The following is a 72,089-nucleotide window of genomic DNA, read 5'->3' as shown; positions in this document are numbered from 1 at the left end:
AACCAATTGCACAATAAAAAACACAAATTAAAAAAAAGTATCCAGGGATGGATTCCATGCCTGCTATCTTCCGTGGGTGTGTGCTGGATGGGGAGCAGTTACATATGCGTTGAGTCAATCAATGTAAAGTAAGAATAGATTGTATTCTACTAACCAAAAACCCTTCCAGTATGTCTAAAGATAATTGAATCCGGGCCACAACCAGGCTAGTGGGCCAATATGTCCAATGTTAATTATTTGGCATCTGTCATGAACTGGGCATTGATTGAGTTATCCATTCCTTGTTGGCTTAAATTGCTGTGTATCAGCTGGTGGGCAGTTCAGTATGTGAGTCACGTCAACTACTGTAACATTTGACAAATGTGTTAGGGTTTGCTTTCATTTTCAGATGCTCGTTCCGTGTGTGTGTCTGGATAGTGTATGTAATACCCCAATTTGATGAGCATTGCTGTGAGGAAGTGCTTGAAAGCAATGTGACTTTACACTTTGAGACACAACTCCAGTCATTGCAACTATTAACAGAGGTGAGGGGATTCAAACATAACAATACCTGAGCGTAGCAAGGCTAGCTAGTGAACATTCTTTGACCCTCCCTAATAAACGGTCCAGCATACATATTGACTCAAATAATGAAATTCTGGACACAAACATGTGCTTGCTCCTTCTCTTCGCTTCCCTCTCCCCGTCCTTTTTCCTTTCCCGCCCTTGAAAATGTGGCCCAGAGTAGTGAATGACAATTCATTCCTTTTGTGATAGTTTGAGTAGTACCCAAGGGGGAATGGTTTGATAATATTTGTTCAGTTGCACTGGTCAAAACATCTAGGTGCACAGTGAAGTAACACAGGAAACTGTCCCATTCTGTCAAAAAAACGGACCCACACTCTCATGTTGGGCCTGCACTTTAGGCATTGCCCTGCAGCCCAGTGTGAGCCAGGATCTGCCTGAAGTCTGTACCACATGGCCAAGGCATAGAGCCTTGCCAGGATGAGATGCAATTAAGCCTCAATTGGCCCCTCTGCATTGGCTTTCATATGTGGCTCCTTTTATGTCATAATTGGTGTCTCCTGCATTCATTTATGACAGTATGTTGCTTCTTGCACCTCTACAGTGCAGAAGGTAAATGTGTAACCTTTTATCTGTATTTGTTATTTTTGCAGTTTTGATGTGTTTGCAATGCGTTCAGTTATGTGCTGTATTAACATAAGTTTCCGAGCTTTATTTGTGTTCAGACTGCTATTTTGCTGGTTGTCGAGTTGGTATATTGCTCAATGCTATTTGCGGTTGCACTAATATTTTGCCTTCAGTTTGCATTTGCTCTGTCGTTGATGCATGTTCCCCCTTGTTTCCATGAGAAAACAAGGGTTTGAACATATACAATTTGGTGACAACAGAAGACCATTCCACGACCTCAGGGTCCATGCAAAATCACCCCACTGAATTCTCCCACGTAGCCCTTTTCCATAAGTGTGCTCCGAAAGCACACTATGTGTGATATTTAGCACAAGACAAAATAAAATGCATTCAGCTATTTTGGGCCTAAAAGTGCTGAACCTGGGAAACACATTGCTGGCTGACAGAAGTGCTGTGTACATTAAAAATTAAGAGTACAAAATGGGGCCTGCATGCGAAATTCAAAGCCATGAAAGTACCTTTCATTACAAGGACTTTATTTATTTATTTATTCACATTTGTAGAGCACACAACAGCCCAGCCCAAAGGTATCATGGCGCATGTTACAGTGGGTGATCATAGCTTAGTTACATAAAACAACAGACAGCATACTATGTACAATTTGTATAAAGCAATTAGCGAAGCATGACGATAGGGAAACTGCAAGGGAAAGTATAAGGGTGGGAAAGTATAAGCAGTTAGTTGAAGAGAGCAGTTTGAAGGTTTTCACAGAAGGCATGGAGAGAAATTTCAGCTCTGAGTGCAGTGGGGAGCGCATTACATAGCTTCGGGGCAAGATAAGGGAATCCCATCCCTCCTGCTTTTACCCTGTTGATGCGCGGTACAGTGAGTTGGTTGGAGTAGCATGTTCTAGTGGGACTGGTTGAGAGTGAATTGGATAGATTGCCTGAAAGGTAGGATGGTGCTGTGTAGTTAATGCATTTGTATGTGGTCATGAGAATTTTGAACGTGATGCGGTCTTTGGCTGGAAGCCAGTGAACCGTCTTTCTTGCTTGTGTGATGTGGTCTCTTTTAGGTATACTTAGGGCTGCTCTGAGCGAGTTATTTTGGGTAATTTGGAGTCTGTTTATGTTTTTTTTGGAGGTGCCAGCTAGGACCACATCACAGTAATCAAGCTTGGCCCCTATAGTAGCTCTGGAAATAGAGAGACAGTTGTCCTTTGTTAGGAAAGGTTTTATGGCGTTAATGAGTTTGCTACTCAAGCCGGAGGCAGAGACTATATCGCTGACTTGTTTGTTCATGGACAGTGTGGCATCAATGTGGACCCCTAAGGTTTTAACAGAGGATAAGACCGGGATGACGCAATTGTCGATGTGGAAGTTAGAGTAGCGAGAGTCTAGATTAGCTAGAGTGGACTTTTGGCCAAGAATAAGAATTTCGGTCTTGTCCCCGTTGAGGCAAAGGCCATTTCTTTGTGGCTAGGATGGTGGAGTAAATTTGCCATAGGGCTGTAGCGTCCTGGTGATAAATTCCTGTCAGGGGAAGGAGCACCTGGGCATTGGGCACTGAGGCCAACTTTTCAATGCGGCATCCTTGCTGACAAAAGAAAGATACCTTGAAAATGTAGGCATTCCACAGTTTGAAAGGAAAGGAACTGTTTAACAGAGAAACTCCCAGGCCTAAACAATTCAAATGTAGATCATAAAGTGAAGTGGACATTGATGTCATGAATGGAGATATTAAGAGGCTTCACTTGAAAAGTAAATGCAACAGATTGAAAAGGCAGTATTTCATTTCAGCTGCCACATTAAAAAGACCTCATGTGCCCAAGGAAAGTTAACCTTCACAAATGTGTCTGTTTCTAGAGTCATGATTTTAAGTTTCTGTTTCCTGAGAGGGCTCATTTTCCATTCAGAACACTTGTTCAGGTGCCAGCACAATTTTTATTGGGGCCTGTTCTGTGAGATAAGCAACATGATGAACATTGGCCCTGAGAGAAGAAAGGCTGATGGGTATTAGGAGCTGACAAACATGCCTACTAATTGATGTAAAATGATGTAAACTGAATCAGAATCCTACCTTGGGGACCAGAGTTACAACCTAAAATGTATTTCTAGCTCCCCAGAAAATGTCATGAGACCGAAGGTTGGGGATGTAGTAGCCTAGGGAATCATATAACCGGGTGTTAAGTTTGGTGATCCAGAATTTTATTATTTGTGAGTAAAGTGCGAAAAACATCAGTCAGACCTGCAACTGCCTGCTGAGACAGGAGTTAGTTCATTACGAGCGGCATGAGCAGAGGAACCCAAAATTATATATGTTGTCATGCTTATTTGTAACATAAATGTTTTTGTCATGTAGTGAATTTTTAGGTGAAAAATGTAAAAGTGTCAAATGAAAACTTTGGTGGGTAAATCCATCCTTTCCATAATTTCAACTACACAATCCCGGGGGCCTGTCTACTTAGAGGGGCTGGGTCTTGGAGGTCAAGGGGACTTTAGGGATCCAATTAAAGTTCAGGGATAATACGTGAACACCTAATTCCAATATTTCAGAGGTGTGGCTTTCAGGTTAAAAAGTGGTTGCAGAAGACAGCGAGGGGAGAACTGCCTAAACATCATCCAGGTGAATACTGAAGAGGGTTTCAGAATTTAACCTTGCTGGAGAACTGCCTAAAAATCATCTGGGTGAATACTGAAGAAGGTTGCAGAATTTAACCTTTCTGGAGAACAGGGAAGTCATTTCACCAAAATGTCAGCGGTAGTGGAAGTGACATCACACAACACTTCACCTCTGATGACATCACAGGAAGTCATGTCATTTGTGTGAGGGGTTTAGATGCCAGAGGGCCGGGAAACTACATTCCCCATGATCTGTGGCAGAAACATGCCTTCAGCACATGCCTCCAGGGCTTGAAAAGATCTGCACCTGCCCGTGCTCGGCGCTGATTGTTTTGACCTTCAAGAGAACGGGCAGGATGTGGCAGATTATGGCAGGAGACAGACATTTGGGGAGACTGACAAGGATGAACTGATCTCAGATGCTGCACTGATGAAGGGGAAAGTAAGGCTCTTTCTGTAACGCTCACCTGATTCTCGCAGAGGCGCCGGTCTTGACTGGGCGACTACCGTATCTGCAAAGGTGATGTGCAGCACCCGGTTGGCTCTTTGGGCTGGACCTCTGTGCACTGTATGCCTGACGTGTAGAGTAAGATGTCTTAGGTAAGTGAATGCCGAGCTCTCCATCTGCCTCGGGGCAGGGTGCTGTAACCAGTTTCCTCACTGGATAGGTAGTGCAGGCCTCTTGACTTCAGAGGACTGCTGTCCGTCGTTTACTGCACGAACGGTAAGTTTCGAGTAACTCAAATGTCTTTAAAGTCTTTAATAATGATGTCTCTTGTTTTGCAGGGTTCCGGCGATGGCGGATGACGGGCTGAAGTGAGTTGAAGATGGAGCCCGTGTGAGGAATAGAAGCGCCTGGAAGCACGTAAGTAAGCGCTTGTTGCCAGCTTCACGATGCGCTCCAACTGTCTTTTTATTTTGCAGGTACAAGTTCGGAGCGGCTGCAGGGTGCCGGAATACCCACTGGGTTAGATGTGGAAAGGAGTATTGGCACGTGAGTATTAAAGTTCCCCAATGTCTTTAAACGCACCTTGTTTTGTCTTTCAGATGCGGGATGCAGCGCCGACGGCCTCCGGAGCGTGCGAAGAGTTGGTAAGCTTTTGTCTTTCAGATGCCGGAATGCAGTGTGAAGACCTCCGGAGCGCACGAAGAGTAGGTAAGCCTTTGCCTTTCAGATGCCGGAATGCTAACCTGTTCTTTCTTGTCTTTATAGGTGTTGCTGAAGACTGGATTCAGGATGGTAAGCCTTTTCCTTTCAGATGCCGGAATGCTAACCTGTTCTTTCTTGTCTTTATAGGTGTTGCTGAAGACTGGATTCAGGATGGTAAGCCTTTTTCCTTAGGCCCAGGACCGGATGCAGAAGACACGATGAGCGTTCTGCTGCAGAGGGTGCAGAATAACGCAAAGCAAGATTCATCCACCGGGTGTGGTTTAAATAGCCTCCTGTAGTGCTTAGGTGTCTCCTTCCACAGCCACGCCTAGGTAAGAAAAGAGTTCCTGGTAAGAAAAGAGTTCCTGCCTTCCAGAAGAGTTCCAGTGTTCTGAATCTAGGGAGTGGCTCCAGCCCCACCCAACAGGAAAAGTAGTTCCAAACAGAAGAGGATCAGAGGCTCAACTGGCAGGCAAGTAAGCAGCATGGTCTGCTGCAGGTAAGTCCACCCAAGCATTATGAGCCCGGCGCTTCCAGCGCTGGGACTGGGCATATTTATGAGCCTGGTGCCCCAATTGGGACTGGTTGGCACTCGGAACCTGGGTTATGGATCTGCTTCCAAGGGAGTTGGGAAAACCCTGACCTTTTGGAAGCAGAGATCATGACACTTTCCTTGCCAGGGCAGCAGCAGTGACTCTGGGTGAAGCAGACTGATTACGACATTCACTGACTTCCGCAACCTACTCATGGAAGCCGCGTGGCTCCACCAGCCAAAGATAAGTAAGGCACCATAAGGGTGCCATGTGGAATCATTCTTGATTAGCATATGTTTGGGAATTAAGAACCTGAAGATTGTGTGCATACATTTAAGCCCTGTGATGACATGGAGTAGTTTATTTTAAATGCTTACAGTGATTTCTTCCCTCCAACACTGGTACTAGTCCCATGAGGTAATAGGGCAGTTTTCAGGGGCATGTATTGGTCCTGTGAAGGAATAGGGCAGCATTTTGGACTATATTTACAAACAGTTTCTGTGAGATCCACATGCCCTCACCTTCCTATGCAATGGGGGGCACTTGGTAGGGTAACTGTGAAATAAGCTATGAGTTTGCAGGCTAGACATTTTCTGTTTATGTTCCGTATGTCCCACGTGAATTTTGTGTTCATCATGCATAGATTACTGTAGGAGGTGTTGCTCTGCATCATGTATTTATGTTGCTACATCATATTCATCCATGTGTTCTTATCTTTAAGGCGATACGAAGGAGCCATGTGACAAGGAGCAGGACAGGATTGTGAGCATTATGTAGGCAGGTACTGGGAGTAGGCGCTACATCACAGGCCAGACTCAAATAAGGGAATGTTGGACTATTTGGCATGTGCATTCAGGTTGAAAGGCTTTTCCCTAACTTCCCCATACCTATTAATTTTATGCATCTCTAGCTCTCTTTCCAGTGATCCTAAACTCTCCCTACCTATCCACAACCTCTCCCTGACCTTCTTCGCCGATTGGCTGTCCCATGGTGTCCTATGTACTAAACATGATGGACCCATGCACAACCAAGGTGGGAGAGTCATACTCTCTTCAGCTTCCATGGTTAGGGAGGGGTTGTGGCTACCCCTTCAGGTGTGACATTTGATCCGCCCCCAAGTGACATCACAGGAAGTGATGGCACACGACCTTCAGATGCGTCTTTCCAGGCACTCTCATTTCAGCCAGTTATAAGAACTTAGGCACAGAGGGAAGCATGATTTGTCCACGATCATACATTTGGCTAATGTACTTTTCCAGATTCGACATGGGGCATATGTGTAAAACTTACATAATGTAGTACATGTAACAGGGTAACCGAAATCTCTAATGCAGGATACAGCTAGTGTATGAAACATCTATAGATCAATGGACACAGAAGTACTCGTTATCTGTGACATTGATTTGTCAAACAAGCCAAGAAAGCAATGACATGGGGAGGTGTGTGCTGTCTGTTTACCCAGGAGCAAAATGCTGCACGAGCAAGGCCTAAAAATTAAATCATTAACCAGGATTTAGTATCAACAAAATTCTCTGGTTATAAATGTATCTATGAGTCAGCTACCACTCCGATAAAAGAAACCTAGTGTGTGGGTGCAAGCTGAGGCCATCTGTCTCTGTGTGCATTTATCTTTAAGTTATGTGACAAGCAACCAAATGTTGTCCCTCACAACCCATCGCCGAACATAACACCTTAATGTCCTAAGCTTTGATACTTGACTCTTCTTCAATCTTTTTTAATGGGGTGAGGCGTGGGGAGGTGGGGCTGCACTTCCCTCTGGAATGGGGCTCAATGAATCTACGATTTTCAGAGCTCTATGTGTGAGGTGTGTGAGGTGTGTTATTCAATTACTCCCACCAGGACTGGCCCGTGAATGAAGCTTCCACAAAGCCCTTTCCAAGAAGGAGTTTGAGTGGGGAGGGGTGGTTCACTCCATGGCAATCTCACTTCTGACACTCCTTGTTCAATGCTTATTTTCTTAAAAGTTGTTGCACCAGAACGGCCCCTCTCACCATTCATATCACACTTGAATGCGTTCACGGTGAGCAGAGCTCAATCAGTGGCATAGCACAAAATGTAGGGCCCCCCTATGAGCCATGATGAGTCCCCTACAAGCTCCTTAACAAAGCACAGGGCACGCCACACCCCGGTCCGGGCCGGACAACCACGTGTGCGCAATGTCCATGATGATCATGCCACTGCAGGGGCACGTATTACTCCAAGCGAAAGAAGTAAATATGTTTTTAATCAAAGCTTAAATGTTTCACCTAGCTAGAGAGAAGGGGCTGTGCCTGGTCCCCAAATATACCAGCCACTGGTGGTGGCTGGTTAGGTGTTTTATTGCAGGGTGTAAATACTTGCCACAAGTATGCGATTGCAACTGAGCATAGCGAGGGCGCCCAAACTTACAAAAGCGGGTTTGGGGTGTAAGGAGTTTCTTCCCCCCTCCATGAGAATTTTTTTGAATATTGGGTTGAAATGGTGCATTACACAGCACACTTTCTGTGAAAATGTGGGTAAAAGGCGTTTTGTTCATGTTTTGTTCATGACTGGGAAATGCTCTAAAGAAGCCGTAAACTGGATTCAATCTTTCTTGAGCAACTGGGAATCTCGAATAAGCTGGGGCAGAGCTCCCTCTGATGCAGAGAAAATAATCTACTGAGTCCCACAGGAAGCCTGCTTATCACCAGCTTTGTTCAACCTATATATGAAGCCTTTTTGTGAACTATTAACCAGCCTGGGTGTTTATTTCACCCTTTATGCTGATGACACCCAGCTCGTGATTGAGCTGTGTGGAGACCATGAAATTGACTCAGCTAGGCTTAATTCTATCTATGATTCAATAAAAGATCGGATGTTCAGTCTGTAACTGGATATGTCTAAATCCCTCCAAGATGGAGCTCATGATCTTTGGTTCTATCCAGGCAAGAAATAAAACAAAGTCCTAAAAATAAAACCATGCACCTGGATGGAAATTGCATAGGCGTTTTAGGAAAGATCAAGACACTGGGTGTCTGCATAGAAGACTCTCTCTTAGCTCCAAGGGGCATGTTGAGGCAGTAGTCAGCAACTCACACTATCAACTGAGAGTACTGAGACATGCCAAAGCATTCTTATCCCCCAAAAACCATGAAGTCCTGGTCTGAGCCAACATCTTGCACCGGTTGGACTACTGTAAATGCTCTCCACATAGGAGCTAATAAAAACTGTATAACCAAACTCCAGATGATACAAAATGAAGCACTTCGGACTATATTTGATATTCGTCAAAGGGAATATATCTCCTGGGCCAGAAGGAAATTGCACTGGCTGCCAGTGTCAACGAGACCAAGTGTCAAGGCTCTCTCCGTTGCCCACCAATGCATACATGGCAAAGCTCCCAGTTATCTCAAGAAACTATATTAACCTATGTACCGCCCAGGTATCTTCCATCGAGCACCCAAGCACAACTTGTTGTACCAGGTGCAAAAAAAGTCCAAAGTATGTGGGTGCTCATTTGACGTCCTTACGACTCTAGCGTGGAATGAATTACCCCTCAAGCTATGCCTGGAGAACTGCCACCTGGCGCTTAAGAAACATCTGAAGACTTGGCTGTTTGAATAAGTACTGCAACCACAAGTCCTGGTTCTAAACTCTGTTTGCCCATGTCTCTCTCCCAATCAGTTTCCTCTTCTGTGTGTTTATGTTTCCCTGCGCCCTGATGCCTGTACGCTTTGGCGCAGTATAAATACGTTTAAAAAAGAAAGGCCAGGCAGCTTGCAATCGGTTTTGTAGGGTGTACGGTAACCCATGAATAAAAGTACAATAGATGCAAGTCACCAAACGTGTTTGAGGGCATTTCTCAATGCATTGTCATGCCGGTCCCTTCAATATATGCCAGTATAAAAAGCATTTTGATGCTGACTGTGCCCATACATTTCCATGCTGGGTGCACCAATATATGCCAGTATTCCCATTTAAGAGCATTCTCAGGTTCGGTTTGAGAGGTTTTTATAGTATCATTACTGGCACTAGGCACAAAGCTGGCTCTGCCAATATATGCCAGTACTCCTGTGTAAGAAAATATTCCCATTGGATTGTCCATTACAAGTGACATGTAACAACAAGAAAACATGTCCAAACTGGTCCCAACATAAGCCAGTCTAGACCCATAAGAACACTTATCCTTGCTTCATCATAGATGCTCAGTTTAATAAAAAATCATGCTACAGTAAGAAATATACAGGTCGCTACACCAAAATGTCAGTCTATGTTATGTTATGTTATGTTACTTTGCATTTATATAGCGCCTTATGTACCATTGGTATGGTCTCAAGACGCTGGTAGGTTGAACACCCTCGGGAACGGAAGTTCAAGTCAGTAGAGAGGTAAGAGAGAGTCAAAGGTGCGTGTGAGCACCGGATATGTGTGCAGCTGGTGTGGCAGAATGCGTTAGGCCTGAGGAGAACGCCTGGCTGGGGGGGGTGTAACCAGCAGTGTTTAGTTAGAGTGATGGGGAGTATGAGGCAGATGATGGTATGAGAACAGCTATACCGAATGGTGTCATAGTATCGCTGTGTTCTAGTTGAGTGGTGGTGTAAAGAAGAGAGTAAGCATGGAGATGTGATATGGTGGTTTACATTAAGTGTTTGAGATCGGGCCCGCTCCAATAGTTCCATGTACTCCATTTGTTCCATGTACTCCGACTGTTCCATGCATTACGACCGTTTGAGGCACTCAAAACTGTTCTTTTCCAAGCTCTTTCAAACGTTCGATGCACTCCAAACCATTCCATGTAAGTCGCGCAATTCTATGCACTCCAATCTGTTCCATGCACTCCAATCCGTTCCATGCACTCCAATCCGTTCAATGCACTCCGATCCATTCCATGTACTCCAATCCATTCCATGCACTTGAAACCGTTCCATGCACTCAAAACCGTTCCATGTATTCTAAGCTATTTTATGCACTCCAACAATTTTATGCACTCCAACCATTTTATTCAATGCTTCTTTCGTTCATTCTACCTAGGTTATTCTTTCTCCATGCATCATCCATCCACATACGTAATCTTCACACGTTCCATCCACTTCACTGGTTCCACCCATTTCACACGTTCCATCCACTTCACCCGTTCCATCCACTTCACCCGTTCCACCCACTTCACCAGTTCCAAACGCATCACCCGTTCATCTACCTACTTCATCCGTTCTACCATTTCACCCGTTCCATTCACTTCACCCATTCTACACCCGTTCATCCATTCCATCGACATACTTCACCCGTTCCATGCACATACTTCACCCGTTCCTTCCACATGTTTCACCCGAACCTTCCACATGTTTCACCCGTACCTTTGACATATTTCACCAGTACCTTTGACATATTTCACCCGTACCATCCACATATTTCACCCGTTCCATCCACATACATCACCCTTTCCATCCACATACTTCACCTGTTCCATTCACATACTTCACCCGTTCCATCTATGTACTTCACTCGTTCGCACTACATACTTCACCCATGGTACCCAGACTTTCAGGACATGACCATCTGTCCTCCAATAACGTCTTCCACAAAGAGGACCTTCTCTCGCGAGAGGAGGGTCGGGTTCTCCATCCAGAGTTCAAGACACAACCTTAAAGCATGGTTTGAGAGGTTGAGATATAAGGATTGGGACCTCCTGGATGAAGTAATTGAGATCTTAAGGCCATTAAGGAAATCCTTATCATTGCAGCTTACGCTCTTTCAGGGTGAGTAGCTGCTCGGTGTAGGATAAACCAATACTGCTGTCGGAACAAATTATGCAGCTGGTGCAGGGATAAGAATGTGGACCTTTTTACATGCAATACACCCATGGCGGTGTTACTCTTATTGCACCTGGCCAATCTGGGGCTCCAGGTTTGTACAATTAAAGGGGATCTGGAAGCGCTATCTATTTTCAAGCGCTCCTCTGAAGAGGTATCTCTTCAAGATTCCACTGGTTACATAGTTTTTGAAAGGATTGTCTACCTCCTGTCCCTTTTCAAGTCCCGGTTTGGGATCTCAACCTAGTTCTGAAATTCCTAATGTGTGCTCCATTCGAGCCCATACACTCCGGTCCTTTAAGATTGCTAGCCTTAAAGAACATCCTTTTAGTGGCTCTTGCATCAGCCCGTACTGTAAGTGAACTTCAAGCCTTGCCCTGCAAGCCTCCTTTCAAAGTCTTCTTTAAGGATACAGTGATCCTTAAGGTTAAACCTACCTTTCAAACAAAAATTGTGTCAGTTTCATGTTACTCAAAAAATCATTCTACCTTCTTTCTATCCCCCACCTCATCCTGGAAAGGAAAAGGAGAAGCTACACAGGCTTGACCCAAAATGTGCACTAATTTTCTACATTTCCAGAATGTCTAAATTAAGATGACAATCAACCTTTTGTTGGTTAGACAGGCCATACTTTGGGTATGGTAGTCTCAAATAAACTATGTAGGTGGCTCATCCTAGGAATCTCAGAATGCTATAGATTAGCTGGAAAAGATCCTCCCGAGGGACTCAGAGCACATTCAATAAGGGGTATGGCTACTTCCTCAGCTTTACAGAGGGGAGTCCCAATTAAGCATATTTGTGCGGCTGCAACATGATTCTAAGTCCAGAGCAAGCATTGTAGTCTGGACTCTTCCTCAGGTCAGGAAGGTGTTTTTGGGAAGGCAGTGTTACATTCTGTACATACAGATCAACAAGTAACTCCTAATTGGAAACTGTAAATTCTGACTCCCTCTCTAAAGATGAAAATACTGCTTTGGCAGTCTATCATAAGATGAATACGTGGGAGGACACAAGCCATTCGAAGAACAGTTACTTAGCCATGGTAACGTTCTTTTAACTGGATGTTCCTCCCACGTATTCCTCATTGCCCCTCCCAGCCTACCCCGCAGTAGAATTTCCATGTCATTGCAGCTTACGCTCTTTCAGGGTGAGTAGCTGCTCGGTGTAGGATAAACCAATACATGTAAACACGGAACTGAAGCCAATGGTCGCTGCACGCGCTATATACCATTGATGATGTCGAGACCGAGGTCCTCGAGGGACATCAAGTCGGCTGGCATCGACGCGCAGCACCCCCTTGCTGTTAAACAAATTTCAGAGCAGCTAAAGCTGGATATGGAGATATAAAATGAGGAATACGTGGGAGGAACAGCCAGTCGAAAAAATGTTACCATGGGTAAATTAACTTGTTCTTCTCTGCCTGTAGCAAAGCATTCATTGGTGTTCCCACTTTTCGGTATAGCCTGCCTGTTATTGCCAGAGGGGGGACCAGTGGAAGTGGGTGGGAGCGGTGCTCCTCTACTTTTTTTTTAAATTACATTTTACTGTTCCTCTACTATAAATTTAAAAAGAAATTGTTCAGTTTAAAAAATAAAAGTGTAGGAAGAAGTTGAAACTTGCACTTCAGTGCACTCAACGTTCAGTCTAGTGAGGTAATACAATCATGCTTGCTTTAACAACTATGCCAAGTAATACATCACTGATTATTTTCTTTTACCTATTTAAAGTTACTCTACGTGTAACTGCTTGCCCTCGAACATTCTATCTGTTCTGTAGTGTGATGGCTCTCCCTAGATAGCGCTGATGAACCACTTATCTAGGGTTAGGGGATAGAAAAGAGACTTTCCCTATACCTATCTAGGCACAATCACTGTTCTAATTTTATTGATCACATATAATAAGCACAATTACCCAATTTTGTGCATTCAGCCTATCAAGTGAAGTCAACAGTTTTATCCTATTTCCCTGTTTCGGCTACTAAAATAAGGTTACAAAATTGAAGAAATACCATTAATTTCTACAAAGTTGCTTCATAATGTCCCACAAAAAAGGGGAATCGTATGGTACAGCATTACCCAAGCAACACATCTCTCTCACACAGTCGTTGTACTGGTGACACCCTCTGGGAGACACACATTCTCCTTTGTTTTTAAGGGATCTATAAACGGGCCTACAGGTTTCAGTGGTGTGATAGATAAACCACTTTCATCAGGGCCACAGCACTCACACAAATATAATAAAACAGGTGACTTCACCAGATAGAATGTTGGAGGGCAAGCAGTTACATGTAGGGTAACTTTAAATAGGTAAAAGAAAATAATCATTGACCTGACACTGTGTGTGTGAAAACTCTTTGGTTTGTTGTTAGGGAGAATACTCATCACTAGTCCCCATTTTTTGAGCTTCTGGCCGATTAATACATGTCTGGCCAGAGTAAGCAATAGCTAGACTGGCTGCACCAAAATGCCATTCTAGCCAAGTAATGACAAACATGAAATTGGCTTTGCACGAAAATACCCGTAAAACATGCAAAGTCAATAAAGGATGTGTCAAAAATGCTCCAGTGATCCCCAGTCTCCTAGGGCCTTACACACACATGTGCAGGCATACCATTTCACCCACCCATACATCTCCTCTCACATTCATTCGCACTTCATTCACCACACAGGCATGCACCCACCCAGAACATTCATACACACAGTCACATGCAAACCCATTCGCCCACCAGTCACTCACCCATCTAACTTCTCTCACATACACTCACACTGGCACCCACCCAGAACATTTACACACACACACCCCCACACAGCCCCCCCCACACACACACACACACACACACACACACACACACACTCAAACTCCCATTCACTCAACCACCCACCATTCACTCACCCATAAACCTCTCACCACTTGCACCACATTCCACACATGAATGCACCCACTCAGAACATTCAAACACACACAATCATAATCCTACCCATTCACCCACCACTCACTGACCCAAACACCTTCTCTCGCATCCACTCACATTGCATTCTCCACACAGACACTTACCCATCCAGTACATTGAAACACACTATCACATTAATACTAATTCACCAACCAGTCACTCACCCAGACACCTTGTCTTATGTCCACTCTCACTGTATTCTTTACACAGGCACACACCACCCACCCAGAACATTCAAACAAACACTATCACAATCCTACTCATTGACCCACTCCTCACTGCCCATACACTTTCTCTCGCATCCACTCACACTGTATTCTCCACACAGACACATACCCATCCAGAACATTGAAACACACTATCACATTCATACTCATTCACGCACCAGTCACTCACTCATACACCTTCTCCCACATCCACTCTAACTGCATTCTATACACAGGTCCATATACACCCTCCCACAACATTCAAACTCATAATATCACATTCCTACTCATTCACCCACCAGTCACTCACTCATACGCCTTCTCTAACATCCACTCTCACTGCATTCTCCACACAGGCACACACCCAGACAGAATATCCAAACACACACACTATTACATTTCTTCTCATTCACCCACCACTCACTGACCCATAGCTCATAAATACATCTGACACTCACTTCACACATGCAAAATACACATCACATTTGTTTTTTTTTAAAGCCTTGTTCAGGAGGAGAGGAATTCACTGACGGGCCCATAGGTCAGCGCTCACCCTCTAGAACTTGTAAAACAAGATAGCTGCACCATGTGAGGACAGGGGGTGCAGGATTCATTTACTCCAACACGACTCAATAATGAGGACTCATTAAATTGGAAAAGGGAACTCTCTTTAATGACAAGTACATCAAACAGGGAAACAAATGTAAATCAGCAGCATTGCGATCACCTGTCTCGCTCCGACTTCCTCGAACTTCAGTTGAACAGCAATTCTTATAGGCAATATTCGTCATCATTGACGTCTAACTCTACAAAAACTCGACATGCAATATAATTGGTTAGGAAAGGTAACTTAAGTATAGGTGCTATATCTGTATATGATAATAGGGCATGCGGATTGGATAACTCTTATCGGGTGGGCATCTAAGCCCATCCCACTACACCACACGTGATTAACGTCTCTACAAGTACAACGTCTTATTGGTTCTACTATCTATAGGACTCCAGATAACTTGGTCCATTGTGATTGGGCAGATTACACCCCTAGACATAAATCCCCATTTTAATTAGCGGCATGCAGAATGGACACCCATGTGCCTGGTGTCCCAAGTTTCACCCTGCCTTCCTTCTATCAATCAGTATTTTAGGGCTATGTGTCAATAGGTTGGCTGGGTATGGCCTCGAAACTGTAGCCTCTTATCAGGAAAAGTTATGGCATCCTCGGGTCCTGGATGATATCAGGCGGTGGTACTTCTTCGCGCCTGGCTAGTCACGTGTTAGTTCACCATGAATCTGCTTCAGTTTCCAGCTTTTAGTGCATTTAATTCTGTTTCAGCCTCGCCACTTGCATGGGCCCTCCTTATTTTGACCTTCATGGGGCAGGCTGGTATGCTCTGAAGTTTTTGTCTTGTTAGCTGACACTCTCCTCCCTTTCTCTGGTTGACCTCGATTTCCTAGGCATGAGCCACTCTTTGTTGAGTTTCGATTCTGCTCCTTCTCTTGCCTTTGGCTGGGTTATGAAACTTGGCCTGTCAGGCCTCTGGCAGCCTGGGTACATTTCTGCTTTTACAAAATGTAGTCGCACTTGTATAATGTGCTTTATTGAGGTAGATATATGGTTGGCGCTTGCCGCTCTAATCTTCTACTAAGCATTGCAAGCAGTATTGTTTCTTTTGCCTCTTGTGTTCCAAGCCTATTTACACATGTTTGACAGGTCGGTTGCTCCCATCTTGTCTCGTAGCAACGTTTCCTAATGTTTTAACATCGCCTCTTCTCTGTGTCCATTACATTTATTTTCGTAGTTACTCACACTGGCGTGCTATCTTCGATAGCTGCTTTAGTTCATTCAAGAGTCTGTTCAGGCCCTTGAGTCATTTCCACCGGCCTTCCATTAGGGCTGTTTGGGTCTCTTCATGGACCGTCTGTAGGTACTCTTCGTTTTGTATCCGCGGCTGGTGCAGCTGTCTGATAGGGTACCGTGCTGCCGAGGGTTTGTCTGGTTATGGGCGCTTCAACAGTATGGATTTTCTGATGTATACTGGGCAGAGTCCCAGTGTAGCTCTTTGTTGGTTCATTTGCTCCTCATATGTCACATACCTTGGCAAGTACGCTCCTAGTACCTCGAAATGAAGGGAAGGGGTGCAGGCCATGTCTAGGAACTCCTCTATACTCCCCATTCTGGTCGGTTCATCGACCACTTCTGCAACCTCTTTTGCATTTATTTCTTTTGATTCTTCGGTGTCATGTTCATCGTCTTCAGGGTTTGTACATGATGATGTGAAAGTGTGAGCCTTTGGAGTCCATATTTTTATCACTCCTTTCAAACTCCCTGCTGTTTTCACATGTTCGTCTTTGTTTCATGTCATTAGCTGGCATTGTCCATTTGGGCTGCAGTAGATCAATTTCCCTTCATACCTTCTTCGTTTCTTAGGGTATGTGAACCTTGTTCCTTCTGGCGCAAATTTGCTGGCCTTCACAAACTCTCTTATTTCTTTATCAGTCAGGTCCCTGGGCTTCCACCCTGGCTCGACATCAACCATTATTTTCATCCCTATGGCTTTCTTTGCAGTTATCTGGCACTGTGTAATGATTATCTTGATAACACAGAATCCTAGCAATACCATTGCTAGTAGAGCTCCCAGAAACTTGAATATATCTACCATCCATTGTGGGACCAACAAGAATAGGTCTCCAAACCAGCTGTCATTGTACACTTCATCACTTTCATCGATCATCTGGTTTTTCAGGTTTTGTCAACATGCTTATGGCCTCTGTTAGGGTTCAGTTTTCTTCATCATGTGATGGTCCAAATGTGCAACATGATTCTCCTATTTTTGCACAAACACCTCCATCCATTGCTGTGATCATGTCAAGCACATATCTGTTTTGGAGGGTCATCAGCCTGATTGCTCTCAGCTCTTCTTTGATCGCGTTGAATCCTTTTATAGTGGTATTGATGGTTTGCAATAACTCCCATCTGGTTATCTGCAACCATTTAGCATTCACTCCAACTTGGATGTGGGGCAGGAGTAGTGTTGTGAATACTGTTGTGGTGAGGCTGCACAGCCTGTGTTCGTACGGGATTGCATGGAATGCCTCTTCTGATTTGGGAGAAAAGTAATTTTGCCTCTTCATCCTGGATACCAGTTCCACAGATCTCCTTCTTCTTAGATGAGCATCTGCTTTCGGGAAAATGTCCAACTTCAGGTCATTCTTAGGGATCACTAGCGCGGGAACGTGGACGTTCACTAGTGTGCATATGCCTCCCGAGTTTTTCGGCAGCCTTATGTATGCCTTGGATCCACACGCTCAGTAATGGTCCATGATAACTGCGGTTCCTTGGGTCATTCCTGGAGCTTCAAAGATTCGTCCGCAGTTTTGATTCTCTCCCATCTTCCTTGTGCCATTGTTTCTGAAGCATAGTTTCGGGCTCTACAGTGGCACTATCTTCAGGGGTCCCCCTCTATCTTTGACCCATGTTAGTAACTTTACTAGCTTTGGCCATAGGGGTTTGCACAGTTTTTGAGAGTTTTCTATTGCTTCTTTGCAGGCTCCAAGGGCCATCCAAGCTTGGCAGATCACTACTCCTTCTTCCCATCCATTTGGGGAAACCACTGTTCCCCAGATCTGCTTTTGGCCTCTGTTCTTCCAGATTTGTGCCTCTTCTGCAGTTTTTCCGTGAATGTTCAGTCTCGGGTTTGTCACCCATCGTGTTCCTGATCCTTTGACATCAGGATTTTCGTATCGGATCACATAATTCCTGGTGTGCGCCCTGTTTCTTGTTTTAATGTCCTGGACGAAGCCATCTTCGTCTGGGTAGTCCTTTTCGGTGGCCAATATCAGTGAAGCGTCTCTTCCCATAAATTGTCCTCTGGTGTTGCACATTGCTACGTGTGACATACAGTGTGCTATGGGGACATCAATTTCTACAGCCACGAAGATTTTGGATTTGCCCATGCTGTACGGCAAGAGAGCACAGACGAAGCATTCTCCTTCTGACTTCCTTCGCCCTACTTCCTTCATGTGCTGGTACCATATGTTATTTCCGAGATGGGCTGTGCTGTCCAGGTAATCGTTGAGCTCATTGTCATCTTTGTATGGGCTTCTCTTGATTCTCAGCGTTTTTCTATAGTTTGCTATGACTATGTCTCTAAATGCATCTGTGCTGCTTTTCCACTCTGTGCGTCTTGGTGGAGCAGGGTCCTTTTGCTGCATTGCTGTGGTAGGAAAAGGTTTTTCGTTTCTCGTCCTCTCCTCTTGTAGTTTTTCATTGATGTTCTCTGGCCGCCATTGGCTCACCATCTCCTCAATGTGTAGCTGAGTCATAGATCTGGTGCTTGTTTGCAGTGCTCGAGCTGGCATACTTGTTGTTATAGTCTCTGCAGTTCTATGTTCCAACTCCTTGTGCAGTTTCTTTGCTCTGATTATGAGTGGGAATAAATAATCTATCAGCGCTTGTGTTTTCTCTGTGAGTTCCTTTGTGGCTACTTCTGTTCTTCTGAGGGATTTTGCTATGCCCTCTCTCTTGGGTTTCTCACTTGACTTCTCTTGGTCAATTCCACTATTTTCTGGAACTGATTGTTCGGCAGGCTGTCTCCCCTTCTCTGCCACCTTCGTTGGAGGCCCTGCAGCCATTGACACTTGCCCTTGTCTGTGTGCATCCTTTTGTGTGGGTGCGTGCAGTGGTCAGGGCAGCGTTTTCATTCCATGCTGACCCTGTCTCCAGCTTTTCTCTTCATTTGTGACCTCAAATGTGTCTAAATTACTGCTAATTACATTTAATTTTAGTTTGTTACTTTATCATCAGGTTTTCTTTGGTCTGGAATGACTAAATAGGGTCTGGGTGCTTTTGTAGGCCCCAGACATTCGTTATCTGGTGGGTGCACTGAGATTAGGACACTTTGTGCACCAATAAAGAAAGCAGTTCTGATTGTTAATGACAGAAAAACAATAATAATAACTATACATATACACATAATCGTTCGGAATGACAATTTGCAGCATTTTCTTCCAGGGAAGTGGGGCGCCATTCTGTTGAGGGTAAAACCAAGTTACTGTTCTGGGCCCCCATATTGAATGAGTTCATAGTCTGTTATTTATTCCTTCTCTTGCTCTGGTCTCATAGTTCGAGAGTTCATTACTATTAAGTGACAAGTACTTTCCAAATGTCCCCCCTCATGTGAGTGACGAGGGTAGTCTCTGGGTATTCTGTACAGTTTCTGAGCTAGACTATGGAAAAGGGTTAGGCTAGCAACTTTGGTACATCACATCCATTATGCATATCTATAAAGGTAAGGTCCCAGTGCAGTCCCCGAATTTGCTTTGGTCCTGAGGACATGCTGGAACTTGCTCATTGTGAAGGAATGAAGAGATGGAACTGCTAAAAATCACACAAAAATAAAATGTTGTAAAGATAAAAAATAAAAATAAAAGCAAACATGAAAAAATAAAAATAAAAATAAAAATAAAAAATAAGGAACAGTAGAGGAAAAGTACAAAGAAAAAATAGGACGGTGTAGTTCTTGTCTTTGCTCTCCTTGATCTGTCCTGCGGCTGAAAATTGAAGAACTGTGTCTCTGTCCTCGGTTTGTTCCACAGCGGAAAGTCTTACTGGTATTCTCACTGGAAATTCGATATCTCCACCTGGAGCATTATGCCGTGGAGAAGTGGGGCGTTGGTCGGATCTCTAAGGAAGGTGATGATGTCAACATCTGCAGGCCTCCCCACCATTTCCGGATAGTCTGTGACTAGCCTAAGCAGGACGTTGTGTGCCAGCCGGGTGTCCTCGGGAGATAGGGACATTTGTCCTGTTTGGCTGGGTCCTGGTCATGGGCTTTTCCTTTGATTCGCACAGTCTCTGCACCTTCCTGTTGCGTGGAATACCACGAGGTGATTTAGTTTAGTCCACAGCTGGTTCAATTTAGCTAGATTTCTTGGGTCTTTGATGAAAGTGCGTGTGTCAGTTGTTCTCTCGACAAGTCCTGGGCATTTCTCGATTACTTGAAAGAACAAATTAAATGTGAGTTCATCAATGTCTACTGGCGGTAGGAGCATTTGTGTCCTCCTCGCTGTGCTTGGGTAGTTCAGCGAAGGCTTCCGTGATGACAGTCAGCAGTCGCTTTATCACTTTTTTGTTGGCTGGATCTTGAATAAACTCTGTGACACCGGCTTCTCTCCCTATGAGTGACGGATAGGATAACACCATGAGTTGGAAATAGGTGAGTACATCCCACTTGAGACTTCTGCTGGAATGTACCATACATTCTGTGAACAAAGTCTCAATACTGGTCGCATCAGGATACCGTGTTACACTCAGAGTCTTGATTCTTGATAGATATTTTGTTTACAGTCTATCAGAGTCTTAATTCTTTGTACTACTTGGGCATGACATGCTTTCAAAAGTTTGTTTTATCAATGCTTTTGTGGCTTTGGATGTGCTTCTCTTTACCCTGCAACTGGGATGCACAGAGAGTTTGTTTCATGTCCTTTATTATCTTTCACTGGTTTGAGAAAATGTCTTGTTTATAAGCCACAATTTAAATCAGTGTTCCTTTTGCCTTTATTATGCTGCTCATGCGTCCTTCTTCCTCGCCATGGATCTTGTCTGCACATGCTGAGGTTCTTCCCCTTGCCTGTGGTTCCTTCACAGTTGGATGCAGCAGGCAGGCTCTCCCCTATATACGTTTTAATGTCATTTATGAAGATCTATGCCCTTCTGCCCTGGAGCTTGACGGTGGAAGGGGTGCCGTCTTCTACGATGAAAGGGCCATTGAATCGTGGCTCGTCCCACCTCTTCCTGGTAAAGTCGTTCACAAGTACGATATCACCACGGAATACGAGGGGCACGTGTAGACCTTGTGCGGGGTCAGCTTCAGCACTTCCTGATGTGTTTTGTGCTGCACTGTCCCCTTTTCGCCGTCACTGGCCTGAAATGACAGAGGCGCTGGATGTCATACAGTTAAGGTACTCCTGCATCTCTGTTCCCAGAACCTCTCTAGTTGGCTGGGCATCACATCTAGCTCTATCTCGGGGGGTAAGAGGGGTCCTCATCCTTCTGCCCGTAACTATCTTGTGCGGCGTAAGATGATGGTCGGTGCCGGGTTGGTTCCCAAGTGCATACAATGCCAGTGGTAGGCAGTGAAGCCATCCCTTTCTTAATGTGAGCTTCAACTTGGCTATCCTCTCCTTTAACAGGCTGTTGAGCCGCTCACATATCCCATTCCCCTCCGAGTGATACACCGACGAGAACTTGTGCTTTATACCAAGCAACAAGCTGATCTGTTCGAACAATGCATTAACAAAGTGAGCCCCGTTATCTGATCTCATTAATTCGCACATCCCCCATCTAGGGAACACTTCCCTCACTAGAGATTTGGCAGCACAGGTAGCGTCTGGATGTGTACAGGGACCTGCTTCTATCCATCTAGAGAATGGACACACCACCACAATTAAATACCTGTACCCGTTGCACACTTGAATCATGTCGACGTAGTCGATATGCAAGTGCTGGAATGGCCCATTCGGCCGGGGGATAACTTCTCTCACTACTTTTAATGTGTGCCCAGCAGTGAACTGTTGGCAGATAATGCAGTTCACCATGAAAAATGCAACATGCTCTGCTAAATTCGGTGTGAACCAGTCTTCTGCGAGCATTGCAGCAAGATTTTCTTTTGTCATATGTATAGGGTAGTGTAACTGCTCCAATGCTACCTTCAGTATGGCGACAGGCATTACCGGTTTACCAGTGCCGTCCTGCCTCCACAAACCGTCAGAGGGGTTTAAGGAACATCCTCGATGCTTCCACAAATTTTTCTCTTCGTGAGGTGCCTCCCCTTGGTGTTCCATTAGCTGAGTCTGCCCCATGTTACTATAGGCCTCAAGTGTGGCTCGCGCTACCATCATCCTCTCATGGGTATGTGCCACCTCCACGTCCATGATTGTTTCAGTTTTGGATGCCATGCGCTTGGCTTCCGTGTCCGCTTCATGGTTTCCACGTGACACTAAATCTGTCCCCTTGGTGTGGGCGGCGCATTTCACGACCGCTCTGCCCACTGGGAGCTGTAGTGCTTTTATCAACCTGTCCAATAAGGCTGTGTGTTGCACAGGCGTGCCGTCCATTCGGAGGTAGCCCCTCCTTTTCCAGCGCGCTAGACCTGTATGTACTTAGGACGTCACATAGGCGGAGTCACTGTACACAATTACTTCCTGGTCTGCATGATTCTCAATGGGGAGTATCAGCGCGAATAGTTCTGCAGCTTGCGCAGAATAGTGAGAGGGTATTCGCGCACTGACGAGTACTTGGAACTCTCCATTCACTAGGTGTTTACATAATTTGCACAGTCATGTATAGGTTCTCCTTCTGCGACCGGCTCAGCTATGAATGTAGCAGGGTTCACAGTTTTACATCAAACTATTTTGATCGATGGGTTGGAGATAATCACCTCATAGGCAGATGCTCTCTGTGATGTCAGCGTGCCCTTTGGCTTCTCTAGTATGGCGAATAACAAGTGCTCGACGTACAATGTCATGGAGCACCCCATCACAATAGATGACGCCTTCTCAATGGCGAACACGGCAGCAGCTAGATTTTGTCTGCATGGAAAGTGGCCCCTCATGACCGGGTCCAGACTCCTGCTGTAATATGCTAGGGGCTTGTACCCCAGCGAGGTTCGCTGCACGAGCACTGCCGTCATAAAATTACCATCAGAGTGTGAGAATAGGTAGAATTCCTCTGCATAATTAGGAATCCCGAGAACTGGAGCCTTACAAACTGCCCCCTTAAGCTCTGCAAACCCCTTCTCCATTGCCTCAGTCCATTCAATTTCTCCTTTTGTTGCCTGGGCTTTCTTCAAAGCCTGAAGCAGGGGCTTGGTATACGAGTTGTAGTCGAAAACCCATGCTCTGACATAATTGCACAGGCCTAAGAAGCTTTGCATTTGTTTTATCGTGAGTGTTTTAGCCGTGTTCATGATAGCTTCAGCCCTTTCTGGGGTTATCTTTTTCCCTTCGTATGACATTAGCTGGCCTACGTACAGCACCTCTCGCTGACAGTATTGTAACATTTCCTTATCAACTTTGTATCCTTTCTCAGACAGGATTGTCAGTAGCTGGACAGAGTCGTGCCTGCATTGTTCCTCAGTGGTGCTGCAGATCAGAATGTCATACACATACTGCAAAACAACACTGTCTACTGTAATATTGTTTAGGTCCATCTGCAGGACTCTGTTGAAAATGGATGGAGACTCACAGTACCCCTGTGGCAACCCCGTGCTTTTCAGGTGCATTTGTCTGAAAGTAATTGACGTCAGATCTTGAGAGTCATGGTGCAACGGGATTGAGAAAAACGCATTTTTCTGGTCGATCACCATGAAATATTTTGCCTCATTTGGTATGTTGCACAGAATTGTGGATGGATTAGGGACTAGAGGGAATTCGGCTTCAACTATATTGTTTAATGCTCGTAAATCTTGGATTAAACGCCAAGACCCTCCCTTTGATTTCTTGACCCTCTTCTTCGGGATTTTCAAGGTTTTCAATTGAGCATGGAAAGACTATTTGCCAGACATTCACATTTCACAGACATTCACAGGGACATGCCCTGGATAACAAACTTTTATCATTATGACAAGGTAACCAGGATCTACTAACCTATATCGCCACTTTCAATAGGTTAGTGGTGGAAACCGGATGGCCAGAGGTAAAACCAATTACATTATTTCATCGTGGACTTCGGGGTGAACCCAAAGACGTTTTGGCCCAAGTTGTGAACCCACCTCAGGATTGTGCAGAATATATAGACTTAGTGGTCCAGTTAGACCACCAACTTCAGAATAGAAAGGCTGATCGAGCTAAGTTCGAGAATCGGGTATTGGTTAAACCCAATGTTACCCTCATAGGAACAGATGTATCAGAACCGATGCAGATCGGGGGGGTCAAGGGAACCTTAAATCAAAAGGAAAGAGAAAGAAGACGCCAGATGCAATTGTGTCTGTACTGTGGGGCCTCAGGACATTTTCTACGGGTTTGCCCTATAAAAACATCTAAAAAAGTCAGAGTTGCTGATAAAAATCAAACAGAGCCTGATTCAGGAAATGACCACGCCCATCACGTATGCACGCAGTGAGGGCATACATTGATAGCGGGGCCATAGGAAACTATGTGGACCACGAGTTGGCTTATAGGATGAATCTATCTCTCTGCAAAAAGACCACTTCGGATGTCATCACCACAGTCGATGGAACTGAAATTGCCTCTGGGCCTGTAACTCATTCCACCGCAGAGATGACACTATTGGGTCAGGATGGGCATCGAGAGACTATTGTGTTTGATTTAATCAAAGCCCCGCTGTTCCAAATAATACTGGGGATGCCTTTGTTGGAAATGGTTACAGGTCATTTGGTCGAAAATAAATGGTCGACAGGACAAATGGTCGACGCAATTTGGTCGAAAGACAAATGGTTGATTTTTTTTTTTGTATTTTCACTTTTTTTTTTTTTTTTTGGGGGGTCTCCCCCCCTAACCCCTTTTTTTTGCTAAAAAACCCTTTTTTTTCCTAAACGAAAACCTGGAAAATATATATATAAATAAAAACAAAAATTCGACCATTTGTCTTTCGACCAAATGACTGGACAGCGTTGGAAACACATAATCCTTGTATTGATTGGCGAGAGAAGAGAATAACCTTCCCGGATTGTGCACATACCTGTTACCCAAAAAAACCCTTGAACCAAGGCCTGGTCACAGTCGCTACTCCAGTCGTGCAGTTACCTCAGGAATATCAAGAATTCCAGGATGTTTTCCAAAAGGAACAGGCAAACACCCTACCGCCTCACAGATCATACGATTGTCAATTCGATCTCATACCCGGTGCATAACCTCCATGTAGTAGGATCTACGCCCTTACGGAACCCGAAAACCTTCACCTACGACAATACTTGGACCAATACCTTGCTAAAGGCTTCATTCGTCCATCCAAGTCCCCTGCATCTTCAGCTTTGTTATTTGTGCCTAAAAAGGAAGGTGACCTCAGAACGCGCATAGACTACCGTGCATTAAATCAGATCACGGTTAAGGACCGATACCCATTGCCTCTGATCCCCGAATTACTAGACCAAGTAAAGGACGCTTGCATCTACACTAAATTAGATCTCCGAAGGGCATATCATCTGGTACGTGTAAAGAAAGGCGACGAATGGAAGACTGCTTTTCACACTAAGTACGGGTTATTGGAATACCAGGTGATGCCTTTCGGGTTGTGCAATGCACCAGCAGCCTTCCAGTATTTTATGAACGATGTCCTTCGTGAACTCATTGACGTCTGTGTTGTTGTATACATAGACGATATTCTAGTGTACTCCTCTTCAGAATCAGACCATGTGAAGCACGTTCGTGCAGTCCTTGAGAAACTACGCCAGCACAAGTTATATGCAAAATTGGAAAAATGCGTTTTTCATGCTACGGAAGTTGAATTCCTTGGATTTATCCTGACTCCATAAGGAGTCCGAATGGACTCTCGAAAGGTGGACGCAATCCTCAAGTGGCCATCACCTAGTTCAATTAAAGGGGCACAAAGCATGCTCGGATTTGCTAATTTCTACCGCAGATTCATTCCGGATTTCTCACATGTTGTACACCCTATCACAGCACTTTTGCGAAAAAACAAATGCTTCTTGTGGAGCGAAGAAGCTGAAAAGGCTTTCAAGAGCTAAAAGCGAAATTCACGTCTGCACCTGTCTTAAAGCATCCACGCCCCGAACGTCCATACATAGTTGAAACTGATGCACCCTGTTTAGCCATGGGAGCTGTTCTGTCCCAGAAGGATCCTGAAACCGGTCAACTTCCCCCAGTAGCATTTTGGTCCAGAAAGTTCTCGGCACCCGGGTTAAACTATGCGGTTACCGATAAAGAATTATTAGCCATCAAATCCACCTTCAAGGCTTGGCGGCATTATCTTCTCGGTGCCAGGCATACCATTACGGTAATCACCGATCACCGGAACTTGCAGTATTTAAAAACAGCCAAGGCCCAATCGTCGCGTCAACTTCGATGGGCATTGTTCTTTGCCGAGTTCGATTTCGTGATCACTTATCGACCAGGTTGTAAAAATGACAAGGCAGATGCCTTATCCCGAATAGGGATGGGAGAAGCATATGCGAACCCGGAACCGGTGCCTATAATTTCAGAACAAAGAAATCTTGGCATAACCACTCTACAGACACTAGAGGATATTCAAGTAAAGATCCAACAACTTTTTGATCCAACAGCCCTGCAGGACTGGGTGAAGAAAGGCCTGGACTACTCAGTCATCAATGATCTATCTTATTATCAAGGGCGACTATTTCTACCACACAAGGAACTACAAGAACTAGTCATCTCCAATTATCATGACACCCTGATGGAAGGACACCCAGGTATTGCAAAAAGTGGTGCTAAAATTAAGAGACAATTCTGTTGGCCCACCTGGCGAAAAGATGTAAAGTAATTTGTAATGTCTTGTGGCATTTGCGCCCAAAACAAAAGTCAGAAGAAAAAAACAGCTGGCCTCTTACAACCTTTGGATATTCCACCTACACCATGGCACACTTTATCGTTAGACTTTATTACAGATCTATCTCCATGTAATGGATTTAACACCATTCTAGTTATTGTGGATCTTTTTTCCAAGATGGCCCACTTTATTCCTCTAAAGGGATTACCTTCTGCTTCAATTCTGGCCAAGGAGTTCCTCGAAAACATTGTTCGAATACACAGATTTCCTTCCCTATTGGTCTCTGACCGAGGTAGTCAATTCATTTCACATTTTTGGAAGAAATGTTGTCAACTGGCGCAAATCGACGTGAGGTTATCAACCAGTCACCATCCCCAGACCGATGGTCAACGGAGAGGACCAACCAGACCCTTGAACAGTACCTATGTTGCATGCTACACCAGACCGAAAGTAATTGGAAAGATATTTTATGGATTTCCGAGTATGCATACAAGAACTCTGTACATTCAGGAACCGGACAAAGCCCCTTTTATACCATATATGGACATCACCCTCGAACCTCAGAACTAGATTCGCCTCAGCATTTAGAAATGCCTGCAGTTAGTCATTTGCCTTCTACTATTATTATTACAAACAATAAAGCAACAGAACATTTGAAACAAGCAAAAGAGAAATATAAGAAAAATGCTGATCAACATAGAAGTGAAACTCCACAATACCAGATTGTGGATCAAGTTTGGCTGGCTACAAAACACATACCTCTGAAGGGAACTCGGACTTTTAACCCTAGATATTTGGGACCTTACATTATTAAGGCCATTATCAACCCGGTAGCCATCAAATTGGAATTACCCTCTAATATGCGCATTTATCCTGTCTTTCATGTTTCACTTTTAAAACCAGTTCAACCAGGAACAAGATTAACCAAACCACCCGACCCCATATTGATAGATGGAGAACCTGAATTAGAGGTAAAAAATATCCTGGACTCCAAGATGGTTAAATCAAAACTTTTTTATTTAATCGATTGGAAGGGCTACGGACCACAAGAAAGGTCATGGGATCCTAGTGACCACGTCCATGCACCTCGGTTGGTGAAAAGATTCCATTGGAACTTCCCAGACAAACCATGGCCCAGGGGAAGAACAACTTTAGGAGGGGCCTTGGGGTGGAGTGCTGTCATGATGCCTACCCCCAGGCATCCGGACCAAGCCCATCAGCCCCGGGAGCAGGCATCTAGACATTTAGTAAAACCTCAGCAGCCCCGGCTAGGGGCTATCTGGGTTCAGTCCTGGTGCCTTACGCGTCAGGCTCATAGTAGGAATCAGTCCTGGCACCTAAGGCACCAGGCTCATAGTCATTACTTACCTCAGGCAGACCATGCTGCAAATTACTCCAATTCAACGTGAAGCCTGAAAGGGACTATTTTTCTACAGGGACTATTTTTGACTCGGGTGTGGTTCTCGGGACTTCTGACCTGGGACTACTTTTGAGGCTATTTAAACCACACCCGACCAGCAACACACGCTTCGAATTATTCTGCATCCAGCAGCGTAACACTCACCGTGCCTGCAGCCTGCATCCAGTCTTCTGCCACGCCCGCCTCGAATCCGGAGCTCCTAAAACAAAGAGGAAAGAAATGGACAAGGTTAGAAAACAAACTTATTTCTATTCCACACCTGATTCTGGATCCATCTTGTCTCCAGACCTGTAAAGAACATAATTTCTGCATGCGCCGCACCTCCAGCTGCAGCGCTGCGCCATACTCACCAGTCTTCACAGCATCCTTCGGGTTGGCGCTGCCTCCATCATTTCTTCGCCGAACTTCGGCACCTAGGAGACAAAAGAAAACCACAAGGTGAGCCGAGGGAACCAACAAATATAATTCTTACCACCATAGACTTACCTGATTTACCACCGGAGGCATCCTTTTGTGACTCTCCATATTTTCACGTGCCGCATCTGTAAAGAGAGACAAAACAACATGTTTTCCTCGTGCACCATTTACCGGACAGCGCCGGATAATACAGACTCTTACCTGGGCGCCAACAGCTGCCACAAGAGCATCTTTTCACGAGCCAGCTGCAAGACAAGAAAGGAAGGGGGAACAAGAGTGAACATCGGACAAATTGAACTCTATGAACTTAATACTTACTGGTCCTCACCAGGAACCTCAGAGTCAATACTCTCCGGAACTCTCCCGAGTCTTCAAACCAGTGAAGTAACTGGAATCAACGCACCCCTGCAAATCCACGCAGGATGGAGAACTCATCTTTCAAGAATATAAGGTGAGACTGCTGTGAGGGCATTTCGGAGGTGATTAGTTGGGGAGGACTGTGGGGGTGCCATCACTTGAATCCACAAGTGGCTAAATCCATCTCTCCACTTGCAGGAGAATATTTCTATGGGTTAAGCAGACAAGATTAGGAGGGCAGATCCAGTCAGTCATCGCTGCACTACGCATCACGTGGGTGGAGACCGCAGCTGTCCAGGTCCGACCGACGCCCCTGTGTGAGCGTAACAGTTCTCTCTGTCCATGTGTGGCCATGGAATATATTGTGGTCTTGCCCCCCTCTTTTCTAGTAACAGGAATTGGAATGCGCAGTCTTCCCTTTCCTTCCTCATAGCTCCTCTGTCTACCGCTGGGGTGGCATTCCTGCATTGCCGTCTTCCTGGCAATGCCCTTAATCGGTCTGCATAGGTAGGTGCTGCCGCCCCCCTCTGACTGTGGGGTGTTCCTTCTTGTCGGCCGGACTGCGCGGCAGACTTCGGTGCCCTACTTGTGGACCTGCTAGCGTCCGACCATCGTACCCCTCGGTCTCCTGGGAACTGTTTTTCGCACCATCTTCCTTCTTCATGTGCCTCGTCCACCGTTTCCCCACCGGAGTCGGTTTCTGAATGATCCCAGTCTACGCAACTCCTTGCATCCTGTTCGTTCTGCCTGATCTCCACCCTGTCTAGGGACAGTCCCCTGCTCCCACTACTTCGGGTGACATCCTCAGTGTCATATAGCTGAGTGTTCTCTAAGCGCTCATCTTCCCTTTCCCCATCGGATATCTGCTCTAGCCCCATCTCATCGTATATTTTATCAATCGTTTCCCCGATGCTTCTGGTGTCGAAGTCATCTTCAATATTTGTCCCACTTATACCTTGCACCGAGTCGTGTGCAGAAAAGAATTCTTCTATGTCTTCCCATTCTACAACAGGATTGGGTTTTTTAACTTCCCGCTCCAGATATTCAAGATCCCGTGCCCTCTGTCTGCGCTTACGTTCCATTTCCTCATTTACTTCCTTGCGCTTCCTCTCTTCTTCTCTAGCCTTATCTGCTTCCCGTATTCTTTAGTTTCTACCTCCCTTTGCCCTTCTAATTTCCTCCTCTTCTCGTCTCTTCACTCTCTTCTCACGTACCCTTTGCTCTTCTTCCATCCTTTGCTTACTCTGTCTGTACCGGTCGTAGGCTACCTCTTGTCTGCGATCGAGCTGTTTCTCTTGCTCTTCGCGATATAGTTGTTCTCACCATAGCCTATCTTTCTTTCTTGTACTTTCATCCCTTACTTCCTTCTCTTTCTCTCTCTCTCTCTCTCTCTCTCCCCTTTGCGTCTCATCAGACCTCTCCCTTGGCCTCAAATCATCACTTCCTTTTCCATCCAACTTCAGTAATTTCTGACCTCCTATCCATTCGTCTTTCGCGAATGCTATCTCATCAACTCTACCGTCATTTCCTTTACATTTATTTCCCTCTTTCTCCTTATCTGGAGGTGCACAACTCCGTGCCCAATTTTTTCCTTCATCTTCGCATCTCTCTTTGTCCCTTGAGACCGCGGAGGTGATATTGTTTTCCTGTTCTTTCCTGTTATTATCGTTACTACTGTACGTAGGCGACTCATATACGGGGTTGCTATACCCTGTGGCTGCCTTAAGTTCTCTTAGAGGGTAAAGCACCTCTGTTTTACTCCATTCAATGACTGGCTCAGGCGAGGCTGATGGCGCGGTAGTCGTCTCACCCCCCTCCATACATACATTTAGTATCCAGTCTGTGGGTGGTTCTTCCACCTTCGTTTCTTCAAACATCTTCCACAATTCTAGAACAGCAAGACGTTTCTCTAGCTTCTTGCCTGTATATGTGGTGTGTAGGAAGGTCGTCATGTGCTGTAAAACAGCCTTAGAAAGGGACCCATTCTGTGGCCAAGGCATGAACATTTTGTGGGTGGTAGCCTTAACTCACTCTGTGCTATACCTCTTGAGTTTTGGTGCATGCTTAGGTAGTTGCATGCACAGATGCGCAAGTGGGGTGACCTCCTCCATTTTTGATTCCACCACCAACAATGTTTATACAGTATTTTATCCTTCCAATAGTATGAGCAAGCACCAAATATGCAAGCTTCGATCCAAGCTTTTCCTGCCAAAACGTTACTATTAACTCAAAACCATCAATTCATTGGCGATTCCCTCTCAGTTACAGAATTGCATAAAACCAAATTTCATTTCACACAATCAATAATACAATTATCTTACATTTGACATACAACAAAACACATGTGACAGACAATTGACAGACTAGACAGACACCAGCTGGTCATACATATACCTGCCTTCTAATTAATACAGCGTCATGGAGTTTAAACGAACTCCTTTGATGCGTCTTTAAACGTCACTGTAGTCTATTTGTCCCTTATTATATGGGCTATGAGTTCACGTTTCTTCTGACCGCTGTATTAAAGCGCAGGAATAAGACGAATCCTTACGTTTTTATCTCAGGTGCCCCCCTGGTAATCCTTCGTTTTTATCTCAGGTGTCCCCCTGGTAATCCTTTGTTTTTATCTCGGGTGTCCCCCCGTTACCCCTTCTTTTTCGCTCAGGTGTCCCCCAGGTATCCACTCTTTATCTCTTATGCTCGAGTCATTACCCCCTATATATATATATATACAGTCTTCTCTACTTCTGACTATTTCATTTTTTCTCCGCCACCCACCGTTACCTTTCCCTTACTGGCTCTAATGCCTACACGACATTTTCCAAAGTAACGAGTTTGTTGTTTCACTCACCGATCGCATCTTTTCCTCTCTGGAACTTTGGGATCACCGCCCCTTCCTTTTCCAGCCTTTTAAGGTTTTTTTTGTCCGATTGGCCGCCCGTGGGAATGGAAATGGTTATGCTTGGAAAGGCGGGTTCCTTCAGACCCACTGCAGATTTTTATGGACTTACTCTATCATTGTCCACCGGGAGCTTCTCAGTCTACTCAGCCGGAATGGCGAACAGACTTGTGATATTGCCGAAGGCCCGGAGTTACTTCATGCCATCGGTCAAAGGTGTCTTAGTATTATATAATCAATAATTAATGGCCCAAACCATCCTCACCCTACCAAGTGTTCAGGAGGAGAAGAATTCACTGACGGGCCCATAGGTCAGCGCTTTTCTTCTAGAACTTGTAAGACAAGACAGCTGCACTATTTGAGGACAGGGGGTGCAGGATTAATTTACTCCAACACGACTCAATAATGAGGACTCAGTAAATTGGCAAAGGGAAGTCCGTTTAATGACAAGTACATCAAACAGGGAAACAAATGGAAATCAGCAGCATTGCGATCACCTGTCTCGCTCTGACTTCCTCGAACTTCAGTTGAACAGCAATTCTTATAGGCAATATTTGTCATCATTGACGTCTAACTCTACAAAAACTCGACATGCAATATAATTGGTTAGGAAAGGTAACTTAAGTATAGGTTCTATATCTGTATATGATAATAGGGCATGCGGATTGGATAACTCTTATTGGGTGGGCGTCGATGCCCATCCCACTACACCAAACGTGATTGATGTCACTACAAGTGCGACATCTTATTGGTTCTACTATCTATAGGACTCCAGATAACTTGGTCCATTGTGATTGGGCAGGTTACACCCCTAGACATAAATCCCCATTTTAATTAGCGGCATGCATGGACACCCATGTGCCTGGTGTCCCAAGTTTCACCCTGCCTCCCTTCCATCAATCAGTATCTTAGGGCTATGTGTCAATTAGTTGGCTGGGTATGGCCTCGAAACTGTTGCCTCTTATCAGGAAAAGTTATGGCATCCTCGGGTCCTGGATGACATCAGGCGGTGGTACTTCTTCACGCCTTGCTGGTCACGTGCTAGTTCACCATGAATCTGCTTCAGTTTCCAGCTTTTAGTGAATTTAATTCTGTTTCAGCCTCGCCACTTGCATAGGCCCCCCTTATCTTGACCTTCATGGGGCAGGCTGGTATGCTCTGAAGTTTGAGTCTTGTTAGCTGATGCTCTCCTCCCTTTCTCTGGTTGACCTCGATTTCCTAGGCATGAGCCGCTGTTTGTTGAGTTTCGATTCCGCTCCTTCTCTTGCCTTTGGCTGGGTTACGAAACTTGGCCTGTCAGGCCTCTGGCAGCCTGGGTACATTTCTGCTTTTACAAAATGGAGTCGCACTTGTATAATGTGCCTTATTGAGGTAGATATATGATTGGCGCTTGCCGCTCTAATCTTCTACTAAGCATTGCAAGCAGTATCGTTTCTTTTGCCTCTTGTGTTCCAAGCCTATTTACACATGTTTGACAGGTCGGTTGCTCCCATCTTGTCTCATAGCAACGTTTCCTCACGTTTTAACAGCGTCTCTTCTCTGTGTCCATTACATTTATTTTCGTAGTTACTGGCACTGGCGTGCTATCTTCGATAGCTGCTTTTGTTCATTCACAAGTCTGTTCAGGCCCTTGAGTCATTTCCACTGGCCTTTCATTAGGGCTCTTTGGGTCTCTTCATGGACCGTCTGTAGGTACTCTTCGTTTCGTATCAGCGGCTGGTATGGCTGTCTGATAGGGTACCGTGCTGCCCAGGGTTGTCTGGTTATGGGTGCTTCAACAGGTATGGATCTTCTGATGTAGACTGGGCAGAGTCCCAGTGCAGCTCTTTGTTGGTTCATTTGCTCCTCATACGTCACATATCTTGGCAAGTATGCTCATGGTACCTCAAAATGAGGGGAAGGGGTGCAGGCTATGTCTGGGACCTCCTCTACAGCCTTCTTACCTGTTTTTACAGCTTTGGTCCGTCACCCCCGGCCACCCTCTGCTCCACCATGGTGATGCTCACAAACAGGAACTAAGAAGCTGCGAGATCTCCCTGGTTCCCCTATATGAGCTGCAAGGAAGCCGGAGGAGAAGGGATTGGATCTGAACGTGGCCTGTGATACGTGCCACATGTCACGGTCAATTAAATCCCTTCTGAGTGCTTCCTTCTCGCGCTGAAAGTCCTTGGACCTGCCTTCACTCTGATGGGTGAGGACTTGGCTGGGGCCCACCAGACCTGGTGTGGTGGGCTCGCCCTGCTACTCCAGTGCCCAGGAGCTTCTGTTTAAAATGTTTTTTTAAAAATACAGGGGTTGCAAGGAAGACCATGGGGTAGCAAGGGAGACCACAGGGGTCGTGGCTGTGGCCCCTAGCGACCCACAAATGATGTCCCTGCTAGAGAGCTGCCTAAAAATACTGAAGAGGGTTGCAGAATGTAACCTTGCTGGAGGGCTGCCCGAAGTCATCTGGGTGCAACTATTGAAAAATGCTGCAGATTTAACATTGGCTAGGAACAGCAATTGGGAAATACTGAGGAGACAGGGATCTTTCCAAAGAGAGCCAAATAGAGGGTTTCATTCTGGTGGCTATCCATGACTGGGGTGCCTGACCAGATCCCTGTGCTTCCCCAAGAGAGGGTTTTGAAACGCTGATGTCTTTCCTGAACGTCAAACCCGAAATCCAAAGTAAGTAGCTTGTCCAACAGAACCAAGTTGAGGGATTTGTTTGATTTAATACCTTTCCCTTAGTTAATGGGTGGGGTATGGAAGTAGATCCTTAGTATATTTTGATAAATATTAATTCAATTAATTCCCCAATAGCTAAATAACACTGGGTGATTTTGTTAACATTTGAAATTAACAAAACTCACTCCCAGAGTGAATGAAAACTATAAACTGTTAATGTAATTGGGTACATCTGTTTTCCCTGTCAACCGCAGAATACTCTAAAGGGAGGGGATGTCCTTGGCTAAATATAAAACGTCTAACTGTCACCATTCCTCAGACCTTTTAAGCAGAGGGGTACGAATGAAACTGAATGTCTGGGTTGTTGGTGCTGGGTAGAGAAGTGCTTTGCTAAATGAAACAAAGTGTAGTTCCTAATTGAAAAATGCACACTCTTTCCTGAGAGTGCGAAAGGGACCCTGATAGAAGAGAGATTTGGTATTGCTTCAGGGTGAAGACGGAAGGAGTGTTTTATCAATCTAAAATATTTTCCAAAGTATGTGGTGCTTTCAAAACTGCCAGCATGTTCAAGTGTGCAAGGAAATTAACCATGCAAAGTGCTGCATGTGTGAAATTGGTTTTGAAAATAGAAAAGGGTTGCAATTGGTTTAAATCTAAACCTTATCAAAGAATGCTAATGCTCATAATCTTGTAATGATCCAAGGTATTGTTCAATTTTGACATTCATGGGGTTTCTATGGGAAAGGAGGGTTGAACTGTTTATTTGACCTGTGTTCCCTGTGCATGAGACCCAAAAGTGAAATCCGAAAAAGTGAGTTTCATCTTGAAGCTTTGGTTTGTACCACAGAGAAGGTGGCATGTGTAATCATTCTTTGTGTACCCTGGCTTGGCTCTTGGCTTTTTGGTGGCACAGGGGGAGGGAGACAGGGCTAGAGTGAATCAGACAAATGATATATTTTGTGGTGCTTTAACTGGGAGGGGAAATTGACTCCCCATGTTAAGGGTAGTCTCTAAATATATTGTTCCAAGTAGAGGTTCTGAAATCTGGGTTGAATAACAATAGTACTTAGGAGCCTATATGTATGAGTGCAGTATGAAATATGTGTATCTATCCCCCTAGCGCTTTGCATAATTGGCTTACAATCCACTCACAATCGTTTTTTATGACTAAACCTTTCTGTTATGCTCTGGCCAAGAGGAGGAAGTCAGTCTACTCTATTGGGTTTTTATTTATAAGCATAATCATTCCCACCCATGTCTTCTGTTCAGGATTATGGGGTGACTCTTGGTTTTAGTCTGTGCCATCTATATATGGGCCAAGCTTCCAGTTACCTGCTCTACCTGCGCAACAACAACCCCAGGACTGGGTCTTATTGCGAGGTGGATACAACCAAGGGCAATGCAAGTCATCCTTTGCATCCAAGTGGTAAACCTGTCTTAAAGAAACCTCGACTTTGTGTCTTTGGAGCAATAAGAGCCCTGTCTGCCAATACCAACTTCTACAACATGAGGTGCACCCCTAAGAGCCCCATGCAAAAGAGTGTGCCACTCATCAACCTCTTATATTCTACAGTTGGATGAGGACCTTATGGGGCATTGGGTTTGTTACCTTGTGTTGACCTCGCTATCCCCACCAAAGTTAGTCTTCCTCTGAAGCACCTTTGCTGACAATAACCAGAGAACTCTGCATGACTGGTCAAGTTCCAAATTCTACTACTTGTAGAACAGTAAATTCGCAAACACACACACACCACATTTACACACTCTATCTTTTCTTGTCTCTATTTCCACTCTGTATTGTATTGTGAAACATAGGCCTCTCTACCACTATACACGATTCTCAAATATAGGTGTGTTCTCCCAATTCTGCCGATTATACTGTAAAAACTATTGTATTGTGAAACTTAAGCCCCTATCCCACTATAAAGGATTCTCAAATCTAGGTGTGTTCTCCCATATCTGCCTATTGTATTGTGAAACCTAGGCCTCTCTCCCACTATACAGGATTCTCAAATCTAGGTGTGTTCTGCCAAATCTGCCTAGTGTATTGTGTAACCCAAGTCCCTCTCCCACTGTACAGGATTTTCAAATCTGGGTGTGTCTCCGCCATATCGGCCTTTAGTATTGTAAAACGTAGGCCTTTATACCAATCTAAAAAATAAAAAAACTAGGCGTGCTCTCCCTATCTGCCTTTATAGTAAAACCTAGGCCTTCATCCACTAGACAGAAATACCAAGGTAGGTTTAAATCAAATTTCTGCCTATAGTATCGTAAGACCTAGCAAACGTCCCATTAGAGAGGACCTCGAATCTAGGTGTGTTCCCCATTGCATGCCATCTGACTAACCATACGGCCTCACTACCTTCCAGGAACACCCACCTTTCCACATAAAAACAATTGCTTAGAGCTGTATCTTTGCCCCAGTCAAACGCGAACCCACAGACTAATTCAAGAGCTAGTTAGTCCAATGGAGTGCGCCCCTTAATAACTGGATTGTTAACAGCTTAGACACACAGCCATCGGAAAAAAGAAGTCTGGAACAATAATAAATCACTGCCCGGCAAAACACAGTTGAAAACCCTGAGCTATCCATCCCACACCCTAGAACAACCAAACCAGGAACCCCTTAACATCTAAAACTCAGCCTTACGCAAGCATTCCAGCCAATCTACAGGGCAACCCCTCAAGAGCATCTTCACCAGCGGATCATAAACAATCTACAAAGACACAAGCCAACAGAGTATGCCCCATCAACACAACAGAAAAGGACAAAACTCAACAATCATTCAAACGGCACAAAGTCCTACAGGCAGGCTACAGCCCCTGTAACCAAAGTACGAACTATCGCACCACCAAAGATGCTGAAGATGCCTCATCTAAGAGCAGAATGCCGCCAAAGAGAAACGGAAAATAGAACAAACCAATCGGATTCACGCCCGACTACAGCAGAAACAGGCACAAATACTGAACAAATGCCAAAAAACACTGCAGCCAACAAAACAAATATCACAACTAGAGATAAATTCCTATATCTAAAACCGTATCTCGCAACCACCTCACTGCCTCGTCAACTCTACAGCACTAATACGTCCAGGCACAACGAGAACCGACCGGAACCCCACAGGAAGAGAGGAGATGACCTAAGAAGGGGAATGAATGAAACCAACGCCCTCACCCCTTACGTCACAAAAACACAAGGGCACCGCAAGCAACCACAGCAAACCATACAGGATGAAGAAGCAGAAGAATTTATCATCAACCCAACAATCAACCTAACAGATTGCTTCTGCAAGGAAGCAAAATACATAGAGCACCAACCAAATTGTCTCACAAAGAAGAAGCCCAACAGAACAACTGCAAGACAAGGATTAAAAAACAATTCAAACTACATCAAAAAGATCCACTGCAACCTTATCAATGCCAGATCAATGTCCACACATGCCACAGAGATATTCGGCCTCCAGTGCGAATGGGATATCAACATCCTATTCATAACTGAAACATTGCTAGACAACAACTACAAAACCCCCTTGCATAACTGCTTAGCTGACAACTTCAAGTGTTCACAATTAAACAGGAAAAGCAAAAGAGGAGGAGGACTGGTGATAGCATACAAGGAACACCTGAAAATGAATACGGGTGAACCACTAAACATCAAAAACTGTGAATCCATGATCCTTCTGCTAACAGCAAATCCCCAAACAAACCTCAAATTCATCCTGGTATACAGACCACCAACATATGATGCAAGCTTCACCGATGTATTCTCTGAAGCCATCGCCAACCTAGCCATCGAGCGGGAACACCTGGTAATCCTCTGAGACTTTAACATCTGGTTTGATGAAGAATCCACTAACTCACAGAAATCACTAGCCAAACAACTGAAGACAATGAAACTACATCAGCTAGTCAAAGGAGCAACCAACACTGCGGGACATACACTGAACAAAATCTTCGCCAACAAAAATCTCATCGCCATGACACCACCTCTACAGATCCTCTGGAGCAACCACCTCATCATTCCATTCGTGATCACACTCCCCACGACAACAGCAAAAAAACAGACAAACTCCCAACTATCATGAAAAGAAACTGGAGAGCCATCAGAGCTAGCAATTTAGCAGAACAATTAGAAATCAACAAACCACTGACAACAGCCCAGGATGAAGCTGGCATCTAATTAAAACCAGAACTACTTCATAAATTGATTGCTGTAACGATCGACGGGATCTCAAAGGAAAAACCTTTAACACCATCATGCGAAAGTGCAACAGCAAAATGGTTTACCGCGCTACTCTGCGCCATGAAAAGGGAAAACAGGAAGCTTGAATTAGAATGGAGGGGAAAAAAACGATCAGGTGAGGAAACTACAACTCCAGCGACAAATCCACTCATACAAGAAGGAAATATAATAAGGCCAAAAAGAAAAAATACGACAACAGAATCACCAAAGCCACCAACACCTAAAAGGAATTGTTTAAAATCATAAATGAAATAAGAAACCCTCCTGGCTGCAACAACGCTCTGATACCCTCACTGAAGCTATGCAATGACCTTGCAGACCACTTCAAAGACAAAATCACCACCATCCAACAAATCCTACAAAGGAGACCAATCGACTACAACATGTGACCTACCCAACCATCGGTGCTTCACCAGAACAAACTTGGAAGCTTCCCCAAATTATCAGCTGAGACATTTGTCAAGCTGGTAAGTAACAGCAACAAAGCAGGCTCCCCCATGGATCCAAGCCCCGAGACATACACAAATCAATCTTCACACAAGCAACGCCCGTGGAATACTACAGAAACCTTTTCAACCTATCACTTTCAACAGGGAAAGTACAGCCATCATTCAATGTGGGATACATCAAGCCACTCCTCAAGAAAAATCAGCAAACGTGGAAGACCTCTCCAACTACAGACCCATTTCTAACATCCCCTACCCGTCTAAACTTCTCGAGACATACGTCTACAGAATAACACAAGAATTCATAGAGGAGCACCAACTGTTGGACCAAGCACAAGTAGGCTTCAGATCAATGAGGGGAACGGAAACTGCATTGCTCTCAATCTGGAATGATCTAAATACCAATGCAGACTCAGACAAAAGCACAGCTTTTATCCTTCTGTACCTCTTTGCAGCATTTAACACAGTCAACCATGAAATCCTTATCAGGAGACTATAAGAAATAGGAATCACTGACACAGCCCTACAATTTTATGGATGCATGCATTTATTTATGTATTTATTTATATGGATTAAATCCTTCCGAACAAATAGGACAGAAACCGTCTGCATCAAACCGTTCAAATAAACTACAAGCGAATCCAACTGTGGAGTATCACAAGGATCATCCATCTCCCCATTGCTCTTCAATATATAGCTGATGCCACTAATAAAACTCATTAAAAAAACGGCATCACATGATACAACTATGCAGATGACACTTGATCGTCTACAAAATACAAGATACACAGGAAGAAAACAAAATGCTGAACAACTGCCTACAAGAGCTCTACAGCTGGATGAACACAAACAGCCTCAAACTCAACCGGGGCAAAACTGAAATAATGATCATAGCTAAAAGCGAGGAAGACAACGACTACATCCCATGGCCAATGGAACTGGGTACAGCGCTGAGACCATCAACGATAGTAAAAAAAACAGGAGTCTTGATAGACAACAAGCTAACACTTGAACCACAAGTAAACGCCATAATCAAGAAGTGTTTCTTCCTGCTACACGCAGTAAAAAGGATCCTACCATTCCTCTCTTTCACCCACAAAACATTCACCATCATCATACTCATCATGTCCAGAGTAGACAATGCCAACAGCTTATACCTAGGAATGCCAGAAGGATTGTTAAAAAAACTTTAGTGCATCCAGAACACTGCAGCAAGACTCCTGCTCAGACTACCACGAAAAGATTGGTTCCTTCTCCCTGCTGGGCTTCCGGGTGCCTTTCCTCGCTGGGCACCGTCCTCGCTCGCCATTCCACCCTTGGCTGAGCTGGTGGACACAGCGCCGCCCTCCACCAGGTGAGAGCCTCTCCGAGGCTTGTTTCAAAATCTTTGCTTGTCTTGGGCTACTTTCTTTCTTTGTTTGTTTGTTCTAACAGCCCGTGTGCCGTGGTCCCTGTTCCCCTTCCCTCTGCTTTCCCTCTCTCTCTCCCCTCCTCCCGCCCGCCTCCCTGCACGCCCACCCCCCCCTCCTGATTGGCCTATCGTGCCTTATCCCCGGCCTCCCCAGGGCAGCCCCCTCACCGCTAAGGCCCCACTAGGCAAAGGGCGGCTCCCTTAGGCGGCTCCTGGTGTCCGCAGGGGACGCCTGTTGCCTGTTGTTTCCCCCTGCCCATTGGTCCAGGCCACCCTGCCTTCTTGCTCCCCCTGCAGACCCCCCCCTTCTAGTTACTGTCCTCCTGTCTATTCATTGCATCATTTCAATTCATAATATGCACTGTCTTCAGTATTTAAAAATTTGCTTGTGAAACCTAGGCCTTTTTCCCCCTTTCCAGGATTCTCAAAATTAGGTGTGTCCGCCTTGTATAATATGCACTGTCTCAGTATTTAAAATTGCTTGTGAAACCTAGGCCTTTTTTCCCCCTTTCCAGGATTCTAACTTAGGTGTGTCCGCCTTGTATAATATGCACTGTCTCAGTATTTAAAATTGCTTGCGAAACCTAGGCCTTTTTCCCCCTTTCCAGGATTCTCAAACTTAGGTGTGTCCGCCTTGTATAAGATGCACTGTCTCAGTATTTAAAATTGCTTGCGAAACCTAGGCCTTTTTCCCCCTTTCCAGGATTCTAACTTAGGTGTGTCCGCCTTGTATAATATGCACTGTCTCAGTATTTAAAATTGCTTGTGAAACCTAGGCCTTTTTTTCCCCCTTTCCAGGATTCTAACTTAGGTGTGTCCGCCTTGTATAATATGCACTGTCTCAGTATTTAAAATTGCTTGTGAAACCTAGGCCTTTTTCCCCCTTTCCAGGATTCTCAAACTTAGGTGTGTCCGCCTTGTATAATATGCACTGTCTCAGTATTTAAAATTGCTTGTGAAACCTAGGCCTTTTTTTTCCCCTTTCCAGGATTCTCACACATAACTGTCCTTGTGTTAACTCTAAGCCTGTGTGTCTTCATCGTGTCCTATTACGCAATCTGCCTACCACCCGCTCCATTATCTGCCTATTCTCTGCAACTGTCCTCCTCCTGTACCTCCACCTGTCTCCCTCTCACCTACTCTATGGTGCTCTCTATCTCTCCCATCTTCTCCAACTGCTTCTCCATTGACTATCCTGCTCTCCTCACTAAATCTGATAGGAAAAAGTTTAAAAAGGACATCCTGGTCTCCAACCCAGGCCTCCCTATCGCGGACACCTATACCAGTGCCTCCTCTAAGGAAACTCTCACTGACATCCTCTTTTTCGTGCCTTCACCTGACCTATGGACCCTTCATATGGTCTCTGTTCTCTCTCCTTTCTCCTCTTCTCCCATTAATGGTGGCACCCGCTGGGACGTCCTCTTGGCCTCCTTCCACTCCTCTAAGGCCATCATTAATGTCTACGCTAATGGGACCGTCTTGGTCCAAGGCCCTCAGGCCAACCTTCTCCTCTTTGCTAGAAGCTTCCCGCGCCTCATCAACTTCCTTTCCTCTCCTTCTGTCCCCCCTCCTCTGTCCTCGGCTACCTTGCCTCTACCCTCCCTCCCTGCCCCCTCCCGTGCTCCTTCTTCTCCTTCGCAGGGCGTACCTCTGATCTGTACCCCTCCCCGGAAGTCCTTCAAAGATGGCAACCTTCTCCACATTGCCACTCTTAACTCTCGCTCTGCCGTCAAACATTCCTCTGATATCTGCCGCCTTCTTGAGGAACTGGACCTTGATGTACTCGGTCTCACTGAGACATGGTTCACGGCCAGCTCTGTCACCAGCTTTGACACACTCCTACCCGACGGCTACAAGATCCTCTCTGTGCCCAGGCCCAACCGTGCTGGGGGGGTGTGGCCCTTATCTTCCCTGAGTGGATTCCTGCCAATGCTATTCCCACGCAGACATACTCCTCTTTTGAATGTCTTGTCTGCCGACTCTCCCTCTCTCCTAGCCATGCCCTTACAGTGGCTACTATCTATCGGCCACCTGGTCAATTTTCCTCCTTCCTCTCCGAGTGGGCGGACCTCTCCTCCTCACTCCTGTCCTCAACCACTCAACTCCTCTTTCTTGGAGACTTCAACATCCACCTGGATGCATCCTGTCCCCCCTCTGGACTCTTTCGCGACCTCTGCGACTCTCTCTCGCTCTCTATTCTCCCGTCTGGGCCAACCCATTCTGCTGGGCATACTCTCGATGCCCTGATCTCTTCTGACCTTCCCCTCTTTGTCCCTCTCTCCACTCCTCTCTCCTGGAGTGATCACTTTCTCCTTTCCTCCCACCTCACCCTCCCTACCCCACAGGCAAAGCCACCCTCATCACTGCCATCTTCCTTCTCGGTCATTCGACCCATGAAGCGTGTGTCAGTTGAGGCTTTCGCTGCCACCTTCTCGCGCCCTCTTCCCCCCTCGGCTGACTCCCACCCTGACACAGCCCTCTCCACTCTCTACTCTGCTATATCTGATACTCTTGATATCCTTGCCCCTGCCATGAGAATCCGCCTGAAGCCCAAAGCCAAATGTAACTCCTGGTATGACTCGGATCTAGTCACCCTTAAACGCTTGTGCAGGGTGGCAGAGAGGAAATGGCGCGCTTCATGTTCATCCTCTGACAAACTGGCCTGTCGCCTGCTCCAAAGGCAATACCGGCTCTCCGTTCTCACCAGGAAGAGAGCCCTTATCCAAGCCCGCATCACTGCGGCATCTAACAATTCGGCTGAACTCTTTAAAATCTGCAAGGAGCTGGCCAACCCTGCTGCAGTCTATACCTCTCCTGTCCCCTCCCAGGCCCTCTGTACGGCACTGGCCTCTCACTTCATTTCTAAAACTCAGGACATCCTGTCCTCACTCTCCTCCCATCACCTCCCCCCCTCTATTCTCTGCCCATCCTCTGGCCCTTCTGCAGCCACCCCTCCTCTCTCCTTCTCTGCCTTTCCCCTTTTTTCCGCTGATGAGGTTTTGAGACAAGTCCGATCTATGAAAGTCTCGTCAGCACAGGTCCACCCCTGCTCCTCCAAAACTATTAAGGACCACATCGACTCCTTGGCTCCTGCCCTTGCTGACTTCTGCAATCACTCCTTCGCCTCTGGAGTCTTCCCATCCCCTCTCAAGCACTCCCTTGTGCATCCCCTTCTTAAGAAACCCTCTTCCGACCCGTCATGCCCAGCTAACTATCGCCCCATCTCTATCACTCCTTTCCTGGGCAAGCTCCTGGAGAAACTTGCCATCTCCCAGCTTAATCTCCATGCTGAATCTGTTGGTAGCCTTCACGACCATCAGTCTGGCTTCAGAGCTGCCAGAGGCACGGAAACTGCTCTCCTGAACATCCGTGAGGACCTGCTCTCAAACATTGACTCTAATATTCCATGTGTTCTCATTTTACTTGACCTCTCTTCTGCCTTTGATACTGTCAACCATACCATCCTGCTCAACCGTCTCCGTGATAACCTGGGTATCACTGGTCTGGCTCTGGCTTGGCTGACCTCTTTCCTCTCTAATCGACCCTCCCAGGTCCAACTGGGGTCTTTCCTGTCTGATATCTTTTTCTCTACCTGTGGTGTCCCCCAGGGTTCTAACCTCTCCCCCTGGCTGTTTAACCAGTATCTGGCACTTCTCGCCCACCACATCGCTGCTCTCTGCCCCAACTTTCAGTGCTATGCACATGATACCCAGCTCATTTTCAGGCTACCCTCAGCCTCCTCTTCTCCTTCCCTCATCTCTGACTGTCTCTCTGCTATCCAGGAATGGTGTGCCGCCAACGACCTCTGCCTTAATGACAGTAAGACTGAGATTCTACTCATCGGCACACCCACTCCTTCCTTCCCTGCAGCTCTCTGGCGGGCCTCTCTTGGCCCTCCTCCTGTTCCTACCTGCAAGGCAAAAAACCTCAGGGTCATCTTCGACTCCACACTCTCCTTCTCTCCTCACATTTCTGACGTTTCTAAGAAGTCACACTACCAGCTGCACCTCCTCAGAGGTATCCTTCCTTTCCTCTCCTTCCCCCAGAAGCTCACTGTCTCCAGAGCCCTGGTTCTCTCGAAGCTGGACTACTGAAACAGCCTCTATCTAAATCTCCCTGCCTCTACTCTCCGCCCTCTGCAACTTATCCAGAACAGGACTGCGAGACTTGTCCTTGGCCTCAAGCCCAGGGACCGTATCTCTCCAGGACTGAAAGCGCTACACTGGCTCCCTGTGGCTGCGAGGATTAAGTTCAAAACCCTCTGCATTGTCCACAAGGCCTTCTGGGGCCTGGGGCCAAAATACCTTCAACTCTCCCTTCCTAAATATCTTCCTTCTCGAGCACTTCGCTCTTCCACCTCCAAATCCCTCAGGGTCAGCCGCTTCTCCAAGCAACGAGTTGGGGGGAGATCTCTCTCCGCAGCAGGGGCCTCCTTCTGGAACAGCCTTCCTGCCTCCCTGAAACTTGAGGAGAACCATCTCCGGTTCCGGAAGCACCTCAAAACCCTCCTCTTTGCTTCTGCTTTCTCTCCCCCTCTCCCCTGCTAAACCACTGATACTGTACTGAATCAGCAACTGGGCCACTCACTAACCCTGGCCCTTGGCCCAGCCACTCTCCCCTGCACTGCCTTCCTTGCTACCCCTGCACTGCGGGACTGTCTCTGTATCCCTACAGCCCCCCCCCAGCACTTGTTCTGCACTTATCTTGCACTTGCCACTAGCTGGCCCTCTTTCATTACTAATCCTGTATTGCACTTTCCCCTCTCCCTTCCCCCTTGCACTTTTCCCGTCCCCCCCACCCATGCACTTGCGCGGTCTGAATGACACCTGGCCTAGTAGGATCGTTGTCTGTCTCCCCTTGTTCCCCCCTCCCTGCCTCGTCGCGCCTTGAAACACTTGTGTATAGGCGCGTTACAAATGCCATATCATATCATATCATATCATAACACATTACCCCAACACTGAAAATGCTACACTGTCTGCCAATTAAAGAGAGAATAAAGTTCCAAATGATGTGCATAACGCACAGAGCAGTACACGGCCAGGGAGGAGAGTTCGTAAAGAAAAAAATAACCATCTACCACTCGACAGGATCTCTCAGATCAAGCAACAACATTCACCTAGTTCCAAAAGCTTACAACAAAAGAAAACTCAGGATCATCTTTCACTCACCTGGCAACCTCAACCTGGAATAACCTACCCAAAAAACATATGCAACACAAGGGGTCATTTGAAATTCAGAAAACTACTCAAAACTAGGCTCTTTGCTCCAGATTCAGGAGGACTCAACAAGGGTGAAAGGACCAAAACGAAACCATAAATACCTCGGTAGAAACCATAATTCCTAAGCCTCCCCTCCATCATAAAATAGGGGGTGGACGTACACTGCCCACCCAGACCCATATGCCACCTCTCCTAAAGGGCACTTGGATAGGGGGGGACAACAAACAAGATGGACAATAAGGGACAAGTCCTCTGACCAAAACTACACCTGCCGCAGGGCAGGGAAAGTAGCGGAAATGAGCTAGATAAACAAGCCACTAGAGCCACACAAAGAGAGCTCCGGCTACGCAGCATCCTTCTCAGGTCGATAAATGAGTACCAACATAGATTGGGTGATATTGGGTGTACATTTTTTATATATAAAGCGCTTAAGCGTAAATTCTATATAATAACACATCATTATCATTTGGTCATGGTCTGCTTGCATGCACAGTGATATGGGTCTATACACACTGATCTTAACGATACATATGGCGATCCATTCTTGTATGAAATGTACATCACATTATAGTGATATTGTAATCATATTTTTCGTAGTGTACAATGCTATGTGATGCCACTTCCTGTTTTGTCAATGGGTGAAAGGTCGTGTTCCATCGCTTCCCGCGATATCATTTCGGGGTTGGGGTCAAATGACATCACTTCCTGTGATGTCATCAGGCGTTAAGGGTGATGTCACATCCGCTACCCCTGGCATTTTGGTGAAATGACGTCAATGCTGGATTACCCGGTTTCTAATTACAGAAATCATATATACTCGTATTATCCTATAATATAGTACTCAATTTGTCGACCTTGGAGGGATGAAGGACTGCGTTGGCCCTCCTGGGATTCGATCCTCTGAACACACAGATGCCTGAAGGCTCAACTCTCTGAGCTATTTAAGTAACTCGGTAATTTACACACGTGCTTAAAAATAATAAACACGCATGCTTGAACCTCTCACAATCGGGGTGAAGACTCAAAGCAGGCCTGAAAGTTTAAAATATAAAGCAAGAATGGAAGGAAACGTGGGATGAGCGCTTGCTGCATGTGAAACGAAGGGAATCTAAAAGGAGGGAGAGACTGGAATGGGCGGCATTTGCCTCAGGGAACATGGAATATAGTTTGCACAGCCCATCTTCACTGCTGGGCAGAAAGTACGCCCGGGCGAGCAAAGGGCACACGCGACATCTTGTCCCTTTATTGACTGTGTGTGTGGGCGTTTGCCGGCCCCACTGAGCACCATGCAACTGCTTACCCGTGTTAGACTTCATGGCCATTTTTTAAATTCCCCTGTTGCTTGTATCTATAATAAACATCGCATTGTATACACTGCGCATATCCTGTCTCCAGTTAACCATTCAGAAGGGACTCTGCTCACTTAGCTAAAGTGATGAGAGATCTGTTCTGTGAGCGTGGCATTCCCGGCCCAGTGTAGAGGTATGGGACAAGGTCACTGCGCGCGCATATACGCTTCACAAGCTGCAACACCAGCCACTGCCTTACAGACAGCTGTAGCTTGAACTCTTGAACTTAAAGGTCGCGAGATGGAATGCATCATTTCACCTGGCTGCTGAAAATGCGCAGTGCAGTGTATGAAAAAGTCAAATGAAGCCACCGCTATTCCAGAATTTGAAACACCAACGGTTAGTTCACTGCAAAACTCATCACAAAGTTCCCAGAGCAGATCAACAACTTGTCCACCTAAATCTGCAAAGCGTCTATCTATCTATCTATCTATCTATCTATCTATCTATCTATCTATCTATCTATCTATCTATCTATCTATCTATCTATCTATCTATCTATCTATCTATCTATCTATCTTATCTATCTATCTGTCTATCTACGTGCTTGCCAATCTACCTTTCTTCCAAAACTCTGGAACAACCACCTCTGGACATGAGATCCCAAGAAGGCATAGAAAACATCCCCAAGTTCAAAAAGCCCTTCAGACTGAACTCTTCCAACAGAACTTTAGCACTGCTGCACACTGTGGGGCGTTTACTAAATCCCTAGAAATAACCCTGTCTCTTACACCTTCATTTACACTCCAGGATATTTTAGAGGCGGAGTGGGAGCACAGAATGGTTGTGCGTTTCCACCTCCCTCTTCCAATTCACCCCCAAGCCCCTTTGAGCCCCACCTCCTCACTCCCCAGGCTTGGGTTAACAATTACATGTATGTAATATTCATGCTGGTGTTAAACCAACAGATTCCTATGGATTGCGCCTGACTTTGCCGCCTGTTAAAAGCAGTCAGGTTCCATAGAATCTATTGCTATTGTACAAAGGGCCGGCCTTAGGGTACAAGTAGCCACTGGGGTGCCATTAGCCCACACCACGCCAGCTCCTGGGAGTCTTTCATGGGCTCCCCCAAGCTGGCTTAGTGGGAGAAGGCGCGGCAGGCGCCCTATTATTAGTAAAAGCGCCGGCGGCATCAGGGCACATTTAATAACAATAGGGTGCTGATGCAAAAGCATCAGCACCCTATTGAGATGATTGCATCCCCGCTTGGACGCAGGATGGAGGTGGTTTTCATTTGAATACGGCGCTCATGCATAAGTATGAACACCCTATTCCAGTGATTAACTCCCTGCTCAGGCGCCGGAGCGGGAAATTAAAAAAAAATTGGTGTGCCCCCCTTAACCTCCCCCACATTGACCAGGGACGCGCGTGGAGGGCGCCAAATATTTCTTAAACGGCCTGTGGAGCTACCACCGCTAAGGCCAGCACTGATTGAACAGACTGGCTGCCAGTAAAAGGCAGTCGGCATTTACACTTTTTACACTATGACGTGAAGAAGGTGGTGAAAATGTAATTTCGCCTGCTATTATACCTTTTCTTTGAACTTTATAGTGCAAATGAAAGAAAAAGATGGTAGAGGAGGTTTCGCAAATAAGTGCAAATGTAGGCTGTCCCCTCCATGTATGGTTACCAGACGTCCCGGCTTCGATGGGACCGTCCAGGTAATTGCCCCTACGTCTCGGTGTCCTGACACTTTCTAAAGTTTAAAAACCCTCTCCTTGGATTTGGGGGTTCGGTGGATACCATCAAGTTTTTTTTGCAAAAACAATTGAAAAATCCCTGTAGCGCTCTCTCCACTCACTTTGAAAACCTTCCCCCCTTCCTCTAGACCTTCTCACCTCCAATTAGTGCTCTGTACCTCCAACATTTGCCGGGAGAGGCCACCGATATAAAACTACAGTTTCATTAGCTTCCCATTTGTATTTCAGTCCTTCCTTTGTGTTTATTGGCCCTGAAACTGCAGTCCGACTTCTATGTCAGTGTCTGTCCCGGTTTTTTATTTTTAAAATCTTGTCACCCTACCTCCAGGCGATTGACTCTTTCTATAAAATGAGGGCCTGGCTATTTTCAGTTTGTCTGATGTCTTAATGTAGCCCCAGGAACCTCAGTCAACTTCCGGATATTTCTAATCTGCTCCCCTCCTTTTCCCCTGACTCACTTCCTGCTATGTGGATGCACTAACTTTTTAAATCTTAGACCAAGTGTTGACCAGACTCATTATGTCTTTCTATATGGTAAATATTGTGTGACTTTTGAGTTTTGTGAAGCATTGGTGTTTTTTGTGTGAGCTGTATATTAAGCTCTCACTTGTGTTAAATGCACTGATGTTGACTTCAGGACACATAGCTGCACCAATGTTCATCACATTTCACACACAGACATGCCTTCCCCTGAACAGTCGCAGAAACTAACAATGGTGGAACACTGGATCAGTCATAACTAACACTTAATTGGCATGGGCAGGTCTATATCTTCTTTTTGTCCTGAAGCACCATCATTGTTTGCATGCTGTTTCTTGCTACAAAGCTCCCCTGTTTGCTGTGTACTCAGATAAGGAGGAAGCTTGGATGCCCACGGCTGGTTGTTCATTATTTCATCAACAATATAATACATATATATACGATTACGTGTGTTAAATGTACTTTTTAAATAAAAAAAACATATTTGGAGTTCTAGGGTTTGAGAAACTACTCGCCTTCTCTATCTTTGCTCTTGCACTAGCAAAACATCACCCATAGAAAGAGGTAACCACATAGATATGTAGGGCAGATCATCCCTGCCAAGCCCATCCATGCTGCCCATCTCCTGGCAGCCTGTTGCAACACCCTAAATACTTTTGGGATCTGTTTAGACACCGGATTCCTGCCTCATACACTTTCGTTCTCTTCCTTTGTCTTTTCAAAGGGACCTTCTTTCGTGGATGTTTTTGTTTTGGGATGGACAGGCCCCCAATTCACCGTCTTGTATGACCCTCTGTCCTCATCCCACTCTCTCCGGGACTTAGCTTGGATCTGTGACAAGTCTGCGTGTGTCCACTCACCGCTGGTCCGCTGAACACCGCTTCACTCTTAATTGGGGCCCACTGCAAATTCCTTCTGCTAAGCCAGTGCGCACAGTTCCTTGTGCCACATCAGCCGAATCCCCACTGATCATGCTCACTGAAGGGCAGGGCCACACGTTATGCATGTTTCGTGCCTGTCGGTAGGGAGAGCCGGCATGCTGCGGCCTGTGTGCTCTGCTCTGTGCTGCTTTTCCCATATGGCTATCCCGCAGCTCCACTCCTTGACTTCCTACATCCTTCCTGGTCATGTTGCACATACCTACTGTGCTGCTTTCTCTCTAGTCCTACCTTCATTCTTAAACAGGCCAACTCGTAAGCTTCGATGAGTTGGAAAGTCTTGAGTTAGGTGTCAACTTGAGTTAGGTGTAAACTGGCTTCACAGATAATGTGTAACTAACTCTCTTATTTGTAAACCTCTATTGGGTGAAACAACATATTCCCCCAGCAGCCTTCCCACCATGCCACCAGCATGCAGTCCAGCCGACACCCCATCAGGCAGCCAGGAAAATGGCCCAATAGCCCTCGAATCAAGAAAACCATTATACTACTCATCAGGCCGCCCATGACCGCCTCAACATTTACCCTGACAACCTACCCATCAGACAGCACAGCAGCAGTTCACTTCTCAGCAAGGAGCTGCAACAGCATTAACTCAAGTTGGGAGAAGGAATGAAGATTCCTGGCTGCTCAGGTGCAGGGAGTTTTCATAGTGGACATGACAGTGAATGAAATGATAGAAACTTACATAAAGAATATGGATGCCAAGGTCACACCAGGTAGACAGAGGGTGAGTTCACTTAGATCGCAGCCAATAAGAAGCAGTGGATGAATGGATACCAATACAATAGAATAACAACCACATTGATAACAGCATGCTATTATAGGGGTGCACTTGAAGTATGCCCCTAGCTTATGGTTGTTAGCAAATACACTGTACTTTTATTACAGATAAGATACTACACCATTTTGGAAGTAAACAGGCCGCATTTTATTAACATTCCAGAGCACTTATGACGGGGACCCAAAAGTTCATTTACATCTTGTCTTCATTGGTTGTCATGGCCTTGGCCTCTAGACGCTCAGCCGACCCGCCAGATGCCTGTTTGGACTAAAGGCTGTCTAAGCTGGCCCAGGGTTACTTGTAAGAAGGAAGTCCAGTGTTCAGACGGACAGTCCAAAAGACAGATCATGGGCAAAAAAAAATGCACCCAATGGGCAAGCCAAGGGGCCACCCACCATCCTAGCGTGCTTGGCCTATTGGGAGCGAGTGGACCCCTCAACCCACAACCCAGGTAGCAAATTCATGTTTCTTGTTACTGCAACATTTTGATCAAGGTCCGAACATCTATACACTCCATTGTGTAGGTCACTGTCCATAGCGCCTCGCTGGGCTCATAAAATGCAACATAACATATAACAACATTTCTGGTACCCCTCACTACCAGGTCATGCCCCCTCATCCCCCCAAAAGTACCCCTAGGACAAAGAGAGGCCCCCGCCATGGCCTACGAGGCAGCCCCTAATGACGCCGTTCCTGCAGGGCATGGCAGTGCCTCGATACGGGTGCACTCGTAGTATGCCCCTGGTTTATGGTTGTTAGCAAATGCACAGTACTTTTATTACAGATAAGATACCACACCATTTTGGAAGTAATTAGGCCATATTTTATTAACATTCCACAGCACTTATGACAGGGATCCAATAGTTCATTTACATGTTGTCTTCATCGGTTGCCATGACCTTGTCCTCTAGCCGCTCAGCTGACCCGCCAGATGCCTGTTGGTCTACTGGCTGTATACACTGGCCCAGGGTTACTTGTAAGAAAGAAGTCCAATCAGGGCCATGTTAAGCACTTTTGGGGCCCTGGGCACGGACATCTTTGGAGAACCCCTCCACCAAACCAAATGAATTAAGTGATCAAGAATTTATGCCCAGCCCCCCGCCACAATCACAACCCATAGGTTGATATGCTGCTTCACCGCATTAAAAATAAGGATGGTTACTCCCTTTAAGTCCCCTACCCTCTTCATTCTTGCTGTAATCAGAATGATAAACAAGTACGATTTGAAGGCCAACATTATCAGTCTACGAAGAGGTTACTTCTCTTCTAGCATAGATTCAGGAGACTTTTTATCAATAGAATCCAGGAAGGTATGCAGCCTGTAGTATTAATGCAGGACTGTATGTACACGTTACATGTAACCCAGAATAGACAGAGAACTCAAATGTTCTGCCTCACAGAACGCAAACGTGCTCAAGCATGGATAGTGGAGACCAATCGTTAGGAAGGAAAAAGCTACACATACCATAGCATGGATAGTGGATGCAGATTAGAAGCTACTAGGAAGCTGTCTGTATGCAGACAGGCAGATTATAAGTGGGACATGGTTTTCAAATAATGTTGCCATTAGGGATCAAAAGAATAAAGTGCCTGTGGTGTGCAATATAACAATGCTCTCTATTATAGTGGAAGCAACTCTATAGTCAGTGAAACCATGAGATCATACCCTGAGAAGGAAATATCTCTGAAGGGCTGACAATTTTGAAAGGTTTAGAGACAGGCAATTTCGAGAGGCTAGGCAATACAAGATGAAATTAGATGCGCAGTATTACACACACTGGTTGAACACTTTCATTACCAGTTCTTACCATGAACTAAAATAATCTTATTTTATAAAACTGACTTGGAAAGTACACCAATCACATTACCAAACATGACAATTTTTAAAAATAAAATATTATAAAAGGGTGTAAGAGCTTCAATCATCAAGAGAAGTATATAAGTACCAGCATACCAATCAGTGTGATTTAACAGTTATAATCTGGGTTGGGCTTTTGTATTTTAAAGCTTTACTTAGTTCCAAAACACTGGCTTTTGAAATTGACATTCATAAAAGTGCAAAAAAACCCTGCCGCGAAAAGGGCTCCGTTCAGCTGTTTGAGCTGTGTTTGGGCTGTGAACTGTGATCGAGTGATTTTTTTGTTACTGTTTTGTTTGGAACTGCTGCTGCAGACTGCTCATCGTTGTGAGAGCTGGAACAACAAAAGGCTCCGACCTTCAGACTGATTCCTGAGCCATTCCGTGATACACCTTTAGGTTACCTCGGTCCCGCCTCCTAGTGAAGGAGGAACAGTAAGCAGACAAAAGGAGGACCCAGCAGCCCTTACGGCGATAAGCCCTGCCGCGAAAAGGCCGCCGCTCAGCAGTTTGAGCTGTTTGGCTGGACGTGGGATGAGCAGACGCATTAAACTGGCAAGTTTACGCACTAACCTTCGACTACCTTGCAGAATTGTGAGTACCATCTTTATATTACTGTGTAACACATTAAGTATCCGGCGCATAGCTGCCTGTGACTGAGGAGTTGAGACCTGTTTTGTGAAGAGTTCTGGAGCCATCAAGGCAGGGAAACGTTTTCTCATCATAAGCATTTATATGTACTTTATTAATTTAACTAAGCTCATAACTACATAAATGAGCATCGGATGAGATAAAACCGCAGCTTTGGAAACTGAATAAATCTGTGGAGGTAATCTGAGAGATCTTGAAGGCACAGAGCCTTTGAACCTGTCAGACCTTGCTCCTTCCAGGCGTAGAGGCAGCACAAACGCAGCTAGAACGCCTCCCTCCCGTTAGGTCGCAGCACCTGGAGATAGACAACGCAGGAAACTTTGACCCTTCGGGGAAAGAGGGTTAGGGTCCGTTGGTTGGATAGGTAGGGGAATTGTAGGAACACCGGAAAAAGGTTTGGGTAGAGGTTCTGGATAGGAAGGGGGATGTTGGGTTACATGCTCCTCGACTCCTTTGAAAACTCCGCCCACGCACTCCTACTCTCACCTCACACTCTTGACTGAACACCTTGGTTCACCTCGGGCCTTTGTACTGGAGCCCCTAACCAGTACATTACAAGAAACACTTTAGCTGCAGTTTATCCACATTACACCATGCGGTATTTCAAGGCTGCATTACTTCATGCAATTTCTGTAGCAAGTGCCTAACTGCCCTCCCAATCCTGCATTCATAGCATGCAGTGCCAATGAGGTTTTGCCCAAAACAAATAAATACTTAGCTTCGATTGCAGCATGAGTTTTCTGCCCTTTTCGTGCTGATTTGGCCACGAACTTCTCCCAGAGTTCCTGTCTCTCTGCAAGAGCAAAACTTGAGTCAGTAACAGTGCGCGCAGTACGCTTGATTAATTAGTTTTCTGAGTACCCTGTACGGCGAGAAGCGCCGGTCCGGAGTCATGCGACTTCACTGTTAATTAAATAAAACATGCGGTCGTTGTTAGTTGGATTCTCATGCATGATTAGGAACGTTTAACTGCCAGCGTTCCCTGCAGGCGTTTTATGCGCTCCGGCTCGCGGTGGGCTGGTGAGCTGATGAGCCTCAGCGCCGTTTCACTGCGTGCCTCGGGTAAGTAATACAGATTAAGGCTGGGTACTTATCTCTGCCTTGTACGCGGGGACTGGGGTTTTGCAGGCATCAGGCGAAATCGCCCCGCGTAAGCTTGCCTCCGGAGCTCCTGAAAACACGTCTTTCTCGGACGCCGGTCAGGATTGCGAGCGGCTCCCCACGGGCGCGGCTCGCGCATGCGCGTTGATGCGGGCGCGGTCAGGGGCGTGGCAGTCCTCCTCCGAGCAGGCCCAAGCGGTGAGCGGCCTGCTGGGAAATGAAGTCTTCGGGCTGTTCTCCATCCCTGGACCACGGTTCTACGGAAAGGGTGGAGAACACGCCTGAAGTACCTGGTGTGGTGCTTTCTGGTTGCTTGCCCGCCCCCCAGGCTAACCATAAGGGCATTTACCCTCAGACCTGCCCCAGCCCTGACAGTACTCCCCCTCCCTCCTGCAGGCCCTGGTTTACTAGGGTATTGGAGATGAAATTGGCGGAGGAGTCGAGGAGCATGGATGTTCTCAGCTGGCTCCCAAGACCTTTCTTCGGGACCATACCCCACCCAGTCCACCAGATAACATAATTTCCTGTGTCGAACACTTGAGTCTAGGATAGCACGGACCTCAAATTCAGGGTGGCCGTCTACCATAATGGGTGGTGGTTTCCTAGTTCTCATAAAGGCGGGGGCCGGCTTTACCAAGGCAATATGGAACACCGGGTGTATTTTCATGTGCGGGGGAAGTGTCAGCTTAACAGCCACCGAACCAACCAGTGACTCAACCGGAAACGGTCCTATGAAGCGGGGAATGAATTTGCGTGAGCCTTGTAGACGAATGTTTCGTGTAGAGAGCCATACTTTGTCCCCGACGTGGTACATGGGACTGATCCGTCTTTTCTTGTCTGCATGATGCTTGTAGGCATGCTTGGCTGCGACTAGATTGTGTTGGATAACTTGCCAAACCTCTTTTAATTTTTTTTTTTTTTCCACTACTGCTGGTACTTCAGGTATGTTTTCTTGGGGTACTGGCTGAAACCGCGGATGGTAACCATACAGGCTGTAGAATGGTGTCGTTTTAGTAGAGGAATGTACTGCATTATTGTATGCGAGTTCGGCAAGCCAGAGGACCTCCGCCCAGTCTTTCTCTTTTCCTTGGGTGAGACATCTAAGGTATTGTTCTAGAGTCTGGTTTAGTCTTTCTGTCTGACCATCAGTTTCTGGGTGATAGCCTGTAGACAAACGTACATCGATTCCAACTGATTTGCAGAATGCTTGCCAAAATCTTGACGTGAATTGCGGTCCTCGGTCTGAAAAAATTCCGTACGGTAATCCATGCAAACGAATCACCTGTTGTGAAAACAGACTGGCCAGTGTACTTGCTGATGGGGTTCCTTTGCAGGGTATGAAGTGCGCCATCTTGGTTAGATAGTCTACCACAACCAAAACCGCTGTAAAGCCGTTACTCTGAGGTAGTTCAACGATCAAATCCATCGAAACAGTATGCCATGGGGTAGGTGGCGTTGGTAGTGGTTGTAGGAGTCCAGTTGGTTTTTGGCGATCAGATTTGTTTCTGAGACACACTTCACATGCGATTATGTATTGCCGGACGTCGTTACAAATGGTTGGCCACCAAAAATGACGTCTCACTAGTTCTATGGTCTTGACTGTACCGGGATGGCCTACAAACGGGGAATCGTGGCACCATTGTATTGCCTGTTGACGTAATGGTACTGTTGGTAGATATAGTGCGGTTTTGTAGAACGGTAGTCCTTCTTTCACCGACTGGTCTTCATTTTGCATCTCCCATTGAGCCAGTTGTTGAGCCGACATAGCTGCCCTGATATTGTCAAACATTGAATCGACTGTTACACTCCCAATTACCCGACCTGGGTCCACCATGGGTCTGGGTTCTTCTTTTCTTGTCTCTGATGGGTCTATGCTTGGTTCTGGGTATCTTGAGAGTATGTCCGCTTTTCGATTTTCTGCTCCTGGACGGTACGTTATCACAAAGTCATATTCCGAGAATTGCATTGCCCATCGGAGTTGTCTGGGACTAAGGGCTTTGGCTGATTTTAAGAACTGCAGATTTCGGTGGTCGCTGTAGATAGTCACAGTGTGCTGGGCCCCCAAAAGATAATGACGCCACTCATTGAACGCTGTTTTCACTGCCAACAATTCGTTGTCGGCGATGGCGTAATTTTGTTCCGCTGGGAGTAACATCGCGAGTAGTAGGCGACTGGGTGTAATTGCCCGTTTTCGTCTCTTTGTGACAAGATCGCCCCCACTGCATAGCTAGAAGCGTCGGTCTCGATGACGTATGGTTTACTCGGGTCCGGGTGCTTTAGTACTGGAGCGGTGACAAACGCTTTCTTGAGTGCCTCAAATCCCTCAGCAGCCTTCGCATCCCATGAGAACGGAACTCCTTTCCGGAGAAGTCTGGTAATGGGCTGCACCTTTTTTGCGAAGCCATCTATGAAGCGGCGATAGAAGTTTGCAAAGCCTAGAACTGATTGGATGTCCTTGACTGATTTCGGGGATGGCCAGTCTATGATAGATTGCACTTTTTTCCTGTCCATTGTGACCCCCTGTGGTGACAGAACGAATCCAAGGAACTCGATAGTAGTCTGATGAAATTCACACTTCTCGAGCTTGGCGTAGAGGTGATGTTCACGTAACCTTTGGAGTACTGCTCGCACGTGTTTTCGATGTTCTTCCAAGTTTTGAGAATAAATCAAGATGTCATCGATGTAGACTATGGCAAACACATCCAGATACCCACGCAAAACTTCGTCCAGGAAATGCTGAAAAGCTGCTGGTGCATTGCACAACCCAAACGGCATAACTTGATATTCATAGAGACCAAACTTGGTCCGAAAGGCCGTTTTCCATTCATCCCCTTTTCGTACTCTCACTAGGTGGTAGGCCCCCCTGAGGTCCAATTTGGTATAGACAGTAGATCCACGTACCTGGTCCAACAGCACGGGTATCAGGGGCAGGGGATAACGATTTTTGGTGGTTATTTTGTTTATCGCCCTGTAGTCTATACAAGTTCTTAGGTCCCCGAACTTTTTGGGGACGAAGAATAAGGGGGAAGAAACCGGAGATGTGGAGTGCCTGATGAAACCATTGGCCAAGTTAGATTCTATGTATTCTTTTAAATACTTGTTTTCGGCCTCGGTGAGGGCGTATATCCGACTGCAGGGTAGCACTGCGCCTGCTTCTAGGTCAATCCGACAATCAAAAGGCCGGTGCGGAGGCAAAGTTTCAGCTGCTGCCTTGCTAAAAACATCCCTGTACTCCTCGTACTCTGCTGGCAAACCTGTTACCTCACTGCTTCCCACGTAATGGGTCAAGGGCTTTGGTGGGTCTATATGACAGTGTGTCTGACAATAACCGGAGTTGAACTGGACTGTGCCGGCATTCCAATCGACGGATGGGTTGTGGAGCCTCAACCAAGTGAGCCCCAGTATGAAGCCAAACTGTGGGGCTGCGATGACGTCAAAACTGAGCGTTTCCTGATGCATTGTGCTGCATTCCAGCAGCAAAGGTATCGTCTGCTGGGTAACCGGCCCTGAGACCAAAGGTGAACCATCTACTGACTTCACTTCCTCAGGAACTGTCTTTGCGCTTACCGGGAGGCCCAACCTCTTGGCCATCTGCACATCCACGAAGTTTCCTGTGGCGCCGGAATCTACCATCAAGGTCACCGAAACACACTTTCCTTGCCATTGTAGACATCCTTCTAGGGTCACATGGGTGATCTGACTTGTGCGCACGTTTGCCAGCACGTGTGGGGTGTTTTCCATGTTGCTCGCTCCTGCCACCCTCATGGGCGAGCTAGCGCGTTTCCCGACGCCCCACCCTTGGATGGTTTGTTGGGACATTCTCGTACAAAATGGCCAGCTTTTCCGCAATATAAGCATAATTTCTCCTTTCTCCTCTTCTCCCTCTCTTCCTTAGAGAGAGGTCCCCGAATGGACCCTATTTGCATTGGTTCATCAGTCCCCTTGTCTGACACCCGAATGGGCTTCTGTTGATCCAATCTCACCATTGGTTTGTTTTCCCAACGGCGTCGATCCTGTCTCCGTTCATTTTGTCTCTGATCTAAACGAAGAACGAGGTCAATCATAGTTGAGCAATCGTCTGGTTGGGGGTCCACCTGAGCTACCAGATCCTTCAGTTCCTCCCTAAGACCCTGATAAAACAAAGCCATCCTTTTCTCCTGTGGCCAATCCGTTTCCATAGCTAGTCGATTAAATGTGGTAACATAAGTGACTAGATCTTTGTTTCCTTGTCGTAGTGTTATCAACTCCTTATCCTTGAGCAATGAAGCGGCCCTACGATTGAATATCCTACCAAACTCCTCCAAGAAATGTTCCCAGCTGTAGAGCAAGGCATCATCCTTGCGGACTAGAGGCGTGGCCCATGAAGCGGCATCCCCGGTGAGATAGGAGATCACGAATGCCGTACGAGCCTGAGCTGTCCTGAACACAACGGGTTTTGTTAAAAAATGCAACTGACACTGCATAATGAACTGATTGAAGTTCTGGGGGTCTCCATGGTATCGTTCCGGAGCTGCCAAGGGTAGAGATGGTTCAGTAGCTACCTGTACCTGTACGGGGACTGGTGGAGGGGCTCTGGGTAAGGGAGTGGCCTGGGCCTGATTCTGCACCGTTAAGGTATGTACCTGTCCCGCCAGGGTCTGATAATCCTGCCTTGTTGCCGCCAGCTCCGCTTTTAGTTCTTGGAGTAGCGCTACCACTTCCGCCATGGTTGTGCTGCCTGGGCGCCTCTATAATACTTGGGCTCGCAATTCTGTCAGACCTTGCTCCTTCCAGGCGTAGAGGCAGCACAAACGCAGCTAGAACGCCTCCCTCCCCGTTAGGTCGCAGCACCTGGAGATAGACAACGCAGGAAACTTTGACCCTTCGGGGAAAGAGGGTTAGGGTCCGTTGGTTGGATAGGTAGGGGAATTGTAGGAACACCGGAAAAAGGTTTGGGTAGAGGTTCTGGATAGGAAGGGGGATGTCGGGTTACATGCTCCTCGACTCCTTTGAAAACTCCGCCCACGCACTCCTACTCTCACCTCACACTCTTGACTGAACACCTTGGTTCACCTCGGGCCTTTGTACTGGAGCCCCTAACCAGTACATTACAAGAAACACTTTAGCTGCAGTTTATCCACATTATACCATGCGGTATTTCAAGGCTGCATTACTTCATGCAATTTCTGTAGCAAGTGCCTAACTGCCCTCCCAATCCTGCATTCATAGCATGCAGTGCCAATGAGGTTTTGCCCAAAACAAATAAATACTTAGCTTCGATTGCAGCATGAGTTTTCTGCCCTTTTCGTGCTGATTTGGCCACAAACTTCTCCCAGAGTTCCTGTCTCTCTGCAAGAGCAAAACTTGAGTCAGTAACAGTGCGCGCAGTACGCTTGATTAATTAGTTTTCTGAGTACCCTGTACGGCGAGAAGCGACTTCACTGTTAATTAAATAAAACATGCGGTCGTTGTTAGTTGGATTCTCATGCATGATTAGGAACGTTTAACTGCCAGCGTTCCCTGCAGGCGTTTTATGCGCTCTGGCTCGCGGTGGGCTGGTGAGCTGATGAGCCTCAGCGCCGTTTCACTGCGTGCCTCGGGTAAGTAATACAGATTAAGGCTGGGTACTTATCTCTGCCTTGTACGCGGGGCCTGGGGTTTTGCAGGCATCAGGCGAAATCGCCCCGCGTAAGCTTGCCTCCGGAGCTCCTGAAAACACGTCTTTCTCGGATGCCGGTCAGGATTGCGAGCGGCTCCCCACGGGCGCGGCTCGCGCATGCGCGTTGATGCGGGCGCGGTCAGGGGCGTGGCAGTCCTCCTCCGAGCAGGCCCAAGCGGTGAGCGGCCTGCTGGGAAATGAAGTCTTCGGGCTGTTCTCCATCCCTGGACCACGGTTCTACGGAAAGGGTGGAGAACACGCCTGAAGTACCTGGTGTGGTGCTTTCTGGTTGCTTGCCCGCCCCCCAGGCTAACCATAAGGGCATTTACCCTCAGACCTGCCCCAGCCCTGACAGAACCTCTCCGATGAGACACTAGAGACCATTGTTTGCTCCTTTTGAGAAAATTTACTGGCGGCAGAAACCACCTGAGGGCTATCTGTGCATTTCAACTACTTGTAGTGACGCCCAGCCGCAGAACATAGGGGGAGTGTTTGTTCTGTGGAGGATGCTGGAAATCTACCTAAACGCAATTGGGGTGACCAACTGAGTTCAAGCCCCAAATGCTTAAAGGTAACTTTAGTGAGATTTAACACAAAATTAACAACACATCCTTTCTGTCTAGCAGTCTTTTTGAAGGAATTGATAACTATTCCATCAGTATCTTAATAGCAAGTAATCTGTGAGAGCTGATATGAAGTTGCGCAGTATGCTTCTTATGGACAAGGAGAGTGGGGTGGAAGGTAATGGTTCCTATCTGCCAGATCCGGGAACTGGGGGACATTCCCCGGTCCAAAAGGATGCTCAAGACGAACATCCCTCTATACAAACAACTACGTATGCTAAAGTGCCTGATGAGGAAAGGCTTACCACCCAAATGGGTAGTGGTATGGAAATAGTCCATCAAACTACGCTCTTGCAACATTGGCAGCAGGGCCTTGAGTACACAGTAACTACCAAAAAGATGCAGCAGAAAATTCAAGCTCATTTTGGGGAAAAAAATGCATAAAAGCCATAATGATGTGGAGGGAAGTGTAATTCCTACTTGGCCCACACAACAAACTACATTTTGCAGTGCTGACATGCACTCTTCGATCGATTGGATGGATAACAACGAGGATATAGCTCACAATGGACAAGGTAGACTATTTCCCTCCCCACAAATCAGTAACCCTTTAAAAACACCAATACTTGAATCAGATACACCAGAAGATGTAACTCAGACAGATCTGCCCACAGCCAATTCTGAACCAAGTTCAGACATGTTGATGGCATTAAACTTTGTTCTGAACTCGTTAGTTTCAGTTTTTGAACTTTTAAAAGCAGAAGTTCAACCTCAGGCAGGCACACTGTTTGAGATGACAAACAAAGTGGCATCGAAGGAATCTACTTTGGTGGTTTTGGTCTCAGCTATTAGTACCAATGTAACTTCACCATTAAGAGACCTAAGACTAGAGGTAGCCAATCAGGGGCTTGATATTTCATCATTACAAACTATGTTAAGCCTTCAGAACAAGGCAAATGAAGGGAACAATGCTTTATTGAGTGAAATGGCCAGATCTCTGAACAAAGCTGTTATTCCGCAGGTCTCAGATACAAAAGAAGAGGCTATTTCAAACCAACCCTTTGATGATACACTTCTTTTCAGCTGGCAAATGTAGAAGAAGGGGAATTGGACAATTCTGTGAAAATTGTAACAACGAAATCTGAAGAGGAAATGAAGAAGCAAAACGAGGAGAAAGCTGGATGGAAGCCGGCACAGTGTCAACGGTCAATAAGTAGAAGAAAAATGAGAAAGTGCCAAGAAGCCAGGAAGTGATCAAAAACTGCTCAATTCACCCTTAAAGAAAGCAACAAGAAAACAAAGAATAAAGGCGCCCCATAATTACTACTTTTGAAGCATTGGACCAACAAAAGGAAAAACCAATGCCCAAAGAGGATAAAGTAGTAATTATTTCAGCGGAAGGGATTGATAATATTCCAGACTGCTTGGAAGAAGAGAGTGATCCAAATAAAGTACAAATCAAGGGGAAGAAGAAACATGCCAACAAACAGATCAGGATAAATGTACAAGGTAATAAAGAGAAGAGCACCAAGGTTATGAATATAAGGAATTAAATCAAAAACATCATAATAAGCTAGGAAAGGAGCCAGAGGAGAACAACGCAAATGGATCAAGACTGGGTAAAGTGCACCAAATTGCTAGTCCTTTATCTGAAATAAGCCATAAAGACAATTCAGTGAATAAGGTTAAATGGGCACCTATCGTCCTGCAGAAAACTAAAAACTAAAATTGCCACCCAACAACTACCAGCCCAGGCTAAAAAAAGCCTTAAACTGGCTCTGACTTTCTTTGCAGCTAAGAAAGGTGTGAAGGATCATCCAGCAATACAGGCTGCTTTACCAACTGTCATGGCACAGGATCTTTTACAGCTTGGATCTCTGCAAACCGGCTGTATGTACAATGGAACCGGGAAATCTGTGTCTTTTATCCCTCAATCTAATCATGATAACCCTGGCTCGGTATCACAGAAGACAATTAAAGAAACCATGCTGCAAATTTTAAATAGTGCTAATGAATATGCTATCCCAAGAGCATGATTAAGACTCTATAGTAAAGTCAACAACATAAATCCCTAAATTGGGCGGTGATCGTGGGAATTATTAAGAAAGTTAAAAACCTTTACCTCTTTTCGTCAAAAGACATTGAAGCTGTGACATTTCCTTTGGCACAAGACTCCTTTGTAGCAGAAGTAGTCTTTTCATCACCTACAGCAAGAAATGCCATCCTAAACTAAACTAAAAATGTGGAGATCTATGGCTTGGAAGTGTCAATTAGTGACTCAAAGCGTGCCCTTGAGATTCCTGGTAGAGCCGTAGAGCCCATCGTAATTCCAGCCTCTGGAAATGAAGTGAACAGAAATAAAAAAACTGAACGTAAGTCACAGGAAGATGCTCTTTCCCTCCTTCCTGAGATACTTACACAGGCCTTGCAGAAGCTGGGTGTAGGCTCCCAGCAGCTAAAGGAGGGACGGTTTACACATTGTCAGTTGGAACACTCAGGGTTCCAGCTCATTTAAGGTTAAAAGTATGCGAGAATACCTATTCAATCTAGGAGATGTGAACCCCTTGAGTATTGAGGCCTTTAGTGTACTTTGTATCCCAGCTTTGCAAAAAGCAAAAGGGAGGCCGTCTGGAGGGCTATTGTTAGCCTTAAAAAAACAGATTTTCAGAGATATAGTTATCATCTATGGAAATAGTTTGGGCATTCAGGCGTATAGAGCTAGCTCAAGTTATGAAGGCTTAGCCCTCGATTGGGTGTTATTCAATATATACTGGAACCCCGCCTGTTCAAAGCTGTCTGCGTTTTTGGAACTTTTGGGTTCTTTGCTAGAGGCAATTAAACTAGATCTAGCAAATAGCAGTATAATTGTAGCTGGTGACTTCAATGCGGACTGTGTGCAGTCAAGAAATGGCAGGAAGAACTGTCCAACTGCAAACAAAATGAAACATGGGAAATTGTGGGTAGACTTTATAGACTCTTGGACTCTTAAAATGATGAATGGTAGCTCAGAAGGAGATGGGGACTTCTAAGACATGGCATAGAGGGGACTCCTCCTCGACTTTAGACTATGTATTTGTTTCCCAGAACTTGCATGCATTGCCCTCCACCTTGGTTGTGAAGCATGATGGTGGAAGCGACCATAGTAGGTTGGAACTATCTTTTCCCGCTCAATCTAGCTCCTTGTTAAGTGGAAATAGGCAGATATTGAGTGGGAAAAAGGTAAAGTTAGATTAGTTAAGTATAGGAATGAAGGTGAAAAACTAAATAAGCAGCTGAAGAAGCTTCCTCAAGTGATCTGGGAAACAAATTGCCAACCCGATAAGTTTGTTAAATTTCTTTGGGCCACATCTGCTCCCAATGAGCCAGCACATCAGGCGAAGCAAAAGTATACCCACTCTTTTGATAAAAAAATGCAGAAAAGGAAGAGCGAATATAGGGAAGCATTACGGCAAATAAAGCAAGCAGGGTATCCCCCAGAAACCTAAAAGGCTGAAAAGAGTAGAGTAAAGGCAAACTACAGCTCTTGGTCAATTCTTCAGAGAGTCTCCCGACTGCAAAATGATGAAGAGGAGATTCTAAAAATACTTAGAGATAGGAATACCAAACATTTGTGGTCAATCATTATCAATTTGAAGGCGGTCCCGGAAGCACATTATGCAATCTGTTTTCAGAAAAGGATTGGATAGAACATTTAACAGAAGTATTTAAAAACATCGATGGCTCCCATTTTTTGTCTACACCACTTATAACATGACATTTGAAGTTCGACGTGAGGGATATAGAGGAGATAATTATTAAATCATCCACTTCACGGGCAGCAGGCCCTAATGGCCTAAGGTACCAAATACTGAAAAAAGAACCAGTGTTGTGGTCACAACTTCTTTTTAGTTTGTTTAATGACATCTTAAAGAGGCGTTCATTTCCAGATTCCTGGAAAACGGCCCTTGTCATCCCATTCTTCAAGGCCAGAGATCGTCAAGCAGCGGCTAATTATCAACCCATTGCACTGCTCGACATAGAGAGTAAAATCTTTATGAAGCTTTTGTTGAATGAGGTGACACACTGGGTAGAAGATCATGGTATATTATCCTGCTTTCAGACGGGCTTTAGAAAGGGCATGTCAACAACGTTAAACGGCCTTATTTTAAATCTTGTAAGTGAACTTGCCGAAGAAAATAGATTGTTACCCCTTTTTGGTGCATGGGTCGACCTGTCAAAGGCTTTCGACCAAGTGGACCGGGCCCTGATTTGGAACAAGCTAAGACAGTGGGGTCTGCCAGAAACGCTTCTTACTATGTTGGTGGAGCTGCATAAGGATACTAACAATAGAGTTTGGTTTGACGATCTGGGGCATCTGTCAGAGATTATGAAAGTGGAGAGGGGAGTCAGACAAGGGTGTCTGGGCGCCCCACTTTTCTTTATCCTCTTTCTGGCAGATATGGGTATGTGTCTGAGTTCGTCTGCATTGGCCAGCCCTGTGTTGAATGGGAGAAAGATCTTTTGGCTGGCCTATGCATTACATAGTGCTGTTAGATAGAACACCAATAGGTCTTCAGTGCTTGTTGACGAATTTGAGTATATATGCAGGAACCAATAAGCTCCCTATAAACCCTGCTAAATCAAACATTGTGAGGTTTAAGCACCCACAAAAGAAAATTAAATTTGCAAGCTGGGAATCAAATGGTGAAGCAATTGAAATGGTGGAGTCAGTTAAATATCTGAGATATATCATCCATGCCTCTCCAGCCCTTTACAAGGTTTAAACAGAAGTTACAGCCAAAGTAGTGCAGGGAGCTGCACAAATGCTGAAACTAAACCAGAAATTTTGCAAATTTCCGATTTCTCTGATTAGGTACTATTTGGCAAAAATAGTAGCAGTCATTCTATTTGGGCTAGAGGCCAGACCATGTTTGTGGTCAATCAACTGAGACATTTTTGAAGGGTGGTTATGGAAGAAAGTTTTAGGTCTCCCTGTCTGCACACCCAATTGGAATCTTAGATATGAACTTGGTTTAACATCTTTAGGGTGTATGGTCAGTTGGAAATTAATCTCCCTATACCGGGACATTACGGTTGGTAAAGAAACAACCTTATATAGTGACATTAGATGTCACATGTTGAAGTCCAAATCCGTAATCCTTAGATCATTGAAGAGTAAGGTAAGAGAACTTCTAGTTAGTGTCGATGTTGATGTTGACACTCTTATTTCCAACCCTTTAAAGATTAAACAAAAACTTGAGCTTTTGGACTGGATAACAACAATCCAAAAAGTGCGCATGGGGTCATCTGCTAACCTGTTTCTGTATGGTGGAAAAGAATTAGGATGCCTTGCGATCTACCTGAATAAATTCCCAAACAGTTTGCTGCATAATAACTTCCTAAGAATCAGGTTAAACCTGGTTCATTGTGGTGAAGTTTTGGCAAGGCGCCAGCAGGGTCATGAAGCAAAACAATTGTGTAAAGTTTGTACTGACCCAGTACAACAAACACTGAGGCACTTACTTATGAAATTTGAGGGGACATGGACCTCCCGCATGACACAGTTTAGGCATTTTGTCAGAGACGATGAAAATATCTCAGAATTTTTCTGGGCGAGAATCATCTCAGGAAGCAACGCCGTACTATCCTCTTCAGTGGTATGTGTGCTAAAAAGCTGTGAGATCATGCTGTAGAACTGTATATGATGATAAAATCAAAAAGAAGCTGAAGCTAAAAGTACATGTTGGCAAAGGTATTAGTGTGGTCAGGAAGTAGGATAATATAGTTTTATGTATTGTTGTTTTTGTGTTTTCTTTTATGAATGTACTGTTTTATCAATTTTGTAAAGACTTGCGAGTCGTAAACAAAAATAAAAAAAATAAAAAGTGCAGAAAAACCTTTGACTTTTCCTAAAATGCAAAGCTTTTTTGTGTCGAACGAGCAGACTTTAAAATATTTTTGCCCGATTCCTGCACCATCTGGTCCGCTCCCTTCTGTCTACCACCCCTTCCACTCAAATGGCCTACATAAGAAGAAAGATCAAGTAATGGGCTCAACGATGCCACCAGCATGCGAGGAGGTAAACTTCCCAGAAGACAGTAAAGTAACGTACAATATATTTGAAGATTTGACGAGGATCCCTGTATTGCCTGCTGGCAAAGCCAGGATACAAGCATGAATGCTTTGGTTTCAAATTTGGATACTTATTCATCTCTTGGATTTAAAGTTCATGCTCATTGTTGGAGGTGATTCTCTAGGTTTTACAACACCCCATCTGAACAAAACAATTTTCAGACCTTCACCACAAGGGTGGCATGTTCGTTTTTTATAGCAACTCCTGTCTGGTGCAGGTACATTGCTGATAATAGCACTTGTTGTGCTGCAAGACCAAGTACATACGCAGGAGGGTTTATAAACCTCACACATAAGAAAGGCTCAGCCAGCCTTACAGGAATGTGCTATTCTAATGTTGCATAGGCCCACATATCTCTGCAATGAGTGCTTAACACACCGAGCTAACTTCTGAACCATTGTGCCACTCAATTTACCAATATGCATTTCAAATTTGGCTATTGCACATGATCAACATAATTCCCACAGGAAGGAAATGATGCTACAGGAGTTGTGCCACAAGGAACGAACACACAAACTATATATACCACAGTGAACACAGAAAGCATTACATGATGAATTGATCAAGGCAGGATGTACTAGCCAAAACAGACAGGCAGTTGGTTTAGAGCCTTAGCACCATACCATAAAATATCCTGATGTGTGCTATTTAAGTCTGGTGAACAAAGGAATCTTACCTCTTTTGATCAGGCAGCCTTGTGGGGCCCCCTCCAAGGTGGAGGCCCTGGGCAAGTGCACCCTTTGCCCTCCCATAAAAATGTACCCTACAACCCGGGTAGCAAATTAATGTTTCTTGTTACTGCAACATTTTGGTCATGGTCTGAACATTTATACACTCCATTGTGAAGGGCCCCGTCCATAGCACCACAGGGCTGATTGGGCTACTGTCCAACAGCACACACCCCGTGCTTGGGCAAAGACACAGCTGAATACCCCCTAAAATAATGTGGATGAACACGTCCACCTCTTATTGTGAGAGATGCACCCCATCTGCATGAAAAAATTCAGGGGATGAGAGTCTTAACAGACCATGCCTAATGCCACGCAACCGGGGCATGCATGTTAATTTAGCCAATTCCATATTTAACTTCCTCACTGATAAGTTCATGGCCGCAATGCTAACCCCGTTCCCTAGTCCCGCCTCAGAATCATTTCTGACCACACAATGACTGTACCCTTGAAAAAAAGCCCCAGGAAAGCCAACTAATTAACAGTGAATTCACCTGACCCCTGCCCCACCTGGCTAAGTCATTCCCTCCTACATGCAGTACCAAAACCTCAGGATGTGGCACCTGCCCCTGTTCTAATGGTTCCAACAACATTTTTGGAGCTGCCTGAGGCGCCAGTCCCCACTCCCAAACAGTAACGCACAAAACCCCCATACAGTAGCTTGTCGAGCCACATTGGTTCTTTCAGCCTCACTGCCGCTCGCGATATAATTTAATTGCTGCAAACCCAAGCTCAGTTACTGCTGTTCCAATGGCCCAAGAGACGGCCACACATAGCGTTGAAAACAATCAGACCTCCACATCCCTAAGTGCTGTAACGGTTGCAGGGGCAAGTCCACCCCTGCTGCCTCAGTGGCCGCACCTATGCGAAAGGAATGAGAAGAGAAATCCATGGTAAAGAAACCCACTGCCTGGCATGCTTTCTGCATGACCCTTTTAAACTGGAATTACAACATCAGGGACCCCCATCGTGATCCAGTAAGTCATTAAGTTATGATGACTGCTAGCCGGTCTCACTGCATGTAATGCCCCAGCAGGACCCTAGGGCACCACTCTGCACCAGGGCAACAAACAATGTTATCCAGGCCGCCATACCCATGATCTGTTTTAGAACGAGGAAGATACAGCCTCACTTGATCAGGCAAGAGATGCATGTGAGCCCACTTCGTTCCACCCAACTAGTCCACCTTGGATGCGGCCAGCAGCTCACTCATCCTAAAGGCCTGTGGGATGTATTGACCCACTTTTACTATGCCATGTGGCATCCCTGTGTTCTGATGGTGTCAGAAATATCAAAATGGCCCAAAATCCTTGTGCGCACCAAAACCTTTGAAAATCGCTCTTTGTAACACGAAAAGATGGCTGCCAAATCTACCATGCATGTTGTCAGTGTTGGAACAGAGATCTCACTCCTGAAACATGCCACTGGGCTTCAAGTAAAAATGGAGCACAGAGGGAAAAGTGGTGCTTTGCTGAAAGAAATCCAAAATCTTGCTTTTAAATCCTTTTTCTTGGTTGCTGAAACTGCAGAATGCCGGTGTAAAACACCCTCAAACATCCAATATTCTTGCTGGGTGCTACAATTCACTTAGTTCAAGAAATCATTGTGAACTTACAATGTCCTGCAAAGCTGAATTTGTCATAAAAAGCATCCACAGCAAAAGTTGCCTGCCTGTGAAATCTGTCAAAATCTGGGCGCTGTACCCTCAGCCGCCTGAACGACAGCTGTCAGAAGCCTGTATGATAGAATTTAAACTTGTACAACTGAAATCTAATGTCTGAAAACTAAGTGACATGTTATTGAGAGTAACCTAGGTTGTAACTGTTTAATCCCATGGTTTAAAATCTGGAATAAGTGTTCTAGCTGCTTGTTTTGAAATTACAAGTTTGTCTTAAACCAAGAAAAAATGCAACAGAATGACATTGAATTTTAACCCTTACTAAAGGCAACCAAACAAGTATAACAGCTTCCCCCACATAGGCCAGGCAACTCCCTTCTGCTTCTCTCCACCAGGAAATCGCACCTAAGTGATGAGTATAGGGTGGGGGAATAATTTGTTCTGCAGGAGGAAGAAAACAGTGGACTTCCTTCAGCTCAAGGAGATGCTAATTATGAAGGGTCGTAAATGGCCTATGCCAGGAGGAACTGGGAGGTGACTGCTTCTGGACTGCAAAGAGACAGGAGGAGGCGGAGACAAACAACTATTTGTTGATTCACAAGGACAAAAAGCACATTTTTAAAAGACTGATAATTTACTGTTTAAAATTGTGAAAAATATGTAAACAACAGATTTGTGAATCTAATGTTTGGCTGCATGTTTCAAGAGGTGCTAGAACTCCGTGATATGTTCTTGGATGAAACGGCTAAGGGGAACAAAACAAACAGCCGGGCTGTGCTTTACTGCTTGCCCGCTAAAAGAATTATCATCAGAAACAAAAGATCCAATCCAGTTGTGCCGTGCTGTGACCAGAGAACTGTGACCAGAACCATTGCAGACCCAATCCAGTCCTGTCCTGTGCCGTGCTGTGAACAGACCCAGTCCAGTCCGGTGTGCCCAGATGTCTATCCCAGAACCAGGTTCCCTTCCCTGACCAGAAATCTTGACGGACCAGAATCCTGACGGACCAGAATCCTGACGGTTCCGTTTGAAACATATCTAGTGAGTATCTATAGAATAGGACTGTGTCACTAGCATATGTACTGTCCATAGTTAATCCCTATCTTAAGCCCATCCTCTCTTTCTTTCTGTGCCAGTATTGTTAGAACTATCTTTGCGTGGACTTTTCTCTCATATGTGTTCATAAACCCTAACTAGCTATTGATTCATTAAAAAAAGTAATTTCCAAACAAAACAGAAAGTAGAGGATCACACCTGAACTGTTATGAGCGGCCGTGAATGACCTTCCTGTGTGGCATTATACTTTTTTGGTAGTCTTTAACATAGTTTAAGAAATCCCGTTTGTCATTTGAAAACTGCATTCCTGTTTCCCATTCTTGCGCCTGTCTCAGAAAAACAACCTCCACTAAAACGGCCATAACTTCCTCAATTCTTGTGCTAGAAACAAAATTTCAACTTCTGCTTGTAGCTAACATCCTCAGCTTTCCATAGCGCCTAGAATCATCCCAAATCCATATGGTTCTCCCATAATCGCGATTACCGTGCACGGAAAAGTTCACCGTGAATTTCGTTTAGGGAAAATTTTGACACGTGTAAAACAGATTTTGATTGCTTCCGACCTCAATTTCTAGATTTCACATGGCTTCTTAATATTAAATCATTGCTAGTGTTTGTCTGCAACTATCTAAAGTGGCTCCCATAAGAATTTAAACAATTTCAGCAATTTAAATCATACTTAGTGTTTTTCCCCATTCCATTCTCAGATAACTTTAAAACCATTTTGACAGCTTGCCAATCAATTCCGTTTTTCTCTTGTTTTTGCAGGGGGGTATTGGGATTGTCATTTTGTTTGAATTCTGCCATTGCTGAATACCTGCTCTCTCCTCCTATCTCTTACATTGTCTATTGGGGGGTTGAGGGGTGTGCAGGGGGAAATAGTAACCACACTGCTATTTGATTTGAACACACCCACAAAAGTATTCTTTCTGTGCTGAATTGTTTTTGCTCATTATTACTCATTGTGATTAAAGAGATTGTAAGTGTTACATCACCCCATTGGTGATTATTGCATACCCATTAAAACATAGTGTGATTAAATTGTGAATACATAAATAAATATTTTAACTTTGCAAATAGCCTGATTCCTGGTTCAGTGGGAACAGGGGAGAGGGGGGTTCCAGGAGAGGGGCGTGATATGAGTGGTACATCGTTCAGAATAAAAGGATTTCAGTTGTACATTACACGCTAGGCGTTGACTTAGGTGAAGTGCCAGATTGAAATCACATACAGGCCCCAAAGAATGCCAAACTATATGCCGTGGCAAATAGAACACCCTCATAAGAAGACTCACACACTGCTGGAAGGACTTATAACATACTCTGTAAAATGGCCCAAGTAATTGGCCTGCACATGTCGGGCGGTGTCAGGGCTGCCCTAGCCCAACCTTGAAAAACCTTTTTTTATAAAAAAATCCACAACCCCCTGCAGTTTGGAGAAAGAACTGATCGGAGTAACCTGCTGTCTTTGCGAAAGTCAGTGTCCGGCCCTGGTCCTTCAACAACTACAAGTAAGATGCTAGATTACACCAATTACCGATCTCGTCCAACTTGTTGTTGTTGCAAAAC

The sequence above is a fragment of the Ambystoma mexicanum genome, chromosome 5q (genome assembly GCF_040938575.1).
Source record: "Ambystoma mexicanum isolate Mex_15411 chromosome 5q, UKY_AmexF1_1, whole genome shotgun sequence".
Taxonomy (NCBI): Eukaryota; Metazoa; Chordata; class Amphibia; order Caudata; family Ambystomatidae; genus Ambystoma; species Ambystoma mexicanum.
The sequence above is the reverse complement of the archived record's forward strand: the minus strand, read 5'-3'. Positions refer to the sequence as shown.